This window comes from Procambarus clarkii, chromosome 25 (genome assembly GCF_040958095.1).
Source record: "Procambarus clarkii isolate CNS0578487 chromosome 25, FALCON_Pclarkii_2.0, whole genome shotgun sequence".
Lineage (NCBI taxonomy): Eukaryota > Metazoa > Arthropoda > Malacostraca > Decapoda > Cambaridae > Procambarus > Procambarus clarkii.
In genome coordinates this window covers 7,287,832-7,352,446 of record NC_091174.1, presented here as the reverse complement: position 1 = coordinate 7,352,446, position 64,615 = coordinate 7,287,832, and the positions used below count along the sequence as shown (strand labels likewise).

General features: G+C 38.3%; 3 protein-coding genes across 3 annotated transcripts; 2 read left to right on the top strand and 1 right to left on the bottom strand.

Moving 5' to 3' along the window:
* Positions 1-3,978: 3,978 nt before the first annotated feature.
* bsf (bicoid stability factor) lies at positions 3,979-33,196 on the bottom strand. The gene is made up of 25 exons (XM_045739443.2): positions 33,015-33,196; positions 32,521-32,681; positions 31,525-31,647; positions 31,084-31,241; positions 30,058-30,167; positions 29,415-29,646; positions 29,015-29,206; positions 28,158-28,371; positions 27,443-27,658; positions 26,115-26,243; positions 25,240-25,364; positions 23,931-24,092; positions 22,265-22,405; positions 21,653-21,848; positions 20,321-20,537; positions 19,586-19,699; positions 16,498-16,615; positions 15,264-15,423; positions 13,554-13,785; positions 11,863-12,082; positions 10,381-10,579; positions 9,819-9,922; positions 8,199-8,379; positions 7,229-7,380; positions 3,979-5,635 (listed from the first exon to the last, which is right to left on the bottom strand). The coding sequence occupies exons 1-25, from the start codon at positions 33,152-33,154 to the stop codon at positions 5,576-5,578; spliced, it is 4,056 nt and encodes a 1,351-aa protein (XP_045595399.2). The 5' UTR covers positions 33,155-33,196; the 3' UTR covers positions 3,979-5,575.
* A 6,635-nt stretch (positions 33,197-39,831) lies between these two features.
* LOC138368350 (mucin-5AC-like) lies at positions 39,832-42,906 on the top strand. The gene has a single exon (XM_069330878.1). The coding sequence runs from the start codon at positions 39,832-39,834 to the stop codon at positions 42,904-42,906; it is 3,075 nt and encodes a 1,024-aa protein (XP_069186979.1).
* Positions 42,907-51,522: 8,616 nt separating this feature from the next.
* LOC138368349 (paternally-expressed gene 3 protein-like) lies at positions 51,523-54,352 on the top strand. Its single transcript, XM_069330877.1, has 3 exons — positions 51,523-51,627; positions 53,304-53,409; positions 53,568-54,352. The coding sequence occupies exons 1-3, from the start codon at positions 51,523-51,525 to the stop codon at positions 54,350-54,352; spliced, it is 996 nt and encodes a 331-aa protein (XP_069186978.1).
* Positions 54,353-64,615: the final 10,263 nt, after the last annotated feature.

The following is a 64,615-nucleotide window of genomic DNA, read 5'->3' as shown; positions in this document are numbered from 1 at the left end:
TCCTAAACGTAGTTCAGAATTAAAATAAACATTACTGGTTGATGAGTAAGATATTGGCAGTGACCTAAATAGCCTTCCCACAGTTGATAATCTCAAGCTGAACGGTAAGCCAAATTAACCCTTATGTTGAGGGTTATAATCGTCGTCCAAGCTGAGGCTGTCCACAAAAGCGCATATACGTCAGTGTTTCTCGGAGTGTAATTACTATAGTAGTAATTATTTATATAATTATTTGTGTATAATTAGGCTAGGATAGGTCATTAGGTGGTTTTGCTCTCTTGACAATTATTTGTATTTACGGCAACCTGTCCTCAGGGTATGTTCGTATGCTCGTCCAAGGAGCGGCCAACCCCAAGAACACATTCACCAATTTTAACGTATTATGTATTCAAAAGCGTTTTTCAATATGAGTTAATATTATTATATATCATAATTTTATGTATTGTTTGGCGTAGGTTCGGTTAGATGTTTGTGTTTTGTAGGCAGTAACTTGGATTTTCAGTGCGCCGGTGAAACATTTGAACTTCGAACCTAGGAAAAGAGCTGCTCTTTGTTCGAGAAAAGTTCGAACTTGAGTCACGTGTAAAGTGTGTATCTTCCATACACAAGAGAGCTGCTGCTGGAGTAACGAGCATCTGGTCAATGTTTACGAGGATAGTAAACTATGCACTCTGCACCAGGCCCTGATTCTTGGAATTCTATATTCATCAAGAACTGTAAACAAAAATACTATCGCAGGCCTTTCACATTCTTTGAAGACAAAGCCTAGATACTGCCTTTATCCCTGACATACTAAAAACAGCATTACGGTGACCGGAAGTCGGTGAGAATAGTACACATTTGGCAACTCGTAATTTGTTAATGGTATAAACAAATCCTCAAGAGCCGTGACGAGGATTCGAACCTGTGTTCGGGAGCATCCCAGACACTGCCTTAATCGACTGAGCTACGACAGGGTAAAAGAGTAGAAACCGAAGTTCTATTGAACTTCGGTTTCAACTCTTTTGTTCTACGCTACGACAGGGTAAAGTTCTACTGAACTTTACCGAACTTCAGTAAAGTTCTACTGAACTTTACCCTGTCGTAGCTCAGTCGATTAAGGCAGTGTCTGGGATCCTCCCGGATGCAGGTTCGAATCCTCGCCACGGCCCTCGTGGATTTGTTCGTTTGATGTATCACGTTAGTGTGATCTCTGTGTGTAATGATGTAAGGGCGAAGAGGGAGAACGGCCACTTGACATAGCTCGGGTGCAGGGGGGAGTTGTGTAAAATCCTGGTTTGTTCCTCGGAGAGGCTACGAGATCCAATAAGTTCAGTAGAACTTCGGTTTCAACTCTTTTACCCTGTCGTAGCTTAGTCGATTGGGGCAGTGTCTGGGATTCTCCCGGACGCAGGTTCGAATCCTCGTCACGACCCTTGTGGATTTGTTCATATGATGCATCACGTTAGTGTGATCTCTGTGTGTATTGTTAATGGTCTCTTTCCCACGGTTGTGGATATCTTATCTTGAGGTTATCTTGAGATGATTTCGGGGCTTAGCGTCCCGGTCCTTGACCAGGCTTCTTTTTTTTTGTTCCCCCCCCCCAAGAAGCAGCCGTCTAACTCCCAGGTACCTATTTACTGCTAGGTGTGAACAGGGCATCAAGTGAAAGAAACTTTTTGCTCATTTGCCTCCGCCTCCACCGGGAATCTAACCCGGAACCTCAGGACTACGGATCCGAAGCGCTGTCCACCCAGCTGTCAGGCACCCAGGATAACATTACAAATGATAGTATTAATCCGAATACGGGATGGGGGGAGATGAGATTGGTACGATTAACTTCCTTACAGTACCGGCACCTGCTATAGGTAACCGTAGACAACACAAATATTACTTGGCACCCAGTATAACTCGATTGTCATATATCTGCCTAAGATATGAAACAATCAATGTTAAATTCAACTATGATATATTTTACAGTGAGTTGAGGAAGAGTGATTGATGGCGAAGAGTAGAGAGGAATTGGGTCCCCTTACACACTCCCTGTTCTACTTGGCTCGGTGCCTCGATTAGTGTTCACTCTCACTCCTCGGCCTTAACTCGCTTCTTTCTTATTTCGGTGTGGTGTGGGTGGGTTTGGGTGTGTGTGTGTGTGTGTGTAATTCTGTGTAGTTACAGGATGAAAGCTACGTTTCTTGTGTACTCCTACGTCTACGCAGAACACTTTCTCATGTGACGCTTTGAAACTTCTGACGGTTTTGGCATCCACCGTCTTCCACTCTGCAAATTATAAATATTTTTCAGCATCTTTGCTTCTTTAGCTTGAATCTATGCCCTAAAACGATTCCTTTCATTGACATGACTGTCTTCAATTCAGGAAGCCATTTAGTGGCATGTCTTTGCAACTTTTCCAGTTTGTTGTTGTTCTTAAGATTTAAGATGACATTTTTTTCCCATTCCACATTCCATAATGTGGCATTTATTCACTGTAAATTCCATCTGCCATGTGTTGCTCCATATATTTTTGTCTAGGTTATCTTGAAGGGCATAGTAATCGCCTAAGTTTCTTATCTCCCCTAGTAGCTTAGCATCATTAGCAAACATATTCATATAATTCTGTATTCCTCCTGGTAGATCGTTCATATAGACGAATATTATTGATGCTAGAATTGAACCTTGTGATACTCCACTAGCAACATTTCACCAGTCTGATTACCGCCTTTATTTTTCTGTTAAAAAAATTACCAACCATGTCAGAAGTCTTCCAATTACCCTTCCAGTATGTTCCAGTTTCCAGAACAGCCTCTTATGAGACTGTCAGAAGCCTTTATTTTTTAAAGTAAAGATAAACCAAACCATTTCTCTTGTAAAATATCTTTGGCTCTGTCATGGAAACTAAGTAGATTTGTAAGCTTTGGCTCTTTGGTCCTACCTCTCAACCGTCAATCAGTGTACAGGTCATGAGCTTATCGAGTTCTATCATATCTACATTTCAAACTGTGTATGAAGTCAGCCTCCACTACATCACGTTCTAATGCATTCCATGTGTTAACTACCAACACTGAAAAAGTCACTCAGTACTAACCTATTCACTCGAGCGGAAGACCAGGCTTTCTCCATTCTCACACACCCATACATGATCATATTCATTAAATATTTAAATAAAAGATAGGGTATGGCATACCTGCTTGATGGGGTTCTAGGAGTTCTACTTCCAAAGTCTGGCTTGACATACTTTACTAATGTCGGAGCCGGTCGGCCGAGCGGACAGCATGCTGGACTTGTGATCCTGTGGTCCTGGGTTCGATCCCAGGCGCCGGCGAGAAACAAGGGGGAGAGTTTCTTTCACCCTATGCCCCTGTTACCTAGCAGTAAAATAGGTACCTGGGTGTTAGTCAGCTGTCACGGGCTGCTTCCCGGGGGTGGAGGCCTGGTCAAGGACTGGGCTGCGGGGACACTAAAAGCCCCGAAATCATCAAGATAACCTCATAGGTATAATTCATTCTTCAAAAATATTGCATTATCTGTAGTGGTGGTTCTTAATATAGTATTATTTGTTGATTGCAGGTTTGGTAAATTGAACCACTCCATGGAAAATTTTCCATGGAGCAGCAGTCAATTTAATTTAAGTTTGTGTTTTGCCAATTAAATTTTTTTTTTTTTTTTGCAAACTAAAAGTTTAAGAAATGGTTGAAGAACAAATTTTCGTAGTTGCACATGCTGTATTTCGCCCATGGTGTTTGCTCAGCTAATCAATTTTCACAGATCCCAAGTGTTGTTTTAGCCTCTACTGCAAATTATGTTTGCATTTTCCTGCATATGCCATAACAAAAGTGCACTACAGTATCTCAATTTTGTTAATTTGAATAACCAATTGCATACTGTAAACCTACTGATACAGGATGCAGAGTTTAACTTTTTTTTTTGACTATTAGAGCTCTGCATTTAATACCAGTATATTCATAAGCTTCGTTAATAATTAACAATGGTAGACTGCTGTCACTGATGTACTGTTTTATTGCAGTGAATTACAGCTATAGTATGGGCAGGCATGGAAAGCATTTGAGACTTGATTCATTCACAAAGTATGCATTAGGATAATAGAACATATTTTAATACAAAATATTTACATTATTATACATAAAACCTGAATTGTACAAAACCAGCCAATAAACAGATATGGAACATAAGAAATCCTATAACATACTAGTATTATTCAGACATAACCTAATTACAACATATGAAGGTAAAGTAGGGTAATTATCACGAGAAAGCACTAAGTTATTATAATTATATAGCACTTGGAAGGGATAGGGAATTAGGATAAGATAAAGGAAAGGAATTGTACCCGATCACTTGGATGGTCGGGAAATGAACGCTAAGATGTGAGACTATCGCACTTCCGTCCAATCCAAGTAAATGCAAAACACTTTTAGAAAACAAAAAATAGAAAACTATTTTACAAATACAGTAAGGCTAAACTTTGAAGGGATAGCAAGTGCTCGCAATGATAGGCACAATTTCAAATTGTTTAAACTTGCAGTGTGGAACATGCTACTTCATCATAATCTATTCTTTTTGTGTGGAAAGTTATGGAATGAAAGTAAAGACACATGATACAAGAGATCAAGAAGGTAATTCTTCCTCTACTGTTAGTCCACTGAGGTAGCACCCACAGCAAATTGCACCAGTACAATTTAAAAAAAAAAAAAAAATCAAATCTTCATATATCATTGAAATTATATTTTATTTTAAACTATTTAATGAATGCATTTTCTCAATACTTTAAATTTTTTGCACAATTTGTACATGATATAAACATTGCAACAGTAAAACATTTTATTTTCAATGTGCACAGAAAATGGTACCATAAAGAGACAAAGGCAAAACTTTTCCCTCTATACTGTGGTTCTGGAAAGACAAACAATTTCCCATTCTCTTGGTGCATCGTCGCTTGGTTTGCAAAATTTTATCTATTACCACAATGAAGTTAATGCATTTTCTACCTACTTGTGTAATTGTGACTTTTTCATGTTTAGCTTTTATTTCCTTCCCATTTGAATATGCTGATTGGAACACGCTTTATTCTTTAGACGAATTATTGTACTTCAAGGCAAGCAAGCCGAGGCTACTTTCCCAGTCTGACAGCCAAACCCATATTTACACAAGGAAAAATGTCTTTAGCACTGATCAAGTTTAGTTACACCTGAACAAATTCCAATACATGAGAAAGTTCCATATAAAGCAGTAGAATGTACCAGCTTGCACTACTAACACTATCCCAGCCTAAACTATTCAAATTACAGCTTTGGTCAACCAGTAATTTTCTTTCACTTTCATTTATGAGCTCTGGTCACTTAGGAGAAGAGGCTTTACACAAATTTTAACTAAATAATTTGCCAAAAGAAACCTCAATTGCTACAGAAATTATTATCTTATTAAAAAAATTGTCACTTTTTAAACAAAGCTCATCAACCAGATGTTTCATAAACTTGTAACTATTCATATGGCCAGAAAAATTATTGAAACTATTTGAATAAATTTATATTTTGTAGAAATAATTTTAACATTACAGTTTCCCTTAATAGTATACACATCAGTCGCTATCACTGCTACTACTGCTGCTGCTCTTTACGTCCCGGCGATTGCGATTTACCTGAAATGTATATACAGTATAATAATAATTTGCAAATATTTATTAGCATTTATTAATATATTTACTTTATTACATGACTAAGAGCTCAGTAATTCAGTGCTTGATAAACTGGACCTGGATTCATAAAACAGTTATGCAAGCACTTATGAACCTGTACATCTTTTCTCAATCTTTGGCGGCTTTACAATTATTAAATAATAAGTTTTGAAGCACCAGGAGGCTGTTTATAACAACAGTTGATTGGGAAGTTTTCACGATTGTAAACTGTTTAATAAATGTAACCAAAGCCCTCAAAGATCGAGGAAAGATGTACACGTTCGTAGGTACTTGCCTAACTGCTTTATGAATCCGGGGTCCCGAATCTCAAACCTGAATTCATTCGGATTATTTAGGGATTGGGTTAGAAGATTAGTATATGGAATGAGAAGCTAATAAATTCAAGTTCAAGGGCTTGATTGTTCAACAGAAATTTAGGTTATTGTTAACACTCTAGTTATAAGTGATTAATCTCTCTACTCCAAGAGTTATAATAAAGCAAGGTAAATTCACAAGCAAGCATGGATGCAACATATCAGTGGCAGGCAGAATCCTCTGATCTTTTTCCTTGACAACGCTTGTCATAAATGGCCGTGGGTATGTCTATCCCCTTATCACAAATGCCCATGACATTGTTGAATGCAGGCATTCTCAGTTAGCAAGTGAGGACCATATTGTATTTATTCCATCCTGAAAGTGGCCAAGGGAGGTGGTGACTGGAAGGTGTCGGGGAATAGGAGGGAAGGGAAGAGTAGGAAGGGACTGAGTCAGAGGATGAGAGGGACCATGGAAAGACCAGGTATGAAGATGGGAGGGAACATGAAGGGACCGGGTATGGCTGAAAGGTAATCCAGACAGCCAGTCTGGAAGCCATAATTCTGATATCTTGTGTTTTAGGCTGGTGTGCCAGACTTTGGCAAAAGCGTTTCATACATCTCTGAACGCTATATTAATCTGCAAGCAACTTTCAACCACCCACCCATTCTGTGTCACCTGCCTGTAAAATGGGGGTTTTAGCCACCTCTAATTGCCAGCCTACTCTCCTGTAACCACCCAAGAAACTGAATGTACAAGCTGCACTGTATGTCATGAAGCTTGTTCATCCAGTTTGCTATACTATGGGACTTTTTACTTATGGCGGCCTACATATAGTGCCCAGGGTTGACTGGTCCCAATCCTGCCTACTTGTTTGGTCAGGAGTTCTATTCTCATGGGATTCTATTGCGTGCCACTTATCGAAAGAGTTTCCATTTTTTTTAATAGAAACTTAAGATGCTTTTGCCAAATGTGGCCTTGGAGAAAACTAAGTCATGTGGAGAGGTTAAGAGGATGCATATTATGCTATCCATTAAAAATAATCGATGAGTGATTGAACATTTATGAAAATGACTGTTATTGTTTATACTATCTTGGTAAGAAATTCAGCTACATCAAACATGCAGGTAACTGGAAAGGGCTGTTGGCCCCATATGATTTGGTTTATCGGGAATAGACAGTAATTCAATTTTCTTAAAATTATTGCCAATTACAGGTAAAAATGTTCAATTATACAATTACCTTCTGAGGAATTGTGTAGGGAAATAATTTGCCAGAATTAGTTAGTGCATCTCTTAGCTTGATTAATGCAGTTTGGTTGATGTTTTCCAAATGCATGGAGTCGGTGGAAGTTTGCAACACCTTCAGCCCTTCCTCGATCTTTCCCTCATCAACTGTAGGAGAAATTCCTGTGAGATTACTTTTGCTAAATAATTTATTTTGATAACTTCATGGATGATCAGGGATGGTATCTTTCGAAAAATATCAAGACTATACAATGGGATAATACCTGCATCCCTAGACTCTTTTTCACACACACAGTGAACCACAGGGACATTAGAAAGCACTTTTTCAGTGTCAGAGTAGTTAACAGATGGAATGCATTAGGCAGCGATGTGGTGGAGACTGACTCCATACACAGTTTTAGGTGAAGATATGATAAGAGCCCAGTAGGCTCAGGAATCTGTACATCAGTTGATTGACAGTTGGGGGGCAGGACAAAAGAGCCAGAGCTCAACCCCCGCAAGCACAACTAGGTGAGTACATACTACTGACTGAACCATTATGTGCAGTCAGTAGGTGTGTATACCAGGGATGCAGGTTTGATTCCATCACACAGTCTAATAGCAATTCAAGAGCATGCCAAATTCATGTCACTATGTTTTAACAAGAGGAGGAAGTCTCTCACTCTAAATACTGAACGATTCAATACAACCAGAAGTAATGCTACCACTTTGAGAGAAATATATAAGGTTAAACATGTATATGCCTCTATTATTACAATCTTTGTCTTACATGTAGGGGGTCAGTTACAGACTATCATCAGTGGGACTGTAATGAAACATTAAAATACAAACGTTATCTTTCTAGAAAAAATCCCGAACTTAAGTTCTCAAATCCAACCAATTTCATGTCGTACAATATGAGAGAACACATGATATATATATATTCTTTTGGGCCCACGCAATGAACATGAGCCGACTCTACTAACCAAGAATATCAATCCATGCGCTGTACACCAAACCCTTGGAAGTAGAGTGCACATTGGGCTGTCCATTCAAAAATTCTAGAAGCTTGGCTGGAAGGTCTGCATTCTTAGTTCTGCGTGCACAATTCAGAATGCTTCGGAACATCAGTCGTGAGCTGCTTTCAGACAGGTGCTTGCCATAAAACTGTCACAAAAATATAAATTACATATTGAAAGTAATGCCGAGCTTGTGTTAACAAATCTCCTCTCAATTATTTATGTAAATACCCTTTTAAAGACTTGCAGCTCATCAGATCTAGCACTGACCCTTTGAGTTGTATTACGACTGGTTAACAAATAATCAAAACATTACCATTTTATTTCCAAAATTCTCATGTTCATGCAAATTAAACTATTAAAAAATGTATATATACATATATATATATACTTTTCACATCACTTTTTCCATTTAAATATGAACACTAGTCAAGCAATTATTAAAATTCTATCATCATGTTGAAGTTATTTGAATTAGGAGCAAGTAACCGCCTGTAAAGCTCAACTTAATAAAGATATATTAATCTTTCATAACAAAGAAATGCTGCAAGTTATTTAATGCATGGAAAAGAACCTACATATATAAGAACTAAAATAGCTTGGGCCAAGCAAAGTGTGGACATAATATTTTTCTGCCAATACTGTGCTCTTAGAACAATACTAGAATCCAATAGCCTAATACAACACGACTATAAACATTTATGTTCTATTATTTACATTCTAATATATATAGCATGCATTATTTAATAGGATTAATGTGTATTTTTAAATCTCTTGACATTCAAAATCTATGTTGGATCTGCTCTTTGATTTGTGGTTGTGTGGGCTTCACAAATATGAATAATTTTCCCCAAGTTTATTTTCTAAAGGAACATGATGCATATGTTTCATTTGCATACACACACACACCAAGCAGCGGCTGTGTGTAGTGGATGTCTGCCTGATGATGATAACATTGTGACCAGCATTGGCTTTGCTAATATTTGAAGCTTGTGCATAATTTTTATCATGACACTATCAATGTTAAATAATAAGTTATTTATTTATTTCATCATTATTAGGTGATGCTGTGGGTATGAGCAGATAATGAGTCACAATAACGTGGCAGCTTGAAGACATGAGAATTAAACCACATGCCAGAAAATGAGATGACGACGACATTTTGGTCCACCCTGGACCATTATCAAGTCAACTGTGTGGGCACAAGCTGCATGGCAGTGCTGAGAGCCACTGATGCATGCACCACTCATGGTTGCTTTCTCAGTACTGAGGCCACTCATGCCAAAGAGATGTGTCATTGCTTTTTTGTTTTGTTTTCCATGATCACTTCTAGTTACTAAGTGCCAGAGGTAGCAGTTATGAGCCCCGTGTAATCACAGTTTTAAATGTTATGCGATATTTGGAGGTATCTTTTACCATCTCTTGCTGTGAGATCATATATGGTAAAAAAATCCCTGATTTCATGCACATTTGAAAGGTTAGGATCAACCAAGAATGTTTCATAATTATTCAAAGTGTTACTCTGCTATTTAAATATTATAATTTCAAATTAAACATATATATGTATATAATTAATATTTTACATACCTCTTGTGCTTCATCATAACTACCTTGACTGAATAGATGCATCCACACACAGTTTGCTGGACCAGTTATCCCTCGAGATGCATATTCATCCGCTAAAGACATTACTGAAAACATCATTAGTGTTAAATCATTCTTTGCTCCTTTAATGCTTAATACATATTGTAAATAAATAAATATATTTATATATATACAGTATATAAATATATTAAGAGGTACGACTGAAAATGTTTAGTATAAAAGCATTAATGACAACTTGCTTGTTTTCAGAGTAATCATGCAAAAAATGGACGAACTACTTCCACAATAAAACTTCTAACAATTAAATTTGTAACATATAGGCCATCAGTATCAGAGACAACATTAAAGGAACTCTTGTTGGACCTACAGAGTTTGTTGTTATCATGGATATTCACTTAATTAAGTATACTAATTAAAAATTATGAGTTAAATAACTCCATAAGAGCAAGAGATTTTTTTGGAGCATTTACATATGGATTATCAAGATGTGGGAAGCAACTTAAGGAATTTGCTCATAACTTGATACATATTGTAGTTTCGTTACCTTTGGGAAGAAGTTGAGGAGACTCTTCCAAAATGCCTATCACTCCACCTCTGGGAAATTCTTCATCAAGGCGTGGAAGGTCAATATCAGTAGCTTCTTGAAGCTTTGTTTGCAAGTTCTCCAAGACCTCCTCTGAGCGCCCTGAATTTCTGTATGCTGCACACAGGGAGTTGCTGATTTTAATTCGCCTTTTCAAATCCTGTGAAAAAGAAAAAGATTTTAAAGTAATTTTATCAGCATTATCCTAGTATACATCCATTAACTCATTATTCACAAAAAATAAGCAATATGAAATATAAAACTAATGAAATAAAAAGCTGAAAAATCAGCTAAACTTTGTTTCCTATTGTAATTATTCACATGCATCATGTGGGAAAACTTTCCTTTGCATTTACTTCTTCAGTACTTTATCACTATTTTACTTGACACAGCAGGAAGGTACACAAGACTTAATTATCAAAACATAGCGCCAAGCCAGGAAGAATATTTAGTAACGTTTGCATCGCAGGATATCGAAAATAATGCCAATACAAATGCAAAAGAACCTAGACAAACTATGTCTATAAACATCGGGAGTCACTAATGATTCTATCATGGAACAAGTTACACAAGACAATGTACTTTAACTTTCAAAACATTTTACACTCTACTGTACTGACTTATCAAGGAGCTCAACATATTTTAAGGACTGTTTAAATATGATAATCTGCATTTTGGCTATCAAAATTTTATTTATTTGGCCTATTTGCAAATTACATAATGTGCATACTAGGCTTTTTCAACATGTTCACAAGACTTTATAGTGTGAACATGAAGCTTATGCTGCACTCTGCCGAAGTGTCAGTTACAGCCCAAGAAATTCCGGTAGCAGGCACACGTATCTTAATATGCTTGACTTTTCAAGCAGCAAATGTTATGCATGCTGAAGTGTTTCACTTGCTAGCATTTGAACAATTACTTAAAATTAAAACATCAGTAATGTATGGGTTACATTTTAAATGAACAATATCTTTCTTTTATGGAGACCAGCCTACTGGACTTGGTTGTCTTTACGCATCACTTCCATGTGTGCCAAGGATTCTTTCCTTCATGTCAGGGCAAGGCAATTGTCTGGACACAAAGTTTCTTCTTATTTTTAATTCTTAACTGGACTAATTCATAGTTCAAATGATGTATTTAGACAATAAATTAAATAAATTTGTTTACAAAAAAGAAATTGTATAACTAAGTCAACATACTCTCCATCTCAATATCTATTCTAATGCCACCTACTAAAAAATTACTTTTCTTGTATTCTTTTCAAATTTTTACATTCAATACAATTGTTAATAGACATTTTCAACCCTCCCGTCTTCAGTGTATCAAGAGCATCAAGGCTTCTTTACCTAAAATAAATATGTAACAAAACATGTGTATAAATATAAGAAATCACATGGCAAATAGTACAAATTAATAATACAATAAAATACAACTAAAACTTACATCACTGAGGTATTTTGTACAAAATGTAATGGTCTCTACATCACCAGCCTTGGCCAACTGAATCATCAAGAACTTTAAAACTCTTGCAATGGGATGAGTGCCACTTATCAGCATGTCACGGGTCATCCTGGAAGCTTCTCCCAATTGACCATCTTGCAAAAGCCTCTCAATCAATTTTGAGCGATCACTTATAGTTGACTGCTTACCAGACAGCTCTATCCTGCAAATATTTATAAAAAAGATTTGTTGACACTCTGCCCTTATCCACCATTGCACTCTATGGGAACTCTTGTTCCTTGAGAGTGGCTTCATGTAGAATCTTTTTCTGACATTTCAAATGCCTCGAAATCTTTTCAAATTTTCAAACGTTTGAAAATTGGAACATCTGCAAAGCATTATAAGTAATGACTGGAATTTCAAAAATGTCATAATTAAATTACACTAAAATAGAAAAAGGATAATTGCTTCAGCAAGTGCAGAAAAGTGGAATAGTTAAAAGAAAAGAGCCAGAAAAGGTAAAAATACATTACTAAAACGTTCTGCACATTTCTGTGGATGAAAATTATGACTCCTTTTTTTTCTAGCAAGCAAACTAGCCTGTGGAATTTGTTGTGAAATGTCTCAGGTGATCCATGAAGGTTTTTGAAAGGGTTGAAGCAATTTCTTAAAGTGATCATGCCATCAATGATAAGAAATTCCCAGATGGGTTAACAGTATTGGGTTAACAGTATTGTTTAAAAATTCAATTAAATATAAAAAATTGAAAATATACTGTACTCTATTAGTAATAGGTGTGAATGGGAAAAAAGCAGTTCTTATATGAATAATTATTAAATTTAAAAATTATATTTAAATAACACTACTTTGAGATTGGGGAGGAGAGAGCAACATAAACTATCTTTAACCCTTTAACAGCCCAAACTGTATACAGTATATGTAATTTTGGTCTAACTGTCTGCACAGTGCACATTGTATATATACATTTTAAAGTACCACGTAAGATCAAAAAGTCCCGCAGCTGCACAGGGTTCACATCAGCTTCCTCAGAGCTCTAGTAAACAGATGCCGTTAAAAAAAATTGTGGGTAACATTCCCGAGTGTGAAAGCCTCAGTACTGAGTGAGCAACCAAGGCTGGCACAATAGGTACAATAAAGTGCTGGAAGTGGTAGATTCGATTAACTACCTAGTACAAGTGATTCTATAGTACTGTAGGTACTTGTGCAATTGAAGTGGAGAATAAGGACAGTCAGAGAAGGAAAACTACTGGAGCTTTGATAAGGAAAACAATAATAGGAATAGAGCCAGAGGTCTGTATGCATCACGGAGACAACAGTAGCACAAAAACTAAAAATATATGTTAGAGCAGCAAATATGGACAATCTGAGAGGCAATTGTGGTGCTAGGAGAATAAATAGAATGAGAAATTAAAATATCATGATTTGGAGTGTAAACGTTTACAAACAATAAGATTGAGAGGAACATACTGCAATGTTATGGGTATGATGAATGAATGAATGAATGAAAGTAGACTGGTGAAGTGAGTGCAATTCACTTCACTTCACATTCGAGTAAATTCAAGTGTAGGAAAAGGGGAATTACCAATGATGCTAATAATGGCACTACTGTACATCATTACAAATCAGATCAAAACCAAAAATTCCAATGCTTATCCTTGGTGGAAATAACTCACTGATTTTTAGCATTAACTGCAGGGGTGAAGTTCCTGGTAATTAGGCTGTTGTCTACTGTAGGAGTTTCTTCAGAAGCCTCTGATTTTAATTCTGGAATAATGAAGGGAACCTCACGGCCATTATTTTTTAGAAATTCTCCCAGTTTTATTAAGAATGTCTCGGTGGGTTGAATATTTTCCTCCTGCATAGATGTCCAGAGTCCCAAAGCCTTTTCACAATCATTTTGTTGTCCTAGAATAAAAAAAAAGACAAAAATACTTAGATTACATTGATTTATCTGTAAAAACTTGATATACTTGCTTTTCAGATAACACATGGCATACACATATAAATGACATCTAGTTCTTCAAGTTTGTCAAAAATGTCACCTTTTTTACATTTTGTACCTAGTTTATCTCTTTGATATTAGTTCTGTGTGATTTATTTGCTTTTGTAGGTATGGAACGATGTGACATCGACATCATCATTCAATGTGTTGATTACCCATATTGAGGATGAGTCTTTCCTCACATTGTTTACAAATCACTTTATTTCAAAATCTCCACCTGTGTTTCCCTGTACTGTTTCCTTTCAATTTAAAGATTAGATTAAGTTTTTTGACCCAGTCTTCAACGCTTCTCTGTCTTTCAAAGTCCCCATAACAAGTACTACCCTAGTTGTAAACCTCTATACGTTTTCAAGTTATATTTTATACTTCATGCAGAGCAGATTCCATACTGTTGATGCATATTCTAATGCTGGCTTAAGACAGGTTGTGTAAATTGACTTAAACAAGTCTTTGATTAAGAACTTAAGAATAAAGAAAACTGCAGAAAGCCCTTTGACCCCTAGACAGCTTCTAATTATATCCAACCAATATGCATATCTAACCAACCAACGCTTGAGACAATCCAGCAATCTCACAGTTATTGTATTACTCTGAATTTGTTCCAAATCCTAATTTCAAAACCAGTATTTACCGAGGTCTTTTCTTAATCTAAACTTAAACAATTTGTATACACTGTTTAGTGTTATATTTTGTCTGTATATTTAGCATTCTGTTATGTCCATTTATATACTTCAATCATGTCCCCCCCACCTCCATGCTTTTTTTTGCATTACTAGAGCAAATAAATAAAGTCCTCTTAATCTCTTCATAATATAGACAAGTTTCAAATTCTTGGGATTAACTTTGTCATCTATGTCTACCTACTTTTCAATGAATTTGTACCTCTTCTATAGTACAATGAACAAAACTGAGCTGCATAACTCAAGATACAGCTAAAGATTAACAGTAGATATCACATTACTAATGCTTCAATGTATGAATGTCAGTATCCTATTTGGCTTATGTCAAATATTTTTACATTGTCAAACAATTTCTACAACCCTTTTTTTTTTTGCTTAAATCTCTACTAATCATAATTCTCAGATGTTTTATTTATTAAGATTAAGCAATAAACTGCATTCAACATACTTTCAGACATTTCAAACGCCTATCTAAATAATATTGTGGATACCATTAACATTTTAATAAATACAATTATATATAAGAATAGAAGACAAAATGACTTGTTTTACAATCTTAATATTGCATGAAAGCACTTCAAACTGTTCAGGAATGTTAAAATTACTAATATAATTCAATAGTATTTATCAAACATGGACCAAATATTTTTTACCTCATCATTCAATCTATAAATTATTTTCACATTAAAATTTGTACTCACTATAAGCTGTCAATAGATGCATGTACATCATATGTCTGTCCAAATCAAAGACATCCCGAGTGCTATTCACCAAATGCTCTAGCTCTTCTATTCTGTTATTCTCCAGGTATCTCTTGCACTGATTGTCCAACTTTATGTTAAAGGCTCGTAAACCAGGAGTCTGAAATACAAGGTTTGCACATCACATTCATGGAAAAATATTTGTAACAGTACAGTCATATATTTGATGCTTCAAAATAACAGTGCAACGACTAAGAAATCATCCTTATTACACCATTTCCCACTTTCATAGGGAAGGGGAAAATTTGCCACAAAAAAAATGTGAACCATACAGGAAAAGATAGTTCATCAAAATGCCACGCAGCTATGAATAATACCTTCCAGGCTGACTAGCATCACAGAGAACTGCAGTACAACACTCAGGCAAATCATCCACAGCAGCACTCTATGATAATGATTTTTTAGCCAATACAATTAACACATTTCTTATATGCAAGGAATATTGGAGGGTTAAATAAAATATAAGCCATAATCAGCTTTCTTTATACACATCATTGAAAAAAAATTTGAGATTTTTTTGATTGATCTGGAGATTGTATACAACGTAGCAGAAATAGGCATTAAGAAGTTTTTGGTACGAAGGGAGAGCATTTTGAGTATTGCTGTGACCAATATTTAGATCTTGGGCCAGGCAATGGGAACCTTTGGTCATTCAGTATGTAAGGAGAGTTGTACAGTAAAACTGAATGAGGTTTTTAGGGAAGATTTTATAAAATATAAATGCTAACTGGATACTGGAAAGTGAAAACCAATAGTGTTTAGAAATGCATGCCTAAAGAGAAAATAATGAAGAATGCACATGGCATATCATGAAAACAGAGAGCAGATGTGGCAAACAAAAGAATTGTTATTAAGAAAAGGACAAGAGGTGTGTGCATCGGAAGCTTTGTGTGGGAGGTGTTACTAGATCATACGAACAGGACCCACTACGTGGGAGGTTACTAGACCATATGCACCAGAAGCAGTGATGAAGGTGTACTATGTTAAGATGTATATTACACTGGCAGACCACAGAAGTATTTCACTGTATGACCCCACAAACACCTGAGAATATAGTACAGCTAACATACAAAAATAATAATGTATTCTATTGGGCTACATTAATACATCTGCCTACATATGAATACACGAACAATGTATTCTGATTTTAGTTTAAAACAAACTTTCAACTAACCTCTAGGAGCTTTTTTGCTTGTTTGATGCGCCCACATTCAATGAAGGCAAATACCATGTCATACAAGCTATTCAGGTCTCCATGGATTTCAATACTCAAGTCCATGATTTTCTGCAATCTATAAAAAATATATATACTGAATATTTAATAATTAATATATATATATATACACACCATAAAAATTACCTCTCGCTTTGTTATCTTCATATGTACGAAAAATCTATTTCTTGCACTCTTCCACTTACACAGAACCACTTCCATTACCACCCCTACCAATAAAAATTACTACATATACAGTATATACATTGGAAATCATTTGTCCTGATTTGCATATCCTCATTCCGGAGAAGCGTTTTGTTTTCCTCCAGTCTATTTCCCATAAACAGCGAATAATAATAATATGCTAAAATCTGGGTCACTAACTATGTTAAACCCAAAGGATTATTCACAGTGCTAAAGTGAGGATATATCATCTATGCAAGCACCACCACCTACACCTTTCAATGGATTAAACTGAAACAATATATTAGTTATATAAATACATAAGATATATATATACAGTTGATTATTTAAATATGTGCTTGGGGCACTATATCATTTTTGTAACCTTTAATTAAAAAGAAGAAGAAAAAAAAAAGGTCACTGAAAGAAATGTGTTCTTATAAATAACATTGCTCCCTCACAAATTTTAGCACAAACCAAGAACCAAATTGAACACACATGGAGCCCCCTCATACTGTTACCAAATACAAACCTTTAGTGCTTTACCTACTACACGAGGCAAAACCCAAAAAACCCTTTCTGGCAAAAAGATCCAGCAATAACACTATGTTATATATATTACATGTGTTATGTTATTAACACTTATAGACACTAAGGCCCCCCAATGAGAATGCTATAGCTTCTCATTATATAGATATACTATAATGAAGGCAGCCTCCAGTTAGTTAATCAGAATCAGACAAGTCTTGGGAATACATACCTTGCGTAATGAGAAATAATTGGAAACCGTTTTTCAAAGCCCACCCTGGAGAAGATAGATACCAAAGAAAATTTGGTAAGAAAGACCCACTTTCACTAACTGTGTGTATACATATTCTTTACATACATCTCTTAAATGCTCTTAATCACTTCAAGTTGAGTATTTTGCGCAAACTTTCCTGCAAGTATGCAGCACATTTTTATGTGTGTGGATTCAGGCCTAAAGTTAGCTATTTAAACTAGCTGTCTTCCTAAAAACACAATCCACCAATATTGTATCCCTCTGGTGAACAAAGTTAGCAGCACACAATCGTCCCATCATACCCAGGATTCAAATCCTGTCCTCTTCCTTGCTAGGCAAGTGATAATCAGTGCATTATAGGCAACCCTAATTAACACAAACTGTGAAGCAATAAGTTTTTTATGAATAAAATAATATATATAAACAGTATAACTTGAACAAACTTGAAACAATAACAAACAAAAAGTAAGCTTTATCAACATCAAGGCTAGCATTATTTTTTTATGAACAGGAACAAAATAAGTTCCTTCAATTATTAGAGAATATTTATGATTTACAATACAATAAGTACAGTACTGTGTAATATTGTGTGTAGGTAACTTCACAGCAAATGCACAAATGTGCTTTTAGACCAATAAAAACAGCGGTGGCAAAACTGGCTTTTAAGACAACTTGGTAAATGCATACAACCACCACTATGACAATAAGGAGATGTGTTAATATATTCACTTTTCTTGTATTTTTTCTACATTAAAATATGTATTTTTTTGCACACCTGAAGGATGTGTTGTTTAATAGCCATAAGTGTAGGGCTAATCTGCACAATTTTCCTGTCCACTTAATATTCCCTAACCAATCTCATTTTTTTTTTTTGTATAAGTTCCCTTGTTTGCACACCAGAATAATTTGAAATTATCAATTTCAAAGATATGTCCAAAGGACCACAATTCTTGAGGGAAACCAAAGTGTTCTAGTTAAGAGCACTGAATTACAAGTCGTATCCCTCCACTATATTAACACTATCCACTAATACTACTGAAACAAGGAAACCCCTCCAATAAGGCTCTAGTTTTGACAAAGGCCATTCTAAAGTTTTAATCTCTATTTCCTAGAGCACAGGTAGAAGTAGTATGTAATAATTTACAACTGGAAAAAATTTAAAGGACCGATTCCAAATTTCCACTACATAAGACCAGAAGGCATGGCAGAATGTGCAAAATAGCCCTAATGAAAAGCAGAGGTGCAATAGGCACAGAAACAGAACGCGATTAACATCAAAAGCCCAACCCTTTTAAACTCTTCCCCCACTACACACATCGGGCATAACTGGCCAACTTCCCGCGGTGTTCAAAAGAAAAACCTGATAAACACCTTCAAAGGATACCTGGTCAACCAAACTGTACTTTATGTTAGGCTGTGAGCAGCCACATCAAACAGCCTGGTTGACCAGACCACCAACAATTATGCCATAGGGGATGTTGATCCTCGGAATCACTGGCAAGTATACAACAGGTATGGTGCAACCTGTCATCTAAAAGTGAAAGTACCTATTGTGACTGGATGAAATGTACAAAATATAGACTGTTGTATGCAACGGTCCATATTTTGTTTGTGTCCTTATGCAAGTTTGTGTTTTGTACTATTAATTTTGTAGAGGGTATGAGAAAGAAGGCACCCACCAAACCTTACCTTTCCTAGGCATACTACAGTGCATTTACCCGTATGTACCAAATCAGGCTGAAGATTGCATATGTTTGACCTAGAATTGCTTATTAAGGTCTAGGAAAAGTTAGATTAGATATATGATTAGTCTTTCAGATTTTGGTTGTCATTTACAATGCCAATAATACAAAACATGGACATTTGTTTTTAGGCAAAACTGTTAATATTTGGTACTATCTTTGTTTGCAGGATGGGTTGGTTTTCCCATGCATCCAGTTAGGAAATGTATCAATATAAGCTGAACACAGTGATATTTTTACTGTACCATATTTCTGGGTTATCTTTTTTAATGAGAAAAATAGTGGAAAACAGTCTGATTAGTTTTAGCTTATACTGTACTAGAAAATGGCACTATATACTTACTTATCTGCATCCTCCAAACTAATGCAACGCTTAGTCAACTCGATCTTGTAAGGAGTCACACGATGCTCCCGGCAGATGTTTTCAAACTCCTTGAGCGCTCCATCCAAATCATCACTGCAGCAAGAAATCCTATTTAGTGCTCTTAAAATATACATTCCTTTCTTTCTGTGTGTGTGGGTTTGGTTATTCATTTGTAGCCAACTTATTATGACAATCCCATGCATATTTTATATATTATATATAGTATAAATAAATAAATAAATAAATAAATAAATATATATATGTATAAAATCTCAAGATTTGCATGTGTGTATTTTTATTATAATCATGGCACATGGATATGTTCAACCCTCACTTTTAACATGCAAAGAGATAAAAAAAAAAAAAAACTTGGCCAGACGTTACTCTTTAACAATTATGTCCCATTGGTTAATGCATATGACACTGGATGGCTAAGCTACAAAAAAATTTTTTTTTAGGGAGAAGGAAGACCAATGTATTAAGTGCTATTAAAGTCTTTTCAGTTAGTATAAAATGATTAATGTCTCAAGTATCCAAGGAGTATTTCTATCACCTCTATTGTACTCAAAAAAATGATAAGTTTGTAATTAGTGGCCAACTAAGTTCCATAAAATGATTGGGAGTTCAAACTGAATGCAAATTTTGGTTTAAAAGTAATGCACTATTTAACTTGGTAAAATAAACAAACAATTATCTACATAAGCTGATACAAACTTTGCAAGATGGGCTCTGATGAGAGTACCGAAGACAACACTTCCAGGCTGGACAACCTTGTTGCGTAAGAGTGTTTCTAAGAAACGCTGAACTGTAGCGACATCTCCTTTGTCAGCTAGTACATCCAGAAAGCGTTTACTCAAGTTTGCCAGCACTGCCAATTCCTTGCTGTCATCATAACCTTCTTGTGCATGATTCTCAATTAACTTCAGAGCGTCTGAAATTAGAAGCAAAAAATATAATGCCACAAATGGAAGGGAAAACTGTAGGTAGTGTAAAAAGGTTAATAATTTATGATTGGGCACAAGAAGTGTTTTCTACTACTACTACTACTACTACTACAAAAAAAGCACTTAATACTGTATTGTTAAATTACTTTTGGACCCTTTATTTTTTTCCTCATGGATTAAGCATAAATGTTTCATTGATTTTTGAACCAGAATATATTTATTAGATTATCTGTGTGTGTGTGTTTGTGTCTGTGTGTGTGTAGTATATGTTCTCCATGATGTTAAGCTGTATTCAATTAGTATTCCCTGGAACACAAGTGCTAATATGTTAAAATTAGGTGTCCAATTACTGCTGGGTGAATAGCAGTGAACATTTAAGGATTGGCACCCCAGTCAATCCTCTCTGTCCAGGGTTAAAAGTTGAACAAAATCATTCACAAGGTGCAGGACAAGTGTGCTACCACTATACCTGCTTGAATTATATGCTAAATTATAAGTTAAAGCCCACTAATAAATGTCCAAAATTAGCAAGCAGCCTTCATATAAATAATACCTAGGCACTGCAATACCAACACTGCCATCTGTCAAAATTAGCTTCAAAAAATTATGGTGGAGAAGGAAGAGGATTACACTGCCCAAATACAAAATAGTAAACTGAACAAAATTATGAATCTAGTATGAAACAAATCAAATATCCAGTATGAAACCAAGCAAATATCCAGTATGAAACAAATCATGTATCCACTATGAAACAAATCCTGCACAATAAACTAATAAATCTTTTATCACGTTATGAAACAAAATCATAAAAGCATTTGAGAGATTGTCAGGTAATAAAATATTGGGAGAAGTATAGAAAAACAAACATTTATTCCCAACAGGATAAAGTTGACTTAGCCTAAGTCTAATAACTCAAGCCACTAATGCATATTCCCATTTCAAAATATGTCATTTAATACAAAATATGGATAAAATAATTTACCCCTTCCAACACACTTAATTAACTTGCATGACTAATATGTAACTTGTTTAACATTACTGTATCTATGTGAATATATTTTACAGGCAATGGACAAATAAGACAGATTTTGTTTCTACTAACCTTCCACTTTATCGTGTTGGACCATAAGGTGTGCCAGCCGTAAACATTTAAAGGGCTTTAACTTGCTTTCTGGTTCCCTTTGCTCAAGTTCTTGAAGAACTGCTATAGCCTCAGGAAGTAGACCTTCATTTACATACATATCAATCAGCAAAACATACAGGCCTGTGCCAAATGGGAAATCTTCGGCATCCAATTTCTGTAAAGACCAGTACGGAATGAACCATCAGGAAAAGACCAAACCGAATAAACGCGAAAAAAAAAGGAGTGAACGTGAAGAACAAAAACTGAGTGAAGGCAGAATTTTTATTAAAATATTGCAGTACTTTAAACTGAGGATTTTTAGGAATTTCATAAATGTGAGAAATGTTAGGGTGTATGTGTATATATATATACACATACACACAAAACACTGAATATATGTATATATTTGGAAAACATTTAACTATTTGTAGAAGATATTTTGGCAGTGAGGTTTTTATCCGCCATGATAATACTGTATCTAAATTTACAAAGCAATACAGCACAAAATATGAAAATTAATAAATTAAGTCAATTTATTCAAAGCTCTGAATACAAATTATGAATCAAGTTGTTCAGATCTAGAAAACCAACCTTTTTGACCTCTTCGGCTTTCTTTGTGTCCCGAGTGCGAATATGAGTAAAAAGCAGCTGACTTAGAATATTTCCTGTTGGAAGGTTGTTGGTTTCCAGTTCAACAAGGCGACGCTCAAGCTCTTCCACATTCTGGAATGGCTGAAATTATACAAAAAGCTTTAATTCAAGTTTTTCCACCAATGTAGTTCAATGACAACTGAAGCACCTGTCCCCCTGTAAAAACACCTGAGATCACTTTTCTGTCAAGACAAATTCTGGGCCTGAGCTTGGTTGAATGTAGTACCTTCTCAATTTCATGTTAGTACAGTACAGAAGTTTCCTTTTATTGCGATTAGAGAAAAGAAAATGTTAGCAGAAGGTATCAAACGTAAAATACCAATGCTTGCATTAAAAATTTTCACACAACTTTTCATCCAGTGATAATGCCACATTGCACAAATTGTTTTAATTAAAGATTTTATATACTGTAATATAAAAAATTATTGTCTTCTTATGATTATTTCAGTTGATGACATCTGTTCTTATTACTGCAAGAATTCATAAGCAGGGTTCACAATCTTGCATCATGATGATATATGCATTACAAATATAAATACACAGTGTGACCTTCTCATTTTCCACATTTCCATTTTCCTAGCTGTCAAGGTATTCAGAAACATGATTATCTGGTTCTCCACCCCTTTTATCCGAATTGTTTTGGTGCAAGCCATTGCTGGAAGATACCCACTTGATCCCAATAACAAATTTAAATGGTTTCCTACACATACACATTGGTGAACTCCTATTAAACCAACATTACAAATATTTTTAGAAGGAAAAATTGTCACATCTTTTTCTTCAAGTTACCAGAATTTCAGAACATGTTGCTTTCCTACTATATGCAGATTTGATTGTGTTTTGTACCCCATATTTTGTTTAAGGTCTTTGTTTTTACCATACATAAATACCCGGAATTTATCACGGTTAAACATCATATTATTTTCTGTTGCCTAATCAAAAACTTCATTACAGTAATATCACACTGTACTTTTCAATGTCTTCTACAGAAGTAATTTTCATGCAGATTTTTATTTCATCTGTAAAGGATAAAATGAAGTTATGAAGTTGTGACTTCCTATTTTTGTTATAGCTGATATGAGAATAAGGAAAACAGTACTCATCTAGTTGTTGTGCTTGTGGGGGTTGAGTTTTGGCTCTTTGGTCCTACCTCCGAATCTACTTATGTACAGGTAGCTTATTGAGCTCCATCATATCTACATTTGGAACTGTGTTTAGAGTCAGCCTCCACCATATCACTTCCTTACGCATTTATTTACTATGCTGACACTGAGAAAGTTCTTTCTAATATATTTGTGAACAATAGAACAAAGTGCAAGGACTTTGCCCTGAGGTACAGAGCTTTAAACTGTGCTTAAACTATTTTATTTGGTTGACTGCTAGTCTTTGCATTCAGTTTAACAGAAAATTGAATATCCATCACCCTACTGACCTCATTTAGTGAGCTATCACTCCATAGTCACATTCCTCAAATGCCTTTGCAAAGTCCATGTATATCACATCTGCAGTCTGTTTTCTTCTAATGCATCAGTGATTTTGTCATAGTGATCGAGTAGCTACACTATAGACATTATAATCATATTAAAAATAGTGTTATCAAACTTACCCGTGATCCCACAAATTCCCGAGGTGGAGGTTGAAATGTGAGATCTTCAGATGACAAGCTATCCAAAAGCTTTAACACTTCTTCATTCATTCGCTGCTCCAGTTTGGACTTGATGAGTACAGCATTGTCTTTGCTAATATTCATATTCCGACTTGCCATTTCCTAGAAGATGCCAACCAAAACATCCCATTATTAAGACTGTACACATTACAAACAGTCCATCTTTCCAGTCCATCATGGCAGATGAAATGAGAAAGAAATTAAATGAGTGAAATGATACAATAAAATGTAAGTGATCAATGAAAACCTGGACTATTAATTGAAAGAAACAGAATAAGGCTGAATTACAGGTTCAAGATGAATCACTGAGTAACAAAAACAAACAATAAATAGGTCTGTGAAAGAGAAGGATGGCAGAGAGGAGAGACTTGCCATATCAGGAGGAGGTTACCCCATCTCTTCTCAAACTGCATGATTCATGACTAGCCTGCATGTACAGTCCAAATTAATGTGCAATACCATTAAACTCCTTGAAAAACAATAATGTACACACAGCCTGCATCAGACAAGTTCTAGAAAACATAGCACCAGCATGGAATACTTATTTTGTGATGAGCTACACGAGGACTGAAAACTAAGGAAGAGGGAGGGGGGATAAAAGAGGACCAAAGGAGAAATATTACATGAAAGAGGCAACTACAGGAATTGGAGGAATGGAGGAAAGAAAGATCTATAATATTGAGCTGCCACATAAGATTGTTTTAACATTAGGCTGATAACAAAGCAAAATGATATCAAAACTATAAATACTGTGTCGACAGAAGTTGAAGATACCTTAATTTAAAAATAATATTCATAAGTATCATTAGCTCTAACAACCCAAAACACAGTAAATTGCTAAATTCAAATGCAGTCCAACTTGGTTAATGCTATCCTAAGACAGGATAGCATTATCCTAAGTGCTTCAATTCCAAATACATTTGCAAAAACTTGCCTTGAAAAACGATAAATCTTTACAGTAGGCACAATATCCAAGAGCAACACAAATTCATCACCGAATCAATGTCAACACTGATTCGACGTTGAATAAATGAACTAACGTCGAACTAACCACTTGGGTATATTGTGCCCACTAGGTTCCCCAAGCCGCTAGCTTTCCCTCCCATCACAGCATATTAAAGACTGGTCCACACATTAATACAATCAAGATGAATCTGAATTAACGATAAAGGGAATGGGAAGGGAACAAAATTATAATGTTTAGGCCGACAGGGTTTCACACAGTAAAATCTTGCAGCAGGACACCCACCTGAAGAAGTGGCTTTATTCTATTGTCTAATGAAGACCTATGGGAACTCTGTATTACATCCAGTATAAACAGTCCAGCAATATCCTGCTGGAGAGCTTCAACTTCTGTTTCTTTAGCTTCACCAACTGGAAAGATAAAAAAAATTGGAATACATGCTTATCATCAGTCTTTTATTCATCCTGCTTATGCTACATCACCTTCATGTCATCCTACATCATAATGATTCCATCCATTTTCAGATATTACCTGCAATTTACTTGTACACGTATTTGATTTCAAGTTTTTTCTTACTCAACTAGATTGTGATTTTAATGTGCAGGATAGGAACCTGACCATCCAGTACTGTATTTTTCACGTATATATTTTGACATCCGTTTCATATCATTTCAGAAGGTCCCAATAGTTCAGTCAGGTTTGTTCGACTCACAATTGAGAACTCTGTGTTCGAATCCCGAGTGGCACAGGAATGGTTGGACGCGTTTCCTATCGCCTCATGCCCCTGTCCACCTAGCAGTTAATAGGTACCCGAAAGTTAATTGGCTCTTTTTTTTTCAGGGATATTGTGGGGTTACATCCTGGGGAGGGTCAGTAATTCAACCCTGGGAAGGACCTCGATACAAGCCTAACATGTACTGTACGTATATACTGGCTGCCTGTCCCCCAACACAATGTATTATAAAATTATTATATCTACATATACAGTTCTAAACAAAGACTTCCTAAATAAGAAATATTTAAATAACAGTCAAATGGAACCATCAATGTTCCCAAAACTTTTTAAGAGTGGCAATATGTCAATACACACCCATCCCACAATCAAATAAAACTACTCATTTGTTTTCTAAATCAACACTTATGTGTAATGCCTCATTTACCTGTTTCTTGATTGTACTGCAGCATGTAGCCAAGAACTATAGCTGTTGCCATCGAGTCACCTACTTCAATATAAGCATCAACCAGGTCACGACGAAGAGCAGGCGTCAAGCGGAAGCGGTACCTGGATACTGATGAAGAGAAGTACAGTACTGTAATGGTATTTATACAACATTGAAATAACTTACAATGCTACATCCGGTGATTACAAAGCCCTGTATGGTAGATCAAAATCAGATCATCTTGATGTTTAACAGGAATTATAGCTATAAACAAAGCAAGAACATGTCTTAAGATTCATATAAATGCCATTTCTCAATATCAAGTCATGCCGAGCACAACTGTTGACTATCGGCTATATACGCTCTCACTAATAAACTACCGGTTGTGATGCAAGTGTTTTTAACCTGTTCTCATAGCCAAACCCCCTCAATTCTGTTCCAAGTTACAAACCTCTTTACTTTCTCAAGTTTTCTGAGAAAAATACGGAAATTCCCATTGGACTAGCCCCCGAAATAAGGGGCTCAAATATGAGGGCAGATTAAGGGCACTGAACCTCACAGCCGTAAAGAGAAGAAGCAGAATGGATATGATCGCAACATTGAAGATTCTGAGGGAACTTGACAAGATGAGAGAGGACAGCCTAGTTAAAATAGGGTACTGGGAACAGGAAAAATATGATACAGAACTGCAATGTCAAGAGATATAATGAACACAGCAGAATAAAAGACTAGGAGACATGGCTTAAAGAGCCAGATCTCACACTCCTATAGTCATTAAAAGGTAAGCACTGTATTTATTCTTGCCCCCAAAGATGTATCAATAAGACAACACTGGATTAAAAAAAAAAAAAGTATCAACTGGCATTTAACATGATTAGCAAAGTTCACATCACCAAGATGGAGCTAGCTTTAACTAATCCTTACATATGAGAATGCTTTTCAATTACTAGGTAGGGACAATATGCATCAGGCAACATGACACTTCACCCCATCATTCTATTAAGTGTTCTCAGCTCTATATCTACCTTACAGGTACTGTGCATGAACATACAGGCAGACATATGGTCATCTTACCCCTATATACAATCTTAAATATATATTTTAAAAGTTCATCAAGACAAGCAATTTATAGCATATATTTCTCGTATTAAATTCAATGATACCTAAATGTATCTCGGTATTCAATAACACACTACCTTCTAGTTTGAACATACTTTGAACAGTGTTCTAAATATACAGGGTTTTAAAAAAGAAAACACAATAATGCCATGAATCAATTTACACATTACATAGCTATAAAATTTGGCCTATTTTTTATCTATGCTTACCTAAATTAGCTGCAGCTGCTATATCTTTCTTTTCAAGAAGGTAGGCAACACACCCACTAATTATTGCTGCAAAAGGCATCCCTGCATCTTTTAGTGCTCTAATCACACTATCTAGATCCTGATGACACAAGGCTGCTGGTATCACATAATGTTTAAAAGTTTCAAACGTCAAGGGAACCTCAAAGGTAACCATCTCCTTCACAGTGTCATAAAGCTCTGAAACAAATTACATCAAGGAATGTTAAGTTCCACAAATGGTACATAGCATGCTTGCAGTAATATTAGAATTATCTGAGCTTTGATTCCCATCATCACTATTCCAATTTCTCATTCACATGTCACAAAAAGACAATTGGTCTTATATGAAGAAAGAGTGCAAGATTGTTAGCACTATAGAGCAACATCAACATGCACACCAATTTGATTATTATGTCATCTAGGCAATCAATACATGACCTGTGTGCAGGCTACTAGTACATGAACCTCATTCACATATTAAGCAATTACAGTAATGCAATTACATCCATAAGTATTATAACTATATTGCAAAGATTCAATGGTAAAAGAAATTGGTAGAGATTAGTAAACATCCCAGGGCAATAATAACATAAATTTTTAAATGACAATTACCAGTAGCCCAGATCAACAAACAACAAAGATCACATGTTGAGGGTTAAGACTAATAGAAAGGTACAAAAGCATTAAAAATACTCACTCTCAATTTTGCCATGTTTGGCATAGTGCAAGATGATAGGCCAGAAGTAATGTGTCCTTAACTGAACTCCATCCTCATTCATCACTCTTAATATGAACATAGCTGCTTCAGGAAGGCCATTTGATAGAGCAGCACCGAGAGCCGTCTCCAAAGCAAACATATTTTGACCATTTTTCTTAATTTCTTGGCAGTACTGCACTGCTATTGATGTAGGCTGTGAAATAATAAAATATGCAATTACCATTCTTTCCTACAATATACACAAGACAATTTCCATAAGCAGCTCTTTCACTGCACATACTGAAAGTAAATAAAAGGCATGTGTAAGTAAATAAATTAAGCCATGGATCACTATGAGATGCATGTATAAATAATTTAAATAGATTTAATAAATACAAATCATCTATAAATAATCTGTAACTATGTGTATGACAGTAACACGTATGGCAGGAAGTCATGGAAACCTCTCAGAAATGTGTTCATGAGGAAATACACAAACGAAAGCAATGCATATTTTGACAAATCTTCACATAAGGAGCTTGGAATGTTCATATAAAGAAAAACAAAAACAGAATCATTACTAGTTATGTATATAGAAATGAACCTGGCAAAAGCCATGGAGAAAATTATATTTTCTCTCGACCACAGAAATAATGATAAAACATTAATGTTTAGAAAAGAAAACAAAAATCACAAAGATGTTGGCTAAATACTCAGTGCTTCCAACTCTCAAAACTCACATAAGGCTTTAAGTAATACCGTGCACAACACCAACACGGAATATTTATGTAAATGATAAGACAGGTCCCCCTCCATTGGACTCTCGACACAAATTATATAAATTATGGTGCACATACCAAGCCACATTTCACAATATGTTTGATGAAGAAAAACCCAACTGGGTTTGATTCTCCTTCTGCATTCTGCGGACTTTTCATTGTGGAGAACATCTTGTACGCTACCTCATGGCATCCTGCATTCAACAGTCGATAAACAAGGTTCATAACATCTTGCTGGTAGCCTGCTACTTTCTGAAGCTTCTCTATTATCTGCAATGTTATATCTTTGTTAGTAAGAGTTATCTTTGTTGAAGGATATATATATATTTGTCTACAGCAAAGTAAAATTAGCAGTGTTATGTAAAGTCTTTACTCCCAATGAACCTTTTTTATATTACCCAACACCTATTCATAACTCTTCCCAGATTTCAATTTTGCAGCAAGTGACAATGAAATAGAATGTATACATGATACAAACCATTGGAACATGCTGTTGGTGCCCTTTGATTGCTAGGGCTAAAATGATTTCCATAAGTTCCCGATCATGGAGGTGAAGCTCGGCCAATTCACATTCTGCTAGAGCTGACTGAAGACCCTCAATATTCCCATGTTCAGCATAGCTCACAAGTAACATTGTATAGGTGTCTGTGCTGGGTTCCAAACCAGAGCCTTTCATTACATCCAATACCTTGTGTGCACTTTCCATGTCACTGCAACACAAGAACACACACAAATGAACTTGAAATTTCAGAACTTGAAATTTATAGTGATAAAATAGTGCCTGGAACACAAGCACCAATCATAATTATGGCAAAGCCATTAATTAGGATAAGCCATAATATTGCATGTACTAGGGTTCACAGAATGGTCAACAAGGTGAATGCTTCATGTGCTCGAGAGAATGAAGATAAATATTTGTGTTAAATGTGGAAGCATTACATAAACATTAAATTTAGAGTGCAGTACATAATTAAAATAGAGAATGTGTGTATCAACCTCACCTAGAGATAAAGACTGGATTGAAAATTGAAATACGTTTATTGAGGTATAAATATACACAAAGGGATGATAAAAAGTGAACAATTTAAAGAGGTGCTGAAGTGCTTGGAATAACCACTTACTTTGCTCTGGCATGACCCATAATGAGAGTATTGAAAATATTTTCACCAACAGGCAACTGCTTCTCTTTCATAAACTCTAGAATTTTAGTGGCTCCATCAATGTCTCCATCCTGTAATAATCAAAACTAACATTAAACCTTTATATTCCTAATATATTTACTGCATGTACAAAACTGAAGTATACAAGGACATAAATTTCACTTGACTAAGTATGAAGATCCAACGATGTTAGAAAAAATGATCAAAAGTGAATCTCAAATTGGTTTAGTTATTAACGCTCAGGCAGCGGTTATCGACAAATGTTGATTCACAGGGTAATGAGGGTATCATCAAATGATGATTTAAACAATTACTGTCTGGGTTTTACATGTATGATGCAAATAATAATAGTTGTATGTGGATGTAATGGAGTTTACCCTGACCCATGGAAAAAACCTGCTATCGTTTCATACTTACGTTAATTTGTGAATACAGTTATGGTCATAAATGTTACTAGGTGAATGCAGGCATTGTCAGTACATAAAATTCCCTAATAATTACACGATATGCATACCATTGATGTTTATATGGTTTTGACTACTAGCAGAACACATGAGTTGCATACCTCAGTGTCAGGAAATTCGGTATCATGTGTTGACAGACACGTGACTACATAGTCACCGTACAACCTTTCAGAGCACCTCAACCAGTAAAAAGATAAATATTCACTTATTTTTATGTTTTTTTTTAAACATTTTGCATTCAAATTAATAATTCTATTATGAAAAATACATTTGAGTGTTTTTTATTTTTGTTCGCATAGGCTATACGACCATTTTTCCATAACTGCTGTCTCAGGGTTAAATCAATAGAAACTATCTTCCCCACTTCTCACTTTTCTTATAAATGAGGAACCTACTCTTACAGGCAATTGCCAACCTATTTACACAACCTTAATTCTTAGTGTAAGTAATTGGTGATGTATTCACATATGTGATAGCTAAAGTCCGAGACCAAGCCTGGTGACATCTGAAGAGGTAACATTACCTGGCAATAGCGAGCAATAAGACGCTGGTAGGTTACTCTGTTGGGCTCTATGCCTTTTTTCTCAAGATCAGCCAGGAACTCCGTTGGCGAAAATTTGTGCTCGTTTTCCAGATAAACCCGAAGAAGGGTATTATAATGGCTCACATCCAGAGGAATTCCTGCAATTGAGAATATGTGATAGTTGTGAGGGCTATGTATGAGGGGCCAATTCTCTCGATCCAATATTTAAAACCTTTACAAATCAATAATAAGAGCATGATTACAATGTTTAAAGATAAAACCGGTCTTTTAAAAATTTGCAAATTAGTTTTTATTTCAACACTTATTGAGATAAGAGTACTGTACCTTGATCCAGCAGCTTTAAAAACTTTTAGAAAATATATAATATATGCTAACACACTGTAAAAACACAACTAATAAACATATTTTATCTAAACTTACGTAATTCTAGTAATGTATCCCAAATTTCTTGCAACAACTTATTCCGAACTTCTGGTAGTTCTTCAGGTACTAGACTTCCACAACATCGAAGCAAGAGCAGGCTTTGATTACTTGAGGCATATTCTGAAAGTAAACAAATTAAAGCCCATGACTTATCTAATGAAAAATCAACAAATTATATGAATTCCAATACAACTTACATGTAGACTATAATGATGTATTCTATTTTTTATTTATTAAACATATATGGACTAGATATAGATATAGGGACTACAATTTATTAAAAAAAAAAAATTTGAGACCAGATTAGATGATTAATTTAGCAGATATTTAGATGCCTATAATTAAAATCATTTGGCTTTAATTTGGGACCATAAATTATTACTAATTTGATCTTTTTTTTTTATCAATTTCAGTTTGCTAGATCAATGGGTATAACACAACTGAATGCTTAGAAAGCCAGGCATTAATCACTGCAATGACTCAGATCAACAGATAACCATATTTTGAGGATTAAAAGCTAAAGCCCTCTTTTACTTGTCCTTTTATCTTCAGACTAAAGCATCCCCACCATGAAACCTGCTTCATGGGATTCTGGGAGTTCTTTAACTCCCCAAGCCGGGTCCAAGGCCAGGTTCAACACCTAATGAGAATAGGAATTGGGATAATGATAACTGATCTTGTATGTATGTACTATAACCTGGCTGTGATTCATACATCAGGCTGCGAGCAGCCGCGTCCAATAGCCTGGTTGACCAGTCCAGCACCAAGGAGGCCTGGTCGAGGACTGGGCCACGGGGACGTTGAGCCTCGAAATCATTGCAAGGTAACCGCAAGGTAAGATACCTTACCTTCCCTTGCTATTGCCACCCACCAGGTCGTAAAAGTAAAATAAAAATTTATATTCACACAAAAATATAAAAATTAACTGCACTTCAAAAATACTGCACCAAATGTAGTAATATAAATACAGAAATTAATAATTTTGAATCATACTTAGCGCTTTGATTTCTCTAAATATTTCTTCAATATCCTTCTTAAATATTCGTCCCGTTCTTCGTATCTCAGTATCAATACGAAACAAAGCTTTATCAATTCCTACTGTATGTACTTGTCCACTTCGGACATTTTCCACTGGCCTCTGTGCTGACAACAATCTGAAAAAAATACAAATATATATACTTGTACTATTAAAGATACAGACCAAGCTAAAAGACAGCACTTGATTTTTATAGGCTGTTAAACCTGTGTAAAGCAAAAACTGTAAATTAAAATTATAAATTATGGAGTATGTGAACCCAAGTGTATGTGTATGTGTATGAGCTGGTACAGCTCATGAGCTTGTCTGAGCTCTTGCCAATGTTAATGACATTGTTAACGTCATTAACAATTTAAAAATAAAAAATACTTATAATATCAGCAGACGACGCCTAACATTGTTCCATGCCGGTGACTCCATGCCCCAAAATATTAGATATTTCTAGGCCTACCTCGTGACTGACGAATGTAGCGGCGTCGTCTGGAGCCTCTGAAGGGTGAGAGCTTCGCATCGTGGGACATTTGAAGTCCATGATTGCCTAAAACCACTAAAAATCCTGTGAAAACTGCGGGATCGAAGCAACGCAGCCATCTTCGAGGTTGTGCCAGCTGATCTCTGCTTCACATCTCGCAACAATCGGAGAGGCTGTACTCATGCCCTAAAGTAATTATAGTATAGCTTTTTGTCTTATTTTACAGTAAATTTATTACAATTTAAAATTTATTTTGATTATATGTATTAACAGCGTTTACTACACGTAGACTTATTTCATAATTAAAATGTTAATTCTACATTATCTGAACCATTCCAACAAACGCAAACAAATGGTACGAACCTAAATTAAATAATGCTAGATGAACCTTAATAAAGTAACATATGTCTTTAAAATAAAGATGAATCTGAAGTCTAAATGTATATAATCTAAAATATTTTGTAAGTTGTAAATTGTGTCCTATTTTGGTTTTAGGAACAACAAACACAGGAGTTTCGTGTAGCGTTTCGTCCACTACTGTATTCAAGCACGTGGAGTCCTCGTTTTCAAAAGTTATTTGGATCGGAGAAAGTTCAACGCAGAGCGACAAAATTCATCCAAGAACGAATTCGACTCTCATACGAAGAATGGTTGAGGGCCATAGTACTAATAATAGTGTGGCAGATCCCCAGTATCATCCATTGATACTGATAATGGCTCCAAAGCAACATGGAGACAAGGAGACAACAATTTTGCTCGAAACGCTATGCGTAAAAGTGGCTTTAGGCCACTAGTACGCATAGCTAGTATGTACTAGCTCTATCTTTAAATTCCAACACTATGTTTGTAACTCATCTTCAATGTATGTATCTTTACCTGAATTAAAAATCTTAAATCTAAATCTAAAGAGCCTCTGCTTACGGGCTCACCATCTACCCAACCACTTGGGGTGGACGGTAGAGCAACGGTCTCGCTTCACGCAGGTCGGCGTTCAATCCCCGACCGTCCAAGTGGTTGGGCACCATTCCTTTTCCCCGTCACATCCCAAATCCTTATCCCTTCCAAGTGCTACATAATCGTAATGGCTTGGCGCTTTCTCCCGATAATTCACTTCCCTTACCGGCTCACCATAACTCGTGCTACTTGGAACTGTTTTGTTCCTAGTGGCTGAATCTAAAACAACAACAACAACGTCAGAAAATTTATACAAATAATGGTTCCAAAGAGCCTCCACTTACGGGCTCACTAAAGTCCGTGCTACATGGATTTTTTTTCAAGTATCTGAATCTAAAATAATAACATCATACCCGCCGAAGTCGTAAATGCCAAGACATTACTGTAGGTCAAACTCCAGCTGGAAAAATCCTCATGAAGCATGGGGATTTATAACAAGTTTTTCATGGGGATATTTGAACAAATCCTCATGATCTTTAACAAGTCGCCGGTTTGCTGTCCCCGTCGACACCACTAGATGGATGAGGCTTTCAGGTAAATTCAGGAATTCTAATTATAATTACTTTATTTTATCATTTGTATCCGTCCGAATACAGGTCACCTCAACAACAAGATTTCTTTAACTTATTTTAAGACTTTCCTAACTAAGTTATAACTGATAGTAAAAACCGACTAACACATTATAATTACGCCAGTGGTCACATTAACTATGGGAAACTTCCTCGTCCTCGACTTCTTCAGGAGTTAGATCAAAGACAGGCAGCAGACCAAAGATGTTGTGTCCATGACCTATCGTTTCCATGGACACACGAGATGTCCCTTTGGCTACTAAAAAAAATTCCCTTCTCTATTCCTTACAGGACCTAGCTATACTGCAACAAATAAGGACAAAACTAATTGCCCGAATCACACTATTTTGACTCATCCAATTAGCATATAGAAAAGTATCTTTGGTAAAATTTCGAAGGCAATTAAAGCTTTGATTAATATTCTAAAAATTGCACTTGATTAGTCATGAATATCTATATGTCGCAACTAACAACATTAGTTCGTGTATTAATATTACGCATGAGTTTTATTGTATGCACAGCACCTCTATTTTTATTTGTCGCGAGGCTATATAAGGATGGGGCGAAAGTGTTTTGCAGTTCAGTCTTACATCAGTTTGTGTGCGAGATGGTGTGTCGACATACATTCACTTTCCTGGTTAGTCGAGGCAGCGTGGCTTTCAGTCTCTGGAAAACAGTAGCGATGCTTGTATGACGTCTTATCATTGCAATAATGATGGGTTTGCGGCAGTAAAAATATTTAGGGGGCGTGACGGCTTAGTGGACAGCGCTCGGGGTTCGTAGTCCTAAAGGTCCAGGTTCGATCCTCGACGGAGGCAGAAACAAATGAGCAGAGATTCTTTTGAAACTGATGCATCTGTTCACTTAGCTGTAAATAAGAGCCTGGGAATTAGACAGCTGCTTCCCGGGGATGTGTGTGTGTGAAAATTAGGATTAAGGACTTGCCCGAAAAGCTATGCGTGCTAGTGGCTGTACAAGAATGTAAGAACTCTTGTATAAATACAAAAATATATATGTCTCCCCCTTCGTAGCAGTTGCCCGAAACGCTTTGGGTAACAGTGGCTTCAATAGTAGTTGGGAAGATCTCGGACGTAGGTTCGAATCCTCGTCACGGCCCTTTTGGATTTGTTCAGTAGTATGTGTAACGCCTGTCCTCTTATGTTCTTTGCATATATATTCTTTTGAATAAACATAATAATTATTATTATTATTAAGTGAATACAATTTTGTTGTCATTAATGCAGTGTTTCCCATTTTCTTTTATAGTGGTGAAAGTACACATAATAGTGTGCTACTAATTGTGTCAACGGTTCTAGAGGCCCAGTTATATATACATTCTTACTTGCCAATTGGTAATTTATTTTAAATAATGATGCTTTTTTTCTAATCGTTTGATTTAAATTTAGATCAACACAATCTTCCTCCTCGGTGAAGTTATTCCGCTTCTGGTGTTAAGACTAGTGTCAAGTCTTTGTAATAACTAATAAAGGTTTACATTAAGGCTGCTAAAGCCTGTGTTAAGGCTGATCAAGCTTGAGTTACGGCTGGTGGTAAGTATGGAATAGAATCTTCCAGTCCTCTTCAGTCCTTTCCACTCTCATCAATTTTGAGTCGTCTGAAATTATTTCAACCCATCCTGAAACTATAGTACTACTAATATGAAGTGTTTGGTCGAACGTAAAAAAAATGGTCTGTTGGAACTAACAAGAGTCACGTTTTGCACTATTAACTTTTTAGAGAGCACAACAAAAATAAGCCAAAACCCGAACTTAAACATTCCTGGGCCTCGTATAGTACATATATGTACTGCATTAGGCCTACAATTGTGTATATTAGTCCTAGGAGTGCTTGGACAGGTTAAGTTAGGCTCTTTAGTTATATTTTCAATTCATTAGTATGTTATTTAGGCTAATTCAGTAATACAAATCGTTAAAAAAAATTGTGTCCAAAAATCCATTATTATACTTTTTACCAAATAATTGCTATAAGGACTATTATTTTTAGGTAGAGGGGGCTGAATTATTTTCATGTACGAATCTACCTCTTCCGAGAGATCATTTATATAAATCAGGAACTAGTGGTCCAAGTACTAAGCACTGCAGGACCAGTTGATTCCCACGAATGCAGCTTCCGATGTCTGTCTGTCTTCCTATCTGACTTCTTATTTCACATAAATAACCCTTGTAGAAGTAAATAATTACCCAAAGAAAGTCTTATCCATGATGGCTACAAGGCTTTTCATTGACTGGGAAAGGAAGCCTGATAAACCCGTCCAGACTTCCATAGGACCAACGACTGGGTTCAATGTAAGATTGATTCAACACAATAGACTGTGAACGCCATCACCATGAAGCTCTCCATAATGTAAGAAAAGTATGAAGTTAATAAAAAAATGAACCCTAATAAAACAAGAGGTAAACTGCGCTCACTCTCACTACATCATTTTTGTCGTCTCAGTCTTATTAACAAGAGATTACACAAGTTCTTTGGTCTTGTTCCGTTGCTTTCACACTCCCTCCAGGTGCGGGTGTGGGAGAGAGGAGGGGGGAAGGCAACGTGGCGCAGTGATCAGCGTAGTTGGTTAGAATAATCCAGAGTTCGATTCCTGGGTAGAACGGAAGCATTTGGGCATGTTTCCTTACGTCTGATGCCTATGTTCACCTAGCAGGGGGAAATAGGTACTCGAATGTTATAGCCTGTTGTGAGTTGTATCCTTGGGGAAGATCAGTTGTTGACTTACGAGGTTCTCAGTAAGTCGAACATACTGCCTGTCTTCGACAGGGGGAACTAATATAATCAGATAGATGAGGAAATCGATTGGGAAATCATGACCAAATACTACAGAGGAACATGTAATTAACCGCAATTTGGTCTGGGTGGCGTCAGAAGTTTCTCCCTGTGGTCGGTGGGGGCGGTGAGGAAGCCAACCTTCCAGCTGTCGCTCTTAAAGCTAATTGCGAAATTAGAAACTTGCGTGTCATAGTTTCCTCTCCGTATTGCGTATTTCTATTGTGTATAATATAATAATTAGTTGCGGAGAATGTTGGGTATGTTTGTGATGCTGATTCAACAAGGCTCAGAGGTGCTTTTACTGGTCCGATGTTGGGTTTGTAGGTGCGGAACACGAGGTAAACTGCTCATTATCCAGTTTACCTGCACATTAGGGGACTGGGTCTGCAGGTGTTACAGGTGTATTTGATGAGACAATAGTTGGTGTACAAGTGTGCTAAATGGCTTATCCTTCGACCTATAGGCGTGATTATATTCCCTAACAGACCTAATCCGTTTCTAACCATGCTAAATAACGTAATTTCTCGCTTGCAGATGTGGGTGTGGGGGACCGTGGCCCGGGGCACCTCGCTGAACTTCGTACACGACGAGGCAACGCCAATAAACGACCATATCAGCAACACAGATCAAGTGAGTCTCTACCGCCACTCGACGACGACCTCAAGACCACACACACTAGACGACAAGGAGACACATAATGACAGCAAAGGCGGAAATGATGACAAATCATCGCTAACGGATAACACTTATGGCGAGGAGACACTCGGCGATTTACTAGGTTAAGAAAGAGGTGAGGGAGACGACATGGAAGAATTACCGATACTATGAACGCCTTCAACGACAGGGTTAGGTTGTGGAAGATTATAAGTACAGTGAATGAACATTAGAGCTTGAGATAAGACGTTATCAGGAGGGAGCGCTAAGCCACCGCGACTATATAGCACTTGGGAAGATACGAGACTGGGTATGAGCTGGGATATGAAGACAGTGATGGAATGGTACCTAACTCCTCGGACCATAGGGAATTGATCTCCGACCCCTGCGAGACGCGAGGCCTCATGTCGCTTCTTGCCTGGTCGTAGTGGATGGACAAGAGGTACTTCAAAACGGCGACAAGTAACGACAAATGTCGTCAAAGTAGACGATGCGACTACTTTGACAACGAAAGCAGAAAGATAATGAGACGTTGAGAGACGATTACTTAGTCCGGGGACAAGATGACACAAAAGACTAACAGACCATGACGACGTAAACGACAAGGACACCACCAACGAGTAAATAACGAATTAATGGATTAAACTAACGACACTAATACACAAAATGACACCGATGTAAGGACAATAAATAGAGAAAGCACGAATGAAACACAACAAATATGCAATGGATAATTATAACGGGCCCGCTCTCCCTTGCCATGAGTCCTGCGTTGCGGGAATGGTGGGATCTCTCGGACCCCACTATGGAAGAGGTGGGACCTTTTGGACCTCATTGTGGGAGTGATGGGGACATCTCGGACCCCACTGTGGCAGTGGTGGGTTCCCCATTATGGAGGTGGAGTGACCTCTCTTTTGGCTAAGTTCTCTATGGTCGTTTTAAATAAGGTGAGTGACATATGCCAGTGAGACAGTGACACAGGTTAGTTGTACGTCGCACGGGTGACTTAAACGGGTGAGTGACAGAATAGTGACAATGGGTGACATGAATGCGTGACAAATGTCAATGACACGGAGGACTAACATGGACGAGTAATAAAAACAATACATTCTGCATATATTCATGTATATACAGTCTCCTAAATGTTAAATATACATAGAATCTCCACTCCTCCTCCTCCTCCCCTTCTGTTCTTCGATCTTCCATTATTCAGTGTTTTTATCTTTGGTTTCTCGACTTTTGTCTTTTCTCTTATTCATTTCTCTGTGAGGATGTTCCTTTATATTTTTCACATCCTCGATATTCTCTCTCTTGTTTTCCCTTGTATCTTTTTAATTTCATTATTTTGCTGACCGAAAGGTTTAGTATTGATTTGTTTTACTGTATCTTCTTCCTTTCAAATATATATATTTTTTTTTGTGGGAACCATGTATATTATTTCTGTTTTGATTTCTATAAACTTTATCTCTTTCATCTGCTAGATGGTGGCTGCTGTATACAATATTTATCTTCTTTTCGTTCTATATTTGTGCTTTCTGAATAATTTTTCCTTTCATTTTTCATTAATATGTTTTTTTTGTATTGTCTTTCCTTTCAAGATCTTTTTATTATGTTATTTTTTCATTATTATTTACTTTTGTTTCGTTTTTTTTAGCTTTTTAGTTTCTATTTTGTTGAGTTTTATAGTTTCCCATTTTTTTTTATCCTATTTTGTTGAATGTGTTTTCTTATCTTCGTCCTTTATTTCACTTACCATCCATTATTGTCCCTTATGATTTGCCCTTTTCTCTCCCTTTATATTTATCTTTAGCTTGTGTGTGATATTAACCATGTTGTGTACACAGGGCTCTGGGCAGTACACCTTCTCCCACGAGGTAAAACAACCCGCCTTCGGCAACTTCTACGGCCACAGGTCGCGTCGCGTAGGAGACCGGGTAGACGGTCGCTACTACGTCCTCCTGCCCGACCGTCGCCTTATGACGGTCAGCTACTACGCCGACAGCACCGGATACCACCCGACGATCTCCTATAGCAGCCCGGGGACGTTCCAGGACTTCCAGCTGACTGGAATGTTGCGCGACGTTGGGCCCGAGACAAGAGAAGGAAGGGGAGCGAAGGTGTCAGAGGGGCCCACTTCCAGCCCTCCATTTCCCCTCTTAGAGAGTGCGACTTTCACCACCTCGTCTCCTCTCTTGGAAACATTCATTCACGGCCCTCAAGGACCTCCGAGGGCTGAGACATCAAGACCTGGATGGAATAATGCTATCTATACATATACAACTTCATCTACTGAAAGCCCGATAACTACGTATCCTAGACAAACAACCGCGTATTCTAGACCAACAACCACGCATTCTAGATCGATAGCCACTTATCCTAGGCAAACAACCACTTATTCTAGACAAACAACCACGTATCCTAGACCAACAACCAATTACCCTAGACGATCAAGCACGTATTCTAAACCAACAACTACGCATCCTAGATCGATAATCACGTTTCCCGTACCAACAACAACATTTCCTAGACCCAGACCTACACGGTCTAGACACACTGGTGCACGTCCTATGTACAAATCTGAGCATCCCGAAGTCACAACTGGATATCCTATACGGACAACTGCGCGGTCTATACTTACAACTACACGCCCGGAACTCACACCTGTGCGTTCACTGCAGGTAACTGCGTATCCTTCATATACAACGGCGCGTTCAACACCCGCAACTACACGTTCTAGTCACATAACTACGCCTCCTCTCAACAAGAACTATTTAGCTTCACCGAGAGAGTTATCGTGGCACTGGTCCACTCTAACTTCATCGCTTCCTCGGGCCTTCCACACTACTCCGAGAACTGGAGTTCCAATGGTTTTCCACGACAACGGCAGCAAAAGGACCGCTGTTAACGGAGAAAGCAGCGAGGGGCGAGGCAACGGGACAAGAGCCAGTAACGGAAAGTGGAGAGGAGGAGTAGGAGGAGAAGGCAATGGTGGACAATGGAGCAACGTCGGCTCGTTGTATAGTTTAAGTAACAATGATATATTTGGCAGTAGACTTAGCGTCAGCGATATCAACGTTGGAAACGATGCCACTAATGACAACAGAATGAAAGATCAGAACAGCAACACTAGCTGGAGGAACAGTGGAAATAACAGTAGCAACAGACACAACACCCCCAGCAACAGAAACATCACCCCCAGCAACAGAAACATCACCCCCAGCAACAGAAACACCACCACCAGCAACAGAAACATTACCTCCAGCAACAGAAATAACACCCCCAGCAATAGAAGCCCCACTCCCAGCAACAGACGCACCACCCCCAGCAACATAAGCCCCACCCCCAGCAACAGACGCACCACCCCCAGCAACAGACACAACACCCCCGGCAACAGAAACATCACCCCCAGCAACAGAAATAACACCCCCAGCAATAGAAGCCCCACTCCCAGCAACAGACGCACCACCCCCAGCAACATAAGCCCCACCCCCAGCAACAGAAACAACTCCCCCAGCAACAGAAATAATAACGGTCTAAGCAACAAAATGACTGGGAATAAATACGGAAGTTCGCGAGGAGGCACGACCAACGAGATAGGTAACAGTCCTGTTGTTATCAAATCTGTTGCCATCAATAACAGTAAAGGGAGCACCACAAACGGCAACATCAACAAAAATAACTTCATTGCAACCAACGTCAATAACGAATACAACGGTCAAGGCGGGAAAAAGGAAAGTTCAAGTTCGCCTGAAGCACCAGGAAAAGTGCTGCTTGAAGCCGGCTTTGGAAGAGAGCTTACAGAGGAGAATAATCTCTTTGACAATGACTTTTCATATTTTGAATTCAAGAAACTACCGATTACTTCAACTCCCGTCATTAGCAAGGACGATTTAGTAACAACAACTACAGCGACTTCTGCTTTAACAACCCGACCTCCAGGTGCTGTCTTCTCAACAATGACAAATTCAGTCGCAAGATTTTCTACAAACCAAGTAGATGTGAATAAAATTACACCCTCTAAATCTTCTATAATTGGATTCCCTACAACAGCTCTTTCGATTGGAAGACTCCGATCCGCAACACAGGAAACGGCCACCCGACTCGCAAGCAATAGTCCTCTTACCTGGAGCATATCTGGAGACGGTTTTAGGAGTTCTTCTGCTCCCCGAGCCCGGCCTGACGCCAGGCTCGAAGTTATTACAAGTTCCACAACCTCGGAGACCTCAGTCCAGCAGCACTCTAGTCTTAAGACACAGCCCAAAAGATCAACCACCATTGCACCACTCTTCAATCAGGTATCCAGTAGCTCTACTGCCTCTTCATCAAAACAGGTCCTCGCCAGGAGGACAGCAACTGTTTTGAGCGGAGGTGCGCCGCGACAAAGTCCCAGCAGGAGAACGTCGGATAATCCTAATAGGGTCATAACCCAGAGACCAATTGTGACGACGGAAAACCACGAATACCTAAAAGATAGTCTTCTCACACCCATTTCAGTGCCGGGTCTTGTCACACGGGCTACAGAAGCCCTCGTGCATCGACGACGTTCAATAGACAAAACACAGAGATCTTACAAGCAGAAAACGACTACTTCCACACGTCCTGTAGCTGTGTCTCCAACGCCGGCATCACAGCCAACCCCGACTACCCAAGACGACCAAACACAGAGATCTTACAGCCAGAGAACTACCACTTCATCACGACCAACCCATGCAGCCGCGTTTCCACGGTCGTCGCCACGACCAACCCTGACCATCCCAGAAGACACGACTCAAAGATCTTACAGACATATAATAACCACATCCCCACGACCTGCCGTTGCAGCCACGTCCCTAAAGGCGTCGTCAGAAGTATCCACGATCACAGAGATCTCTGCATTCTCCTCGTTTTTCGGGATGAGGATCTAATTTGATTACCTGACAGGAGACTGCAATGCTTAAGCTGTCCTTATCGTCTAGTCTTAGTAATGTAATTATATAGTTGGTTAGATCTGTAGACAATGTACTTAGTCTAGTATACACTTAATTATTATGCATGTAGACTTTTATATACTTATGTATGTGCACAAGTGACTATCTCAAAGAGAAAATATATATACATTTCTATAGCATGTTTAACTAAAATTGTTTATATACCTCATTCATAGGTAAGTTTGGTAGAGAAAAGCTGATGTTTGTGCATTAGATAATTAAAAATAATCTCTCAACGTCTGTTTGTATATTTATTCTTTCATCCTATCTATCTCATCCATTATATATATATATATATATATATATATATATATATATATATATATATATATATATATATATATATATATATATAGCGAATGATGAAAATTATAAATTATTGTTGTCAATTTGGCTCCTTTTCAGACTTACGTCAGTTCCTTGAGGCAAGACAGTGCACACCTGGTACCTTTCAACACGCACTAGCACCTCATAGAACCCACCACCGCCACACGACATGTAAATTACTTCAGATCTAATGGCAGAGTTTCTCAATAATTTCTAACTCCAATATCAGCTCTGTAATCAATTTATAGATGGATTATCAATTATATAATAATTTCTAACTATAAAATTGAAAATTGGTAATCAGCCTTATCTCTCAGTTACATCGGTAACCGAGTTCGATCCCCGATCCCCCATTTGGTGGTTGGGTACCATTCGTTCATTATCCCAGTTTCTATTCTGTCCTACTGGCTCAGCGTTTTCTCTTGTTTGAATTGCTCTGCATTATATCCTAGGGATATAATCAGCCTCTAAAGTCGATCCGAATATACAGGCCAAGTTCCGTTCCTCCGGTTCTCTAGGGCCGTTGCGTAAGCTGCCGCTGCTCACTATTCGTAAAACGCCGTAAACGGTCAACTTTCTACCTGTTGGCGTCCGGCCATCTGTTGTACCTCACGCTCTTGCCGGAGAATGGTGGTAGACGGCCTGACGTAACGGCCGTTTACTGCTCTGTTTATTGGTTTCACTGATACGATGGCGGTGAAATTTAAATTATCGAATGTTTTTTTTATTTACTCTGAAATAATGAACGCTCTCTCTTTGTGTTATATATTTACTTTGTAAAATATGTTGGGCTATTTACATTTCTACCGAAGTCTGTTGATGGGCTGTGCATGCTTTCTGCGCTGCAACAAATGTCTGCTGGTATGTTTTTCACACTGAAAAGGACGCTTACTGACGTTCTACTGCTTTCACTATATCAGACGTCTATACTGATATACTTATTGTTTACACGGCAACGGATGTGTGTTAATCTATTTACACTACAACGGACATGATGAAACGAGTGTATACCTTTATATCATACATGTGGCCCGGTGTTATATCATATATGTGGCACGGTGTTATGTCATACAAGTGACATGGCCTGTACCACATGTTTTCCTTCGACCTGCAGTGTTTGGGGCAGCTGTTCAAGCACGAATCACTCTTGCAGTTCCCAATGACCCTTTATCTTACATATCTTTGGCGTTCTAACAATCAAACACCTCATCGACAACGAACAATCGTCATCAACCACAAGTCAACATATCTCCGGCCAGTTCCAATGCAAACATTTCTTTTATGTAGGCTTTCATCTCAATGACGTCACGTTCGCCGTTTAAAAGCATCACTTTCAATTTTTGCAATTCTGGAAAAGTTCCGTTCTATTTTCTCCACAGTAGCACTTTCAGATCTGAGGTGGTTTCCCCCTCTACATAAATTCTTGATGTATTTCAGAGGAAGACTGTTCGCCTGCGGAGCTCACCTGACCTCACATTCAAGCTGGAGCTATTGACTTCCAGCTGCGAAGCTGCGAGATTGCGACTGTCTGTCTGTGTCTCTCTATCTCTCTCTTCTTCCTGTGCTTCCCCATGCGGTCCTGTACTTCCCATACTGATATCTTTAGTCAATATCACAATACCTAGTTGTTACTGTCAGTGTACAAAAACCCAGTTTTTACTGTTAGTCTAGGCTTACAAATAGATGAAAAGGTATAATAAGGAGGATATAACTAAGGTAGTAAGATTATCAACTTAAAATAGTACACAAAACAAGACATAAATGGGATAAATATATATTAAAAAAATAGGAAAAGAATGGTTTTGAAAATAGGATTATGGATATGTGAAACAGGTTGCCGGATAACGTAATTTTTTTTTTTTTTTTTTTTTGAGATATATACAAGAGTTGTTACATTCTTGTACAGCCACTAGTACGCGTAGCGTTTCGGGCAAGTCCTTAATCCTATGGTCCCTGGAATGCGATCCCCTGCCGCGAAGAATCGTTTTTTCATCCAAGTACACATTTTACTGTTGCGTTAAACAGAGGCTACAGTTAAGGAATTGCGCCCAGTAAATCCTCCCCGGCCAGGATACGAACCCATGACATAGCGCTCGCGGAACGCCAGGCGAGTGTCGACAGGCGAGAGAATTGATTATTCTTTTTAAATTTTGTCTGGAAGGGTGAGCTTATGTTGAACGTCACTCATCCTGTGAGTGAATATATGGGTATAGCAGCATGTACATCGCCTCTCAATAGAAAGAAAATTAGCTAGGTGTTCATCGAGTTACTTGTTTTCAGACGCAGCTGGGACTTACTTAATTCCGGGTTCGACTCCCGTGCGGGATAGATGTGGTTGGGGGCGCTTCCTGTCCCCTAATTGCCTTGTTCACCTAGCCGGAAATAGGTACCCAGGAATTGTTTTGGGGTTGCATCGTGGTGGATGGGGGGCTTGCAATTTGACCTTGTGGGGGGGAGCCCCTAGAAATAAGCCTAACATGAACTGACCTGAATTTACCTAAGGGCCTCTAATACTCTAATAGCCTCGACGAGGATAGGAAGCAAATGGTTTATTAAAGGGCTCCCCCTAAATTTATCCTAATGATTTTTTCAAGCTGGATTAAAAAAATAAACAATGTTTTGAAGTTTACGGCTTTGGCGAGTAGGCGATTCCATGGGGTTTTAACCCTATGGGTAAAATGAACATCTATTTTCTGTCCTACATTGAGGCTTGTTGAGCTTGAAATCGTTGCTCCTCCTTTGTGTTACATATGACCTTTTGAAGAAGTTGTCAGGATCAATATCCTCCAAACTGTTCAGTATTTTAGAAGTTTCGATGATATCAGCCCTGTCATGTCTTGTTTGCAGTGTTGGTAGCCCTGTGGGCCCTCAACCGTTCCTGGTATGAGTCGACTTAGTTCATAAATTATTTTTGTTGTCCGACGTTGAACTTTCTCCAAAACGGCTATATGTCTTTCTGAAGAGGAGCTCCATGCTTGGATACAATAATCCAAGTGGTTATAATCCAATAATCCACTCTGGTTGCCTGTTTCCCGACCCAATGAATTGTACAAGTAGTAGTAGTTTTAGATTCAGCTACTCAGAACAAAAGTTCCAAGTAGCACAGGCTATGGTGAGGCCGTAGTGGACTTACCTGGCACAGGAGCGGGGCTGTGTGTGTGTACAAGTAGGACGGGCTGGATTTAAATATACCTTACAAGAGCTGTCTCTTATGGGCCAACAAGCCTTTTCAGTTTCTTTATTCTTAAACTCCTTTATTATCAGTCACTTCATATACCCAGTTACTAGTGTCAGTCACTATATAAATATCCAGTGATTAGTGTTAGTCACTATATTAATATCCAGTTACAAGTGTTTGTCCAGTTACTAGTGTTTGTCACTATACAAATAGCTACAGTCAGTTCATGTAAAAGTAAGCAATGGTCTCCTTCTAGCTTATATAACGTTCTAGTCAAGAATACGGCTTCACTTAATTCCTTACAGCGTTCATAAAAATAATTTTTTATAGTTAGCCATTAAATAAAAATACGTAGAAAATGTTACTTTTATTTTCAAGGGTAACTTGTGCTGCTGGACAGAGTCTGACAATGATAATATTTTAATAATAATAATAATTTAATGCGTCTGGGGACAGGAAGCCAAAGTGTATTCATACACGTTAGGCATATATCTACGTCTCTCCCAAGGTCGAATTACTGACCCCGCCCAGGATGCAACCCCGCAACAAGCTAACTCCTGAAGTACTTACTGCTAGGTGCATAGGCGCATTAGGTGAAAGTAAAAGTCCAACCATTTCTGTCTCGCCCGAGATTCGAACCCAAATTCTCGATTGTGCATCGAGAACGAACCCGTCTGTACTACCGGAACCCTCCCGGTCCTTCAATTTATATATAAATAAACTGTTGACCATGAAAAGGAATATATAATAGAAGGAAAACTGAAAATAAGGAGAATTCAATTAAAACAAAACAGACAGGAAAGGATAAAAATACAATAAACGGAGGAATAAGCTGAAGATTATGAAAAAGATCTGCTTGTAGATATGAAGGAGAAAAATAATGGTTTTCTAATTGTTGGGGAGGGGAAAACTATCAGGCTTATCGAGGTCTCTATGAGGCTAGGCCAACAACTGACCGTTCCCAGGAGGTCTCTGTGAGGCTAGGCCAGCAACTGACCATTCGGAGGTCTCTATGAGGCTAGGCCAGCAACTGACCTTTCCCTGAGGTCTCTATGAGGCTAGGCCAGCAACTGACCTTTCCCTGAGGTCTCTATGAGGCTAGGCCAGCAACTGACCTTTCCCAGGATACACCCCACACCAGTTACCTTACTCCTTGGTATCTATTTACTGCTTGGTGAACAGATGAAAAGTCAAGCATAAGGAAAAGTGCTCGAACGCTTCCGTCCTGTCTCAGGAAACACGTCCGGGACTAGCTGATTTTAGTATGATTTCATTATAAGTTATTTTGACCTCAGACTAGTCTTTTCTTTTCTAAACTAACTCAATATTGAGAGGGAATTTTTCCTTTTTTTCAATGAGCTCATCTCCTCTCCCTAGCATCTCCTAGTTTCATAACTTTGCACTGGCTAGAAGTGAACTTTAATGGCCACCTGTCCTTCGTCTGTATCCTCATCTGGATGTCATCGTCAGTAATCAGCGGTTTGCACCGTCAACATAAACAATGGATTGTATTGACAGTAACAACAACGGCTTCCATCCTCAGCAATAACAATGGCTTTACTAATCAGAAAATATGGTTTGCCTCGTCAGATAAAACAAAAGCTTGCGTCCCCTCCGCTAAAAATGTGATGTAGAATCTATAAGGTTTCGTAGGTCGTAATCGTCTTACTGCTAAGTCACGTAGAATTCCACTTCACTTTTTATGTATTTATTGAGTGTATTTGAGTGGTACATACATACATTAATACATGCATAACAAGTATACATACAAATGCATTCGAATATATAGTCAGTCCTGTTATCTTCATCCCCTAAATTTTATCCGAAACTCTGCTGGTGGAAAGGAGGAGAATATATATATTAATAAATTATAAGCCCAATACATCTAAATATGCCTCTCAAAATTGTATAATAATATTTAATTATTAATAATGAAAGATAAACGTTCTTGTACAACAATATACTAGTAAAGAGAAACGTTTAGCACTGCTGAAGTTTTCACCATAAAGGACAAAATTATATGAAGTTCAACACCACGGATAATAAGTGGAAATTGTGGAGAAATGCAGTTAATACCAGCTAGAAGTGCATTTTCCCGGGAGGAAATTATGTACAACGGCAATCAAAACTTTTGATAAAGAAAACTTGGGTGAGGCGAAGTTTGCATGGTAAACCCTGGTAGAGCCGGGGAGCACAGGATGTGATCATTTTAACCTCTAAACCAATTTTTATGCCCCAGATGCACACATCAGAGGAGACTTAAATGTTTTCTCTTTTGTTTCACCTGTCTGTCTGTCTGTCTGTCTCTTTCAGCGAAGAGGAGAGTATGTGTGATTGAAAGAGTTAGTCATCTGTCTTTATTTACATGTGGGTTACACACACACACACACACACACACACACACACACACACACACACACACACACACACACACACACAGCGAAGATTCTGAAGGGAATTCATAGGGTAGATAAAGACAGGCTATTTAACACAAGGGGCACACGCACTAGGGGACACAGGTGGAAACTGAGTGCCCAAATGAGCCACAGAGATATTAGAAAGAACTTTTTTAGTGTCAGAGTAGTTGACAAATGGAATGCATTAGGAAGAGATGTGGTGGAGGCTGACTCCATACACAGTTTCAAGTGTAGATATGATAGAGCCCAATAGGTTCAGGAACCTGTACACCTGTTGATTGACGGTTGAGAGGCAGGACCAAAGAGCCAGAGCTCAGCCCCCGCAAACAGAATTAGGTGAGTACACACACACACACACACACAGGGGTCTGATAGCTGAGGGGACAGCGCACAGGACTCGTAATTCTGTGGCCCGGGTTCGATTCCCGGACCAGGCAGAAACAAATGGGCAATGTTTCTTTCATCTTGATGCCCCTGTTACCTAGCAGTAAATAGGTACCTGGGAGTTAGACAGCTGCTACGGGCTGCTTCCTGTTTGTGTGTGTGTGTGTATGTGTGTGTATACAAAAAAATACGTTGATTGACAGTTGAGAGGCGGGCCGAAAGAGCCAGAGCTCAACCCCCGCAAGCACAACTAGGTGAAAACACACACACACTCTCTGTCATAAATCGTACGATACTTGAGTTAATCCATTAAAATATGTTATAAATTTGGTACATATGTTTATACATGAATCGCACATGAGGATATTTTTCTTTATAAAAATACAAATTTCGTCAATTATAACATTGTGTCTGGTCCATATTTTGTAATTATCTATTAATTACCTCTTTATCTACCCACACTTCTCTCGGAATCACTCTAATAACAGCCATAATTTCCCACAGATTCTAGGAACGAATGAGAGAATGAGGCACAGACAAAAGAGACAAGGAAAGAAAGAGTGAGAGGCAAACACCCAGCAACAACAACAAACACCCAGCAACCTCTGACATTCTGTTTTAATTTCCCTCTTCTCATTCCAGGTCATTTCGCTCATGACTAAACAAGGTGCCAGGTGTTGATGAGGGCTCAGGTGGTCTTCTATATATATATATATATATATATATATATATATATATATATATATATATATATATATATATATATATATATATATATATATATATATATACTCATAAAATCAATAATTTACTCACGCATAACGGTAAATGTCCTTCCCAATATCACCCAACCACTTGGGCTGGATGGTAGAGCGACGGTCTCGCTTCATGCAGGTCGGCATTCAATCCCCCGACCGTCCACAAATGATTGGGCACCATTCCTTTCACCCGTCCCTTCCCAAATCCTTATCCTGATCCCTTCCAAGTACTATATATATAGTCGTAATAACTCGGCGCTTTCTCCTGATAATTCCCTCCTCCTTCCCAATATCAGGACCTGGCTACAAATCCTAATCCCAGCATTACATAATCCTAAAAATTCAAAACCGCAAATCCTCCAAAAAAGATGATTAAATCCGGTCAAGTTTGTATTCCTTAGGCTAAGACCCATTTAGCTTCATACTTTCACTTGAAATATCAAGAAACTCGGGCATACAACTTCTGTGTATGCGTGTATGATCATCCTCGAATTTTTCCAACCTATCTCAGACAAAACGCGCAGAATATTTAATGGACGAGTTAAATTATACAAATTCGCGAGTTGCATTTTCGTATTATTATTTTGCGTTTTCTTTGCCGAATAGAAAATGAGGATGGATGTGATATAAATGTTGCCTTTTAAATTATTTATACTTTACAGAGGAATTATTTTTGTTGTCGTTCAGTGTAACACAGTGTTGTCGTTCAGTGCAGCACAGTGTTGTCGTTCAGTGTAACACAGTGTTGTCGTTCAGTGCAGCACAGTGTTGTCGTTCAGTGCAGCACAGTGTTGTCGTTCAGTGCAGCACAGTGTTGTCGTTCAGTGCAGCACAGTGTTGTCGTTCAGTGCAGCACAGTGTTGTCGTTCAGTGCAGCACAGTGTTGTCGTTCAGTACAGCACAGTGTTGTCGTTCAGTGCAGCACAGTGTTGTCGTTCAGTGCAGCACAATGCTGTCGTTCAGCGCAGCACCAACAGTTATGACTTCATTTAGGTAAATCACAATAACAAACGGATGATTTAGAGAACGATAGAGGTCGTGGATTAGGAGATAAGAGTCAGCGGAGATCCGCAGAAATGTTCAGTGGCTTCAGTTTGTAGGTCTATACAGGTGTGTGTGCAGGCAGGTGTGTGCTAGTGCGGATATATACACACCCTTACCTTCCCAGTGGCGATCTATCGAGGTGTGTGAGCATATTTCGAGGTGTGAGAATATTCTGTGTGAGCGTATATCGAGGATATAATGGACTGTTTTTTTTGTAGTGAAAGGTAATGGTTCTATGCTTCAGTTCACCTTTACTTCTCCAGCTTTCAGAAATGAAAAAATGGTTCCTTCTCACCCATTATATGTGGAGGGTGTGGCGACGAATGTCACTGGCAGATGAGACAAAAGAGAGTGACTTTATATTGGCGATGAACTAATAGCGAGATTTCAATAAAATTACTTCGTTCGCCCCTCAGTAAAGAATGAAATGTGATGTGCCCAAAGAATGCCCCCAGTAAAGGCAATGAAATGTGCAAAAATCAAAGAATTACAGCAGAGGAATCCGGATAAATGTTCTCATCCAGAGATGGCAGACTGCAGGCTTTATTGGGTAAAACCTATTTCTTTCTCTCGACAGTTTGTACCAAGAAACTCACCAGAATGAATTCACTATTTACCCGGACTTTTGAGAGTGTGTTGGATGAAGTGCTACAAGAGTCGTGGGGAGGACTTCTCAAAGTCCTTTTGGGGTGGAGTTCTCGGAGGGTAATGTGGTGGAGTTCTTAAAGAACGTGAGAGGTGGAGTTCTCAACAGGAGTGTGAGGCTGATTATGTTGTTGGAATGGAGTTCTCACAGGACGTGCGAAATGAAGTTCTGAAAACGACTCCGGGGCCGAATTCATGTAAGACGGGCGGAGTTTACTTCGTAAAAGTTGCACGTTTTAAATGTAAACGTTTTACTTTTGGAGTACAAGGATGTGTGTGTGTATTTCTTCCAGAGATACATGTAACGTGTAATGTTTATGGAGGTTAGATTTTAATTGTACGAAAGATATTGCTCTGTGGTATTGTCTTCGCTAGAGGAGGAATTGTCTTTGCTGGAAGGGCAATTGTCTTGACTTGTAGGGCGGAGGGTATAATTTTGCTTGTAGAGGGCATTAACTTCGCTGGAGGTGGTATTAACATCATTGGAGGGGGTTATCTTGAGGTTATCTTGACATGATTTCGGGGCTTTTTAGTGTCCCCGCGGCCCGGTCCTCGACCAGGCCTCCACCCCCAGGAAGCAGCCCGTGACAGCTGACTAACACCCAGGTACCTATTTTACTGCTAGGTAACAGGGGCATAGGGTGAAAGAAACTGCCCATTGTTTCTCGCCGGCGCCTGGGATCGAACCCAGGATCACAAGTCCCGCGTGCTGTCCTCTCGGCCGACCGGCTCCCTCTCAATAATACCGGGGTATTAACTCTCAATACAGCCTGATTGTATTAGTGCTTACGCGATATACAGTCTGATAGAACCATGATGAATGGGTATACTGATCATATGGTCTGATGGAGTGATGAAGAATTGATGTACTGGGTGTACAACAAATCCACAAGGGCCGTGACGAGGATTCGAACCTGCGTCCGGGAGCATCCCAGACACTGCCTTAATCGACTGAGCTACGACAGGGTAAAAGGGTTGAAACCGAAGTTCTACTGAACTTACTGGATCCCGTAGCCTCTCCGAGGCACAAACCAGGCTTTTACACAACCCCCCCCCCCTGCACCCGAGCTATGTCAATAGGCCGTTCTCCCTCTTCGCCCTTACATCATCACACACAGAGATCACACTAACGTGATGCATCAAATGAACAAATCACGGCCCTTGTGGATTTGTTCATTTGATGCATCACGTTAGTGTGATCTCTGTGTGTGGGTGTACAACATATTGGTTCGCTGGATGTACCTGTTTCGGGGCAAACGGAATACTTGAATATTAACAGGAACTTCTGTTTGAGACATTAACAAGAATCCTAGGTACTGTGCTAGATTCTTACTGGCTTCACTGGAGGAATAGTTACAGTAGCAATAGAAGATGAATCATATAGGTGTTGATTACGCATGTGTTGTGAAATAAAGTTACAAATACGCTTACTGTTCGTTTCTCTGTTCATGATCTCAATTAAAGTTTGTAGCTAGCGATATCTCCCCTGTGGACAAAGCGTTCTTCAAGTTGCATTTTCTGATGGATGAAAACCAGCTTCTAAAGTGCCTTATTCAGTATGAATTATATTTTATATTTAAGTTATATAATGTAAATCAATATACATCTAAAAACTATAAGGAGCATTACAGACGTTTTTCTACTGGCAATGGAATGACTGATATATTTGTCGGTGCAGAATCCAAGGGTAAAGGAATCCAAGTTAATGAGGCAAATAATGTAAAGAGGCACTTATCCTTCTTGGATAAAAAGGACAGAAGAATCCTCAATGCTTTTGGAATAAAGTCTGAGGGGAGGGAGCCTGTCCACTTGTAAGTTGAACACTGTGAAGAACCAACTGAACAGCAAACTTTACTGGGAACCCCAGAAAAGGGTTCCCAGTAGAGTACGAGGCCTCCTGGAACAAGGAAGGTTCCGAGGCCTCCTGGAACAAGGAAGGTTCCGAGGCCTCCTGGAACAAGGAAGGTTCCGAGGCCTCCTGGAACAAGGAAGGTTCCGAGGCCTCCTGGAACAAGGAAGGTTCCGAGGCCTCCTGGAACAAGGAAGGTTCCGAGGCCTCCTGGAACAAGGAAGGTTCCGAGGCCTCCTGGAACAAGGAAGGTTTCGAGGCCTCCTGGAACAAGGAAGGTTCCGAGGCCTCCTGGAACAAGGAAGGTTCCGAGGCCTCCTGGGACAAGGAAGGTTCCGAGGCCTCCTGGAACAAGGAAGGTTCCGAGGCCTCCTGGAACAAGGAAGGTTCCGAGGCCTCCTGGAACAAGGAAGGTTCCGAGGCCTCCTGGAACAAGGAAGGTTCCGAGGCCTCCTGGAACAAGGAAGGTTCCGAGGCCTCCTGGAACAAGGAAGGTTCCGAGGCCTCCTGGAACAAGGAAGGTTCCGAGGCCTCCTGGAACAAGGAAGGTTCCGAGGCCTCCTGGAACAAGGAAGGTTCCGAGGCCTCCTGGAACAAGGAAGGTTCCGAGGCCTCCTGGAACAAGGAAGGTTCCGAGTCCTCCTGGAACAAGGAAGGTTCCGAGGCCTCCTGGAACAAGGAAGGTTCCGAGGCCTCCTGGAACAAGGAAAGTTTCGAAGCCTCCTGGAACAAGGAAAGTTTCGAAGCCTCCTGGAACATGGAAGAGTACAAGACAGCCTGAAATAAAGAAGAGTCAGAGGCAGCTTGGGAGAGCTGCTGGAACTCTCCTTAACACGAACACGTGAAGGACTTGACTTGTACACGCACAATAATTTGTGTGTGAAAGTGTGGGAGTGCCAATGTTTACATGTGTGTGTATGTGTGCGCGTGTATGGAAGTATGCATGCATGTATGATTCCCTATTTGTGTTCTACAGGAGTACAGTAATATTTGCGTGGGTGTCTTTTTCTATTCAATTTAGAAAACATATTAGTTAAGGTTTACAAGGCGTTGGGACACATTGCCTCCTCTTGAAATCCATCCTATTCATCTTCCTCTTCTTAAAACCTATTCTAGCTTCCTATCCCATCTTAGAACCCATCCCTTCCAGCTACCACTCTACCATCTCTTGGAGACCATTAAACTCATCTACTAGTCTACTACAGTATTTTCTTTGTCTGACGCCCCAGTGATTTTATGGACAAAAATGTGCATGAATTTGAAATCTTCAAATAAGCGCCCACACACACACCCACACAAGATGATGTAAAAATTATGAGGAGGATTAAGACGGAGGAAGATAGCATGAGGCTACAAGATGATTTAGACAAACTGAATGAATGGGCCAACAAATGGCTACTAAAGTTCAACTCGAGTAAATGTAAGGTAATGAAACTAGGAGGAGGAACTAGGAGGCCAGTTACTGGATACCGAGTGGGAGATGAATTACTTCATGAAACGGACAGAGAGAAAGATCTAGGAGTTGATATCACACCAAACCTGTCTCCTGAAGCCCACATAAAAAGAATAACATCTGCGGCGTATGCGAGGCTGGCTAACATCAGAACTGCCTTCAGGAACCTGTGCAAGGAATCATTCAGAACCTTGTATACAACATATGTAAGACCAATCCTGGAGTATGTGGCCCCAGCATGGAGCCCGTACCTTGTCAAGCACAAGACGAAGCTGGAAAAAGTTCAGAGGTATGCCACTAGGCTAGTCCCAGAACTAAGAGGCATGAGTTACGAGAACAGGCAGAGTGAAATGCATCTCACGACACTGGAAGACAGAAGAGTAAGGGGAGACATGATCGCTACCTACAAAATTCTCAGAGGAATTGACAAGGTAGATAAAGATAAACTTTTAAACACGGATGGTACGCGAACAAGGGGACACAGGTGGAAAATGAGTACCCACATGAGCCACAGGGACGTTAGAAAGAACTTTTTCAGTGTCAGATTAGTTAACAAATGGAAAGCATTAGGCAGTGATGTGGTGGAGGCTGACTCCATACACAGTTTCAAATGTAGATATGATAGAGCCCAGTAGGCTCAGAACCTGTACACCAGTTGATTGACGGTTGAGAGGCGGGACCAAAGAGCCAGAGCTCAACCCCCTCAAGCACAACTAGGTGAGTACACACACACACACCCAATATATAATCGCTCCCACAAATTCATTAGTCAGTAAGATATCTCAGGAAGTCTTAATAGATTTCCGTTATCTCAAGCTTCCTTATCTGCTTACTAAGTAAGGTACCATGATACGAGACGTGTCATCGAAAGTATAAATCTCATAGAATATATATTTCTTATTCAGAGAATATACATACAAGATTATACACATACACAGTCTGATGAGCTTAGAAAAGCAGATTCGATTCAATCGTACGGCGTAAATATAGTAAATTAATTCTTAAAATAGATTGGGATCGAAACAAACTAAGTGAATATATATATATATATATATATATATATATATATATATATATATATATATATATATATATATATATATATATATATATATGTATATATATATAAAAATATATAAATATATATATATATATATATATATATATATATATATATATATATATATATTTATATATTTTTATATATATATATACATATATATATATATATATATATATATATATATATATATATATATATATATATATATATATATATATATATATATATATATATATATATATATATATTGGTGTATGCTGGCAGCAGGGTTTCTTTCAAACGTTTCATTGAATATGACCGCATATTCTGTATTTATTATTTTCTGGTTTAGGGCTTCTATCCCTCTGACTATTTTCTTAGCATCAGGGCTTAGTTGAAAATTTTTCAACTAAGCCCTGATGCTAAGAAAATAGTTAGAGGGATAGAAGCCCTAAACCAGAAAATAATAAATACAGAATATGCGGTCATATTCAATGAAACATTATGTGTATATATATATATATATATATATATATATATATATATATATATATATATATATATATATATATATATATATATATATATATATATATATATACATAATACATACATACATAAATACATATTTAGTGTGCTTTAATCCCTATCTCTGTTAAGAATTAATTTACTATATTTACGCCGTACGGTTGAATCGAACCTGCTTTTCTGAACTCATCAGACTCTACTTAATCGAAAATGTATAATTATATTATAAAATATTTTTGTAAATAGTTTTCTGAAGCTGCAGTTAGGAGCAAACGACGACCAAATTGCTTAGAACTCTGGTCTGAAAATACAAAAAATGAAAATATGAACATCAATTAACGAAATGAAATTTATGACATCAAAGATCATTTTAGCCCTAGAAAACCTTCAAGGAAAAGGCTTCAACGAGTATTTAAGTGTCCACTAACGAAACCTGTACATCTTTCCCCAATCATGGTGGCTTAGTTTATAAATATTAATCAGTTTATGAGCTCCGAAGCGCTATGAATTTGTCTATAACATCGTATAAACAACTGTCTATACGATGAAAACGTTTCGAAATTCATAAGCCGCTTAATAAATACAAAGCGGCCCTGATCGTGGAAAGATATACAGGATACGGAAGTGGACAGTCAATGTTTGGCGACTCCTGGCTCAGGGAACATAATAACATCACACACAAGATTTGGGAAGCGTGGTGTCCTGTCAGTAATGTAGAGAGTCCCAGTGTCTACACAACCCTTAGCTGCCTGCTGCTGGGAATTGCGATCACTGCTGGAACAATAGAATGGTGCATTCAAGAGGGAAGGAGAGCTCAATGTTGTGATTATTTGCTTCAGGTATGTACCACAAGGGAAGGTATTAGTCGGAAGTTTTCGTTGGTGGTGTTGTTTTTGATTCAGTTACTCTGAATAACGACTTCCAAGTATCACGGGTTATTGTGAGCCCGTAATAGACTTACCTGGCACAGGAGCGAAGCTGTGATGGGGGAACTATATGTTGTTTTAGATTTAGTTACTAGGAACAACAAGTTTTAAGTAGCACGGGCTATGGTGAGCTTGTAGTGGACTCAGGAACGGGTCTGTAACTCTTTGGTAGTGGGAAGGTGTCGAATGTGTTTCATCGTTTGTGGTAGGGTGACGGGTGGAATGAATAGGGGAAGGAAAGGTGGTGGGGTGTTGGGTGGAATGTATGAGGGGAGAGGGGATGGGTTGTGTGAGTAAGGGATGGGATGTATGGGGAAGATGGATGGGTGGTTTTGGAGGTAAAATGGACAGAGGGAGACGGAAAGGGGTATTGGCAGGGTTCATTTATCACTGGGCAAGGTTGCATGGTGCAACTGACGGCCTGGAACACAACTACGTCTAGTAAGGTTGTCCGACAAAAGTCTTGTATCTACGATTCACAGGAAAAATAAGCATTTGATGAAATGAAACAGCAAAGACGTCCTTTTATCCTCCACCATCTTGTTCACAGTGATTCTTTCTGGTTACCTCTTATTTGGACTCAATCCTACTTGCTATCTCAGACTCCTTCTTGCTCTCCTGGTCTCTTTCTGGTTCCATATTCCTGGGTCCATCTGGGTCTTTTTGGTCACTGTTTTATTTTTACTTCGTTTGACTCCTTCAGGTATATTATGACTCTTTCTGGTATTTCCTAACAGGTTCAGCCTCCCTTTGTCTTTTTCGAGATCACGTCTGCGAGGAGCAGAGGAGCAATAGCCACAGAGAGCACTGTATGAACATCAGAGGTCCACGTCTGTTCAGAACTTTCCCAGCAAGAATAAGAAATATTGCTGGAACAAAGGCAGACTTCTTCAAGAAACAATTAGATAAGTGTCTCCAAGAAGTGCCGGACTAACTGGGTTTTAATGGATATGCAAGCCTGTGAGCCGCTTCAAGAAACAGCGTGTTGTACTAAGTTATTACATGTCGAGTCTGATCCCAGGCCGGGCATGGGGAATATAAAATCTCCCGGAACCCTCTCCACGTATTCGTCAGGTAAATATTCACTCATTTTGACACTTGGATACTTCTGGATCTTTACAACTCTTCCTACCCCAGCCTTGAAAGTATGGCTTTCTCCGATTTCCTTTGAATCTCCTAAGCTTTTATGGTTCCTTCTCGATCCCTATGGCTTCCTATTTTTTCCTATGACTACCTTAATTCCTTCTTCTCTCCCTTCAATCCCTCTCCCCTTCCCCAACTCACCACTTCTCACTTACCCTCACTCCCTCTCGCTCTATGAAGAGTGATGGTTACTGCTTGCTAGCAATATACAAGGATGCTGACCAACTCTCTATTTGTGTAATGTTATCCTAGTTAATATTAGTTACTGTTAAACATATAGGAGATTTTGTTACAGAATTCTGATATGAGAGAGAGAGAGAGAGAGAGAGAGAGAGAGAGAGAGAGAGAGAGAGAGAGAGAGAGAGAGAGAGAGAGAGAGAGAGAGAGAGAGAGAGAGAGAGAGAGGGGGGGGGGGGGGAAGAATATGTAGTGGGTAATGGCGAAGGGGAGGTGAATGAGGTGAGGTAGGGGTTGGGGAGGTGGAGAGAGAGAGGTAGGGAGGGAGGAGCCAACAACCGTTGTACCTGAGGACTAAGACAAAATCCTTTGTTGTCGCAGAGGTTGGCTAATGTAAGCCAGACGGGTAAGGGAGCAGTGTGATGAGAGAAGGTGGAGGAGAAGACGCTGGAGGAAGAAGAAGTAAGGAGGAACATTAGAACATACAATGACAAACTAGATCCTTGGTACAGCATGAATAAAATATTGATCATATGGGTTATGTTTATATCGACACCTTTATACCTCGAAATATAAAGAAACAGTCGAACTTAAGGTGTATGGGGTTGTATCCTAGCAATACCACGTTATTTATCCCCGAGGATGGTACCCTGGAAACACAAACCGTAACTGTCTCTATTTTCCGCTTGTTACAACTTGTAATAATGTTGTTACATCTTGGCTTAACGTGTTTATGACGTATTAGAACGTTGTTACAACTTGCTATATTGGTTGTTATAACTGGTTAGGAGGTGTTAAAACTTGTTCGAACGTTGTACCAACGTCGTAGTTTCGGTGTGTGTTTGGCGGGTACATCCTTAGTCTGTCACCTATCCTCTGTCCATAAGAGGGGCGCCATTAACCACTCTACTGTCATCCCAGTTGCCGGTGAACATAATTATCTCCACCTGGAAAAGGTGAGCAGGTTCTAGTTACACTATATTGTTTTAACTCGTGTATCTGTCAAACCTGATATAAGACTTACGACCGTATGGGCTGTATTTATCCAACTTGGCAATATGTTCCATTGGTCTACATGGATTGCTAAACGAACGTTTACATAATTTTTTAATTTTAATTGTTAACAATTGACTATGTATTTTTTCAGATTTGGTAGTTTCAACAACTTGATTGTATTTTTTTATATCTTTTCCAAATCGTATACTCCAATCACATCTTCCCTCGACTTTCGAGAGTATTACCTCAGTGCTCTTAATCTGTCTTCAAAGGAAAGATGACTGAGGACAGGGATTAATTTCGTCATTCTTCGTTATATGTTTTCTGCAGAACCTATGTTGGTTCTGTCGTAGGGGCAACCAAAACTGAACCGTAAGATTTCCCTTGCACAAGGCAATATTGTAGAGGTATATAAGTTAGTTGTGATCTTGATAACCCTCGAGGGTGATTGACAAGCCCAAAATCAAACAGTGTCCTTGTGTGTCAACAGAGTGATGCTAGTTCGCAATCGTCTACCAGTTATGGCAAAACTTCTCCTAACTGTACATCTAAGTGGCCAAAGACCGTAAAATCCCAAATCCCTTTTTATGTTCCAGAGGTAATTATATCTGGAAGGAAATATATGGCGTGATGTGACTGCCGAAGTAGGGCTGAAGCTTCACTAAATTGCAACTCGTCCTATACTCGTCTAAGCTACAGCCGAACCCTAAGATGCATTCATACATTTTAACGAACTCTATAATTAAAATCGGTGTTTTCAAATATAAATTAATAATATTATAATAGAATTTAGGGTATAGATTAAGTTAGGTTTGGTATTTAAGTTCATTTCCCCATTATTTGTATTATTAGTTCGTGTGAAACATTTACAGAGGTGTGATTCGAACAGAGGAAGTGAGCGAATCACTGTTCGAGAAACGTTCGAACGTCAGAAGTCGCGAGTCATGCGTAAAGTGTTTTTTTTTATTTTTAAACATGCAGTTTAGCGGTTGGATTAACGAGCATTTGATCTTCGTTTATGAGGACGGGCTGCAAATCACATAACTTACTCAGTACCTTCAAGTACTAATAATCAGGGTTCAGTGCCGAGAGCGCTCGCTAGAAAATCCAGATTCTCACACAAGTGAAGCACTCAGTTAATCACCCGTCCCACAATCAGCCTGTGTTTCATACAAACCAGACCATCCACTAATCAAGCTTGACTTATAATAGCATATGTGGCTACTAAATGGGCTATTGTGTGAAAATACACTGATATACTTGAAGTCTCATATACGGTATCTAATTATCTCTATATTTCAGCTTTACTCTAAATGATTTAAATAACCAATTACCAATAACAACAACCTTCTAGCAATAACAGAAGGCTTAAGATAACTCACGATTCTCGTCTAACATGGTTCCTCAATCCAATGTTATGCCCTTGAGCCTTGCTGAACCTCATTCGGGGAGATGCCCATAGAACAGAAAAACCCCCTTGGAAGAGCCTTGGAACACACCAGTCCATCAGGAGCAAGATCACAGGCTAGACTATTTATAATGCATCAGTAAAACCACTCGTTGTCTCGGTTCACTTCAAAACGACCAAAGGATTACAGTTTGATCTCTAAACAACTTATTCGGGTAATGGAAATTCAACCCGTCCTCAGGTTAGACTCGTTAATGAAGCGGCCGTTCCTCTAGACCCATCTGTCAATTTTAATATACTGTGTACTAAAGATAGGTTTGTTTTCATATTACTATTTATTAATGTTCTATGAATAGTTAGGCGTAGGTCAGGTATTTAGGTTGTGTTGGCGATCATTTGTTTTAGAAATACGTGGGTGAAGAATTTACAAAGTTGTGATTCGAACAGAGGTCGTCAGCAAAACATTGTTCGATTAATGTAGTCGTGTATACATCGTTTTTCATTTATAAACAGAGGTTTTATTGGCTTTCTTAACGACCATTTCGCCTCTGATGACGAGGATGTACTTTGGAAATTCGGTCAAAGGGCGCCATACACGAACGAAGCGAACTCTTCCGTTGTGCAGCATCATATCAAAGCAATGGACAGTCTGGTTCACAAAGTATACGTTATATAATAACATTAAAATATATATAAGTCCGTGTGACACAGTCCACTCAATCGTGTTCGAAGCTATGACTCAGAAAGCGCCTCGTTCACTTTCAGACTGTATTGTAAACACTCTAGATCAATATAACTAAAACATTTTACCTAGACCTAAGTATGTATGAACCCACAATTCATATTAATATTAAATTTTATATGAGAAATATTCATTTGTTATTCAGAGAGAGAGAGAGAGAGAGAGAGAGAGAGAGAGAGAGAGAGAGAGAGAGAGAGAGAGAGAGAGAGAGAGAGAGAGAGAGAGAGAGAGGGAGCAGGCTAAGCGGCAACCAGCAATATAAAATAAAGATATCACACATGGGAAAAAAATAACTCACTGTAAAAATTAACGGACGAGGTTATGAATGGATGAAAAAAAAGGTCAGGAACAAAATATAGGAAGAAAAACGAACGGAAAAGAGTAAGGACTGTCGGAATAACAAGCAGGTTGATGGAGAAGAGACGACGGAGGAAGACACGCAATAAGTGACGCAAGAGGACACCAATGACGCAAGATGACATCTATTACACAAGCAGACACCTATGACGCAAGTTAGTCATGGGAAGCGACGCTATTGAGACGAGAGGAAGCGAAGAATTACACACATGATAAATTATAATTTAAGAAAGCACATAATAACAAAGTATTCCCTGGGTGTGTGACACATCCCACAGCGCCAGTAATGCTTACCTAAAAATGACCCAACAGATAGATTAGTTGCCGGAATTTCAGCGTTTAAGCAAGCTCGGCATCTCACTCACTTTAAGTTTAAGAATAGATTGACGTTCCGTCCCTATAGCCTCAAATCATTCGCTTTACCGGATGAAATTCATCCCTCGATTTCCAGCTATTCTTACGGAAACTTCGGAGAAGACCAGCAACAAGATGGCTCGATTTGTCTCTCCTCCCTTAATTAACTTTTAGACATGACGCTGGTTTCGAACCGGGGAATACTGTCCTTGTGTTTCCTGCACTCCTCTGGCTACTCCTTTCTGAGATCTCAGCAAATTAAGACAAGATATTTGTAATGGTGGAGTAACACAATAAATCATTATGCACTAATAAGCACAAACTCGTCCTGAAGATTTGGAGGAGGAAAGTCTTCAAGGAAAGACTCAGTGTACACGTGATAGTGATTAAGACATAAATAATACTGGTGCTGATGTCTTTGAAATAGATAAGAAATGCAAGTTATGTAATATGCTGAACGCTCACACACTAGAACACTCTGTATTAGGGGTATAAGTTGCATGAACAATATGGAAATATATCTGTAGTGTCTCACATCAAATTGTGTGATACGTGATTATGGTGTATAGACAATTCTAAGGATGGTTCAAAATTTTTTTTCACTAAGAATGTATTACTATCATTCTTTTAACACATTTTGTATATTTTTGTAACAGTGCTACATTGTCTTCCCGGCTTAGAGCCTTCTTTTAATAATTTCTTACTTAATATATTCCGTAAATATGGAATACGTGACAATTATCGAATTATTGGAAATATATTCGTAATGTAAAATATGATTATTGTTTGTGTATTGTATGGATTTGTGAGACCTTTGATAGACCTCTAATATAGGAAGGTTGAAGTAGCCAAAGAGACTGTTTCCTTTTTGGATGTATGTATATGCATATTATTATATCGATAAACGTACTTGAACTTGGAGCTGAGATCTCTCTCATTCCTGCAGGAGTCGCCGCTGAAGGCGTGGTCGGTGATGGTGGGGATTTTGGAGATGAGAGTGCTGCCAATGATGGTGAGGGTGCTGGTGATAATGGTAAGAGTGCTGGTGATGATGGTGAGGGTGCTGGCGATGATGGCGGAAGCGACAACGAAGCTTCAGGACAATTTCTTCACCAATTTGCTGGTGGCTGTCGGCCCAGATGCTCATCCGCCGCCCGTCGCTAACCAAGAAAATATTTTTGTAGATGTTGAAGTATGTTTAATGTTATTTTTAATTTGTTATATAAATATGTTCCTATATTCTGAATTTCCTGATGCTATACAACTTCTATATAATTCCCTCTGCGTTTAGTACTTGCTTATATAACTTCAAACACATGTATATGTACTTTTCTGTACATTGGTTTCGTAGAGTGTGACTTCACATGATCCACACATGCACACACACTCTCACACAAACACACACACACACACACACACACACACACACGCACACACACACACACACACACACACACACACACACACACACACACACACACACACACACACACACACACACACACACACACACGCGTTTAACTAATAATTCATCATTTATGGTAATACATAACGTCTACCTTCAGGGCCAGGCAAATCCTTTTCATGACGCGCGAATAACAGCTGCTGTGAAGCTGACGTCAATCATGCCAGCCACATCATTGTCTACAACATCAACTACAACCCCGTCTACGACATCCCATACTCCATCTACCTTATCCACCGCCACCCCATTTTCTACAACCGCCACTCTTGTTACAACAGCTGAAACACCAGTTCAGGGTAACTAATTTTTACATGGAACAATTTATAACTTTTACAGCAAACATATTTACTCAGCTCCAATATAAGCTTTATTTCTCGGTTATATGTGTGTTTGCTTAAGATAGCTTAAGCTACAAATATATAAATAGATGTCTAGAAATATAGAGGCCTAGAA

Coding starts and splice junctions, on each gene's coding strand:
- LOC138368349 (XM_069330877.1), top strand. CDS start 51,523: ATGCCCCCAGTAAAGGCAATGAAATGTGCAAAAATCAAAGAATTACAG. Junction 51,628..53,303: donor CAGACTGCAGGCTTTATTGG/GTAAAACCTATT, acceptor TTTATATTTAAG/TTATATAATGTAAATCAATA. Junction 53,410..53,567: donor TGTCGGTGCAGAATCCAAGG/GTAAAGGAATCC, acceptor CCAACTGAACAG/CAAACTTTACTGGGAACCCC.
- LOC138368350 (XM_069330878.1), top strand. CDS start 39,832: ATGTTGTGTACACAGGGCTCTGGGCAGTACACCTTCTCCCACGAGGTA.
- bsf (XM_045739443.2), bottom strand. CDS start 33,154: ATGGCTGCGTTGCTTCGATCCCGCAGTTTTCACAGGATTTTTAGTGGT. Junction 31,648..32,520: donor TAGAGAAATCAAAGCGCTAA/GTATGATTCAAA, acceptor GTTTACTTTCAG/AATATGCCTCAAGTAATCAA. Junction 7,381..8,198: donor CGCATGGATTGATATTCTTG/GTTAGTAGAGTC, acceptor TTTCTCCTACAG/TTGATGAGGGAAAGATCGAG.